The 60,948-nt window shown below is 38.0% G+C and overlaps 3 protein-coding genes, 1 long non-coding RNA gene and 1 pseudogene across 4 annotated transcripts; 2 read left to right on the top strand and 3 right to left on the bottom strand.

Moving 5' to 3' along the window:
* Positions 1-11,207: 11,207 nt before the first annotated feature.
* On the top strand, positions 11,208-22,614 carry LOC133722902 (protein BRASSINAZOLE-RESISTANT 1-like; annotated as a pseudogene).
* Positions 22,615-23,682: 1,068 nt separating this feature from the next.
* On the top strand, positions 23,683-26,823 carry LOC133722601 (trihelix transcription factor PTL). The gene is made up of 2 exons (XM_062149477.1): positions 23,683-24,560; positions 25,149-26,823. The coding sequence occupies exons 1-2, from the start codon at positions 24,052-24,054 to the stop codon at positions 26,401-26,403; spliced, it is 1,764 nt and encodes a 587-aa protein (XP_062005461.1). The 5' UTR covers positions 23,683-24,051; the 3' UTR covers positions 26,404-26,823.
* A 4,479-nt stretch (positions 26,824-31,302) lies between these two features.
* LOC133721535 (fructose-bisphosphate aldolase, cytoplasmic isozyme-like) lies at positions 31,303-33,550 on the bottom strand. Its single transcript, XM_062148177.1, has 3 exons — positions 33,422-33,550; positions 32,568-32,795; positions 31,303-32,308 (listed from the first exon to the last, which is right to left on the bottom strand). Exons 1-3 carry the CDS (start codon positions 33,447-33,449, stop codon positions 31,488-31,490), a joined length of 1,077 nt encoding a protein of 358 aa, XP_062004161.1. The 5' UTR covers positions 33,450-33,550; the 3' UTR covers positions 31,303-31,487.
* A 7,115-nt stretch (positions 33,551-40,665) lies between these two features.
* LOC133721533 (fructose-bisphosphate aldolase 1, cytoplasmic) lies at positions 40,666-42,991 on the bottom strand. The gene is made up of 3 exons (XM_062148176.1): positions 42,833-42,991; positions 41,978-42,205; positions 40,666-41,722 (listed from the first exon to the last, which is right to left on the bottom strand). The coding sequence occupies exons 1-3, from the start codon at positions 42,858-42,860 to the stop codon at positions 40,902-40,904; spliced, it is 1,077 nt and encodes a 358-aa protein (XP_062004160.1). The 5' UTR covers positions 42,861-42,991; the 3' UTR covers positions 40,666-40,901.
* An 8,009-nt stretch (positions 42,992-51,000) lies between these two features.
* On the bottom strand, positions 51,001-52,572 carry LOC133723470 (uncharacterized). Its single transcript, XR_009853060.1, has 2 exons — positions 52,301-52,572; positions 51,001-52,213 (listed from the first exon to the last, which is right to left on the bottom strand). It is a non-coding gene; the product is annotated as an uncharacterized LOC133723470 (long non-coding RNA).
* Between the last annotated feature and the right edge of the window lie 8,376 nt (positions 52,573-60,948).

Below are 60,948 nucleotides of genomic sequence, written 5' to 3'. Positions count from 1 at the left end.
GGTGGGATTTGCAACATGATTCGTCACGTTTTCCCAACTTCCGCTTATGTTATCTCTTTGTTAGTTGAGAGTTATAATTTTATATTGTTTGTTTTGCGAGGTACAGTTTATGTTCTCTTTAATTGACGGATTGAGTGCACTAGATTTTTTTTAAATATTTTTATTTTAAATAAATTTTCCTCACATTATCAAAGTTAAAATAAAAAGAATCTATATCCCTTTAAATTAAGCAGTAAGAAGTATGAAATTAAATAGAATTAATGAAAAATAAATATATAATAAGGTTTACCACGCGCGGTTCGTACAAACTACAAACTTCATAAACATATAATAAGATATTTTTTTTAATTCCCAGTGGGATATATGTAATGGTGCCTCGAAATTCAATATATATAACAGTACTAGTAATGAAGAAAAGGCAGTGGTATGTGATGGTGATGAACCAGAGATTGTGTGATGTAAGAGTAATTTGTGGGTTCTGCCCCCCACCACTAGACCATGAACGTCAGTCCTCTCTCCTCTCTGAAAGAGACATTGCCGCGCGCGCAGAGAGAGAGAGAGAGATCAGATAATGTTAATCTGGGCTTCTTCAAGGATTTGATCTGTAAAGTGTTATAAGCGATGATACATAATCTGAAAAAGACTGATAAAGGAGGTTGTTGGTTTGCTTTGGAAGTTTGCACTACCATGCAATAACCAACTGTCTGATAAGTTTAAGTTAGTGTCCAGCTTTCATAGATTTCATTTATATATATATATATATATATATATATATATATATATATCAGATCCTATCCAGAGCGGAGCTCCGCTTTGAAAATTAACGTGTGAAGTTCGAGTTTTGGGTCACTTTTCGGTCGCACATCCACATCTCGACCGTTCAGTTTTTAGGTACTAGTGTATAGATCGTCTCTGCAAATTTTCAGCAAAAATGATGATCGTTAAGGCATTGATAACTGCCTTAAAGCTAGTACGGTTCAGGTTGACAGATTCAGTCCGTCCATTGGTTAACTAAAATTAAAATTAAATTAAAGCTGGATAGGATCTGTATAACTTAAAATTAGTTAACTAAATCGAAGCTTTTGAGTTAAAACTCAACACATAATAAGTGATCAAGTTAAGAATATTAGTATAGTAGTGGACTATCGATCACATTTATTACTGCGCTCGAATTAAACAAGTAACTGGGCATATGAATTGACTTATTGACCCAAGTATAGCCGAACTCTTGAAAAATGCGTTAGCTCTAGTTTACAAATTGTCGGAGTGCGAATTGGATAAGTTTCAAATTGGTTGCAAATACAGACCAAATAGTTAGTATGCACCTAGAGTGGGTTGGGGTGGGGGGTGTTGTTGGTCGAGGATGGGAATATCCCATATCAAAGTAGCGCAAAAAAAAAATTAAGTAGATGGTCTACTACTAATTGCGCTGAGCTCTTTCAAGTTAAAATACAAAACCTAATGGTTAAGTTAGAACAATATCAGTGTAGTACTAAGCTGTGGGTTTTCAATTCTTGGTATGTAGCTAGATTATACGGAAAAATATACAAAAAAAAAAAAAAAAAAAAACTATAATCAAGAATAACGCTCTAGAGCTAACCAGTTTGTTTCGTATTATGAACCTAACTGGTCTTAAAACCGTTTGATTCATCTAATGGTTTAAACGTGATGTGAAGAGTGATAATGAAAAAAAAATGCGTAAAATAGCTCAACCTTTGAGAAGTGCATAGAAAATAATTTTATTCAAATATTTTTAATAGAAGTTAATAGGCTTACTTCTTTAATAAGTGAACATTAGTTGTATAATGGATGGTTGAATCCTATGTACCAATGTGGTTGTTCCCACAACCTCTTATAAGCCTACAATAACAGCTAAGGGATATGTATTGGTCATTCTAGCTTTTGATCAACATATTGACTATGCCTTCGTTCAAAAAAAAAAAAATTGTGATCTTTTTTTATGTATTTCATCAATTATTACTTTATATATTCGCTGGGTTCTAAAAGATATTTAAAAAAGTTATTATCTTATGCATTTAGTAAAATTATTATTAAAATACACTGGTCCTTAATCGGAATCGGAGAAATTTATTATTTAATCGATATTACTAATTTATCGAACGTTCATTTATCGAGATTTTACTTAATTCTAGATCCTATGTGCAAAGACTATCACATATTGGGCATCACAAACCTTATTCTGGTATTGGCCGGGTTGCTTACATTTGACAACCCATGCGAGGACCATAGTCACCATGGATAGATCTGTTTGTCCAAATCTATTAACACTAGAGATTGTCGAGGACCCTCTCCTTATGAGCTTCTCTGAGCTACTCTCGCCATTGCTCGTAGCAATGCTCATGACTAAGAGTTGTTAAACCGTGCTGGCACATTGATCTCATGGAAAAACCCTAACCAACATCATAAACCTTATGAAGCGGCTTTTGTTCTCGCCAAAGCCTTAGCACTGGGCGTGTTTACATTAACGTCACCGGACAAACTCCGTCCAACGGCGTAGCATCTAGGCATCTTCACCGATGTGTCTCTTTTGTTAGTGAAGAAATTTGAGAAATGATACTGAGCGACAATGGATGGGACTTTACTTGCGCAACAACATTTACCTCATGGCGCCCAACACTCCACCCTTCACTTGCAGAATCCAAGACGTAGGCTATTGAGGGAATGAATTTTCAACACGTTAGTCGTTGCTTCTTGTGAATCTTGTTACAGAATTATGACTTGGATCGAGATTTGAAACAGGCATGAGTCAAGCTCTGATAGTAATGATGGATTGGATCAGAAACAGTACCTTAGGATGATTTTAGACTGATGAACAGAGCAAAGCCCAGATAAGCTAGTAGCCAACTCCATATAGATGGGCTAATCTGAAGTCTATGGCAGCCCTTTGAACAGATATTTGTATATAAAAATCACAAGCCTTGCGACTATTCAAATTAGGGCTGTCACTCGGTCGGTTCGAATCGGTTATAGGTATTACCAACTTCAAAACCAAAGCTTTCGGTTTCAAAATTGAGCTACCAATTACCAACCAAAATTTTCGGTTTTTAATCATATCTACCAAATTCGGTATTTCGGTTTTCGGTATTACCAACTTTAGAACAACTAATTCTTTGTAATATAAATTAGAATGAACAAAATTAAGTTTTTCAATTTTATAGCCGTAAACTTCATATTCATCTACTAATCATAGCTTTCTTTTGTATATATGACATCAAATTTTAGCCATCTTCAATAAAACTAGGTTATTTAACCTTTTTCGACTAGGTTACTCAAAATACATGTACTATTAATGTAGTATATTGAGTAATGTTCATACTATTATGAAATTTTTATGTTTACTTCTTAATATACATGTATGTGTATTGAAAACAACAGTATATAAAACTAATATTTAGATAATCGGTAGATTCGGTATTTACCAAAACTAAACCAACTTTTTCGGTAATTTTCGATTTCGGTTTTATCGGTCTCGGTTACCAAAAAGTTGGTTTACCAAACCTAAAGTATCGGTTGATATTCGGTCGGTTTGGTAATTACCAAACCAAGTGTCAGCCCTAATTCAAACACATGAACTGCAAAACCTGCTGTCTCTCAAACACTCAAAGCCACTAATTGTCTCTATTTGATTGAACTTTATGATTCAAAAACAAAGATACTTTTGCTAATATAAAGATAGTCTTTTAATCAATACTTAAATCAAAGCCCTCAGCTTTCTTTGTTCTTCATCATGATTAAGCTCTCTTTAGGGTGACAACTCACTCCCACATACCAATTAGACAACTTTTAGCCACCATCACCCAAAAAGCAAGGCCTAATTGGTTGGCAATCTTTGCCCACTTACCCTCTTAGGCTCTTCTTTATGTTTTCCGGCCAGCAATCAAACCCATCTTTGACTAATTATCCAATGCTCCTTCTCTTATAAGCCCTAGCTTGTTCATACATGTCACATTATCGATCCCTTTTTTTCTTACTGTAATTATTGAATAATTCTTATATATCAAGATCTTTCATTATCATGCATTTGGGGTCCCATAGCTATCATCAAGCTCGTCCCCACATTTGATTTTGTTGAATCAGATCTCGTCTCGCACAGTAAATAACTTGAGTTTTAGTCATGGTTGGATGAACTAGCTAGCTTTACAGTCTGCTAATATCTGTGGTGGATTCTTCGTACAATGGCTACTCCAATGTGAGGTTGACACCTGCCTTTGTATGCAAGATAGTTGGCATTCCATTCTAATTAGGTAGGTTTGGTTGATCTTAATTGATCATAGAGATGTAAAATGCATGCACACTATCATTACGATGATAATGATCGTGACATGAACATAATCGAATATAGAAGTGAACAACCTAGTTAGCTAAGTGAAGTTCCTCCCCATTTGGTTTATAAGTCCCTCTCATTCATAACTATGCATTTTTCAACATAATGTACGGCTATGGATGAGATCTCACCTAATATATACGATTTCATCCGGAAATTTTTTTAATGAGGGGCTCATTATTTGGTCTCTTCCTGATCTTCTTTTTTTATGCTCAATGTTGATGTCACAGTACAACTTTCAAATCATATAGTCGAAATTAATTTTGATCGGGTCAACGCGGGAGCCATCACTTAATTAGACAGGGAGGTTAGAAAATAAAATTTGAATTTGCTTGAGATAGATTTTCTTTGTTCGGTGTTGTCAGTGCATCTTTAGCAATATTAATCATTTTTTCGTCAATTTTTAGCCAAAAGACTTAAAAAGTCATTTTGACTAGCTACTTTTAAATAGAACTAAATTCAATTTACTTCCTTAAACTTTGGAGCAAACATTAGTTTGGTTCGTAATTTTTTTTTTTAAATCACGATCGTCCTTGTACTTTCAATCCATTACCCGCGTCTAAATTTCAAAATAGACTCCAATTGTGACGTCACTTGCTAAGTTAGAGCCAACATGGGGCCCTACTTTTCAGCTTTTCAACTCAAAATAAACTTTGGGGCTAAATTAAAAAAAAAAATAATAATAATTGAAGAACGCTAGATGAATAAATCAGAAACTTGCCCCAGCACCACCAATCAAAAAATTGAAGAACACTAAATTCCCAATTTCAATGATCAGCTCCGGCATCACTTCTCCCCGATCAACACTTTCTTCACCGAAACCCTAAAATTTTCAGTCTCTCATCTCCACTACCAAATTGAAAATCACAACACAAAAAATTCACAGATAAGTAGATAACTGAAGCCATCTAGAAGAAAATCCAGCAATTGACTCCAGATTGTAACAATTGAATCCAGCAATTCTTCATATTTATGTTATTGAACCCAGCAACAAAGCAGAAAAAGAAATCCCAACCAACGAAATTCAAATATTGGCGATCCAAGCCGTCCATGAACATATTGCTACCATAACGCCGCTCGAGCACTTCCGCCACCGAGGTTCTGATGCTAGCTTCACAAGCAGCCGCCTTTCCTCAATCGAAATCGGTGGTTTGTCTTGATTTGATACAGAGGTAAAATGCATCGCTTAGAGGAGATAGATCTTCTCCGACCCAGTTTTCTCCAAGTACAGCCTCATCACCGCCTTATGGATCCTCGGCCCCCCCCCCATCAGGTCCACCTCGACTTAGAGCAAATTTGGAACCTTGTGCTTCAAGTCCTTGCAAATGACTCTGTATCATTGACCCTTTTGATCTTTAATTGGTTCTTAAGCTTGAGAAAGTCCTCTGGGTTCATAAGGAGGTGGAGATCCTTGATTTCTGCGAGAAGCTTCCAGATGCGCGCGCTTGATTAGAAAATGCAACTCCAACGGCTTGCAAACGGCATCGTATTCCAGGTTCGGTTTTCCGGCCAGGTTCAGCTCGCCTAGACCTAGAGTGTACGGACTAGATCGAATTGGAATTGAAACTCGGTCTCTCTTCTCAGCTCCACAATCTGCGAGTTTTATTTTATTTTTTATTTTTTTAATTAATTTATTATGAAAATGTCTGTTTTGCCCTTCTTGTGGGCTATGCTGTCGATGCTAAGTCAGTTTGTGACATCATGATTGAAGCTAATTTTGAAATTTGGACCTGGGTGATGAAAATTAAAAGTGCAGGGACAATTGTGATTAAAAAAAATATCATGGACTAAATTGATGTTTGCCCCAAAGTTTGAGTGAGTTAACTAAATTAGTCATTTTAAATATGTCTGCATCAATTTTCTCTATTTTAGCTAGTTTTGAATTTATATTATTTATTTATAGAATAAATAGTTTAAACATTTTAAATTACATGGAATAACTTAAAATTATTGTTCTAAATAACCAAAAATTATATAGAGCTTCATCTCACTCTTTATTTTTAAGAGCGAGATAGCTAAAAGTCAATATAAGGAGCCACTTAAGAGTCTGGTGCAGCTACTAAAATTGATAAAAGGCTAAACATGCTCTCTAAATAGTTAAAGAGCTCAGACAAAAAGTCTGTTAAAGATGATCTTAGGAGGTGATATCTCTAGTTAATTGAAGAAATCCTAATTTGGCTACCGAGGGGCCATTATTGATGGGAAAATGCATACAGTACCTAACCTTTGGCCCATTAGTAACTTTTGTACCTCAACTTCAAAAAATATCACCTTGGTACCCAAAGTTCAGATCCCGACCCAACATTAGTACCTGGAACACTGCTGGCTGTTACGACATTAGTCAACTGACATATAATAAAGGTAAATGGATATTTTGAGTCTCTAATGTTATTTGTTTTTTTTTCCTCCACTGTCTGGTCCAAATTTGCTCTGGGCACCTAGAAATTTGGTATGGGCACCCATCTCACCATTCTTCGCCTCAATGACATCAAACGCTTCCCATTTAGAAGCTAGCCTTGACTAGCCCGACCTGAAGCCGAAGTTGTTATGTTGGCTGAGTCTGAAGGCCGTTGCCGGCGTCGACCCAAACTCGAAGTCTCTGTCAGCGCCGCGGGTTAAAGGGCCGAGTTCGTTCACGGTGGCTTCTGTTTGCAGTATGAGCCTTGTCCGGCCTTGCAGTAGGAGCGCAGCCGCCGGCCTCCTGCGTCTACTCTCTTTGACACACGTCGAGGTGCGAGCCTTGTCCGACGGCACCGCCGAGCCATCCTTCTCATCGCCTCCAAGCAAGGACATCTTTCTTTATCTTCTTTCTATATATCTACCGTGAAGCCTTCGCCAATCTCCAACCCCATTTTCTCAAAAGCATAAATTGTAACAAACCCACGCTCTTTTGCAATCCAAATTAGGGTTTCGATTTTCCAATATGGCCTCAGATATGATCCTAATGTCAATTCTGGTTTGATTGATTCGACATGCAAGATCTTGGTTTCATTAGTGCTTTGATCCCACACGTTCTTGAAGGTTTAATCGCAACTATGAGAAATTGATTGATTTTCTGCATTGTTAGATATATAATTGCATATTTTGATTATCGGTTTGATTAAAATTGCAGATTTTGGGTTCATGAATCCCATTTCGGTTAGAATTTCTTTCATGTTCTTCTTTCATCTTCATCGCCAGAGCTGCTCCGTCAGTAATATGTGCTTGTAAGACCTGAATTATGGGTTCGAGTGGAAGCACTGTTTGTATTATGCTAGAAGGTACTGCAAGAATGGAACTAGCTGTAGATTCTTGCGTGGTAGAATTGGGGACTCGGGTTCAGATGGTGCTCCACTTGTTGGGTCACCAAGCAAGCTTGAGATGATGGACCAATCATGCCATGAATTACTTCTCAGATCCAAGTCTTACTTTCAAACTGATATCTTCATTGTTCCCAGTGTTATATTTGTGGCACACTTCCACAGATCTGCTACCTTCAAACGAAAGGCCATAATCCCCTGGATTCCAATTCAGTACTTCTGCACTAGAGCCTTCTCCACGAGCGGCAGTAGGAGTACATACGTATATACATTTTGAAACCTTATATGCACGAGTAGAGGTATACATACATGAAAATGAAGCAAAGCGAGAGTAACGAAGCACAACGACGTTAAGATTAGCACACTTGTGATGGAATTTTTGATAGAGAAACTGGTTGATTTGAGCTTGGAGATTAGTGAAGTGCGACGAGAGAGAGAGAGAGAGTGTGTGTGTGTGTGTGTGTGTTGAGGAGGAAGAAGAAGAGATTGAGTGAAGGGACAGAAATACCCCTAAAAAGTTTCCATGTTGCAAACAGCGTAACGGCGAAATGGGATCCAGGTACTTATGTTGGATCGGGGAGTGAACGTTAGGTACCAATCTGATATTTTTTTAAGTTGAGGTACTAAAGTTTCTAATGGAAAGAAGGTCGGGTACGGTTCGCATTTTTTTCCCTTATTGATGAGATTAGAGGCTTTCAAATTATGACTGAAATGTAAGCCTCTAAAACTAAACACGGATAAAATTCTCATATGTACCTGAACTATCACGAAATACACTTTTTAGTACCTACAAATTTTTAGGGAGTCTAGGTAAAGTAGTCTTTTCATTCATATTTGAATTTCTAGTATTTAATATATTTTACATCTATAATTTAAAAAATATATTGACACATAAAAATATAAAAATAAGAACTAAATTCAGTTTACTCCCTCAAACTTTGGGGCAAAACATCAGTTTGGTCCCTGATTTTTTTAATCACGATCATCCATGTACTTCCAAATTGCATCAACCACGTCCAAATTTCAGAATTGCCTCTCTTGTGACATCACAAGCTGACGTAACACCAACATAAGGGCCTATTTTTCAGACTTTGACCCTTAGTTTAAATGAAATAACCAAACTACCACCCTTCTTATCCCATATTCTTCTTCTTCTTCCTTTGCACAATTCTTCTTCTTCCTCATCTTGTTCATCCTTTAAGCAACAAAAGCAGAAGAAAAATTCACAATTCATTTATCAAATTGTGATAGACAAATCCATCTTCTTCCTCATCATTTTCTTTTTTGACCCATCTATCTTCATCTTCTCTCTTACCTCTTCTATTAGCATCGAGAGCTTTTCTCACTCCCATTCAAACCCTCGATCCGAACCACAGCCATTATTTCCACCCACTGCATAAAAATGAAAATCAGGCTAAATTAATCGAATAGGCTATTATGATATGCAGCTGTCAATCAAGAACAGATCAAGTTTGCGAATGTCAATGGTCTCTAACATTTCAGACTTGAGAATGACAGTGCTCGACTGCTTTAGTGACGGCAGCCGCCGGATCGCCGCTCACATTAGCTTTTCCTCATCCTCCGCCACCGACTCAACGTTCGATGGCTAAGCGAATTTCTCGTTTATCCCCACGGTTCCCAACTTGAAGTACTCGCTGCCGTTCAATGCCACCTTTGATACAAAGCTAAAATACATTGCCTAAAGGAGATGGATCTTCTCCCGACCCAGTTTTCTCCAAGTAGAGCCTCATCACTACCTCCAGGATCCTCGGCCCGCCCATCTGGTCCACCTCGACTCCGAGCACATTCGAAACATTATGCTTCAAGTCCTTGCAAAGCTCGGTCATCTCTACAAGTCCCTTCAATCTGAACAAAAATGACTCCTTATCGTCGACCATTTTCATCTTTAACTGGTTCTTGAGCCTGAAAAGTCTTCTAGGTCCATCAAGAGGTAGAGATCCTCTATTTTCGCGAGAAGCTTCTAGATGTGATCGATTAGCAAATGCAGCTTCGACGGCTTGCAAATGGCATTGTATTTCAGGTTCATTTTTCCGGCCAAGTTCAGCTTGCCCAGACCTAGGGTGTATGGACTGAATTGAATTGGAAATTGAAACGCGCTCTCTCTCTTCTCACTTGCACAATCTGCGGGTTTTATTTTAAAATCTTTTTATTCTGAAATATCCGTTTTTCTCTTCTTGTGGACCATGCTGTCGGTGCCAAGTTAACTTGTGATGTCATGATTGTAGCTAATTTTGAAATTTGGACACGGGTGATGGAAACTAAAAGTACAGGGACGATCATGATTAAAAAAAAAGATCAGGGACCAAACTGATGTTTGCCCTAAAGTTTGAGGGAGTAAACTGACTTCAGTCCTAAAAATAATACCAAATTTTATTCGTCATATTCTCGGGGCAATTCATTTCAGTACCTCTATTTGTGTTTGGTTCTTTTTCGTGAAAATATTTTTTTATTTTTCATGAAAATAGTAATATATATATATATATATATATATATATATATATATATATATATATATGAATTTGGGTCCATTAATGAGATTTTTTTTAAATGAATGATTAATCAATAGAGGCGGTTGGTAAAATAGATATCCATCAAACCTTTTGTTTTTACAACTTAGATTACTTTAATTTAATTTATTTAATAAAAATTTTGTAAAAAAATAATAAGTATTTTACTATTTTACCTCTGCTGTAACGGTATAATTGATGGAAATACTAAAGAGGCTAACAGAGGGGTAGTACATGTACTACCAGACTCCCTACAAATTTGTAAGTATCAAAAAGTACATTTCGTGATAAGTCAGGTACCATATGAGGATTTTACTCAACTAAACACATTACAAATAAAAGGCGATAATTAAAGATTTTAATGGTGATGTAATGTGATGATGATGTGTATTGATCAAGTAGTTTCTTCTTATCCCTTCACTTCTACGGTTCTATCTCTATGTTCTTCTTGTTGTATGTTTTATTTGCAACTACTAATTTTCGCGCGTGATTAATTATGTGATCAGGTGGAGGCTCCCAAACTTATCTTGGTTCAGGTCAATTTGACCCGATCGGTTATTCAATTTTATCTCCTCTGTTAGATCCATTGACATGTTAGTCTATTTTTTTTTATAAGAGCAGTACCTCTCTGTTTAGAAAAAAAAAATGCTCTCTTCTCTGACTCCCGCAAGGGAGGTTTCTCGACGACGGCTATCTTTGGGTGGTGGTGGTCTTGTGTTATTGACTACGACGGGTGTCCTTTTGCCTTTCTCTAGTCTAATTCTTGGTGGTGCCGGCGGGACTATTCGACGGGGCTCCTTGCTACTAGGTTGCTGCCTCATTTTTCTCGTCACCGGCGCTTGCTATGGTGATAGTGTTTCTAGGACCGATCTGAGGAGGGATCAGTATGATAGTGATGCGGGCTCTCTGTTGAGGATGGATACGAGTGATGGACTCGATATTCAACCTATGGATGGTGGTAGTGATTGCATCGGGTTGATGTTCCGATAGGCTTTCGACGCTGAGGGCTGGGATCAGGTTCTGCATGGGGTTTTGATGGTGTCGAGTACTGGTGGGAGAGGTGCTGCTGTGGAAGATGACCAAGGTAGGGTCTGGTTTTGCGGTGGCATTACTATTGCCGGTTATATAGACAAAAGTGCTGCTGGTATTGGCGACGGAGGCGAGACTGGTGGTGATGGCGTTGCAGGGGCTGAGCTTGGCTGCATGGCAGGGGCTACATTCGTCTTGTTTGCTAGGGTTCTCCTAGGTTGTGGTTCTTGGGCCCCAGATTGGGGTTTGGGCCTTTCTAGGGGGTGGTTTTGGGCCTTTTTGGTTCCTCATTGTTTAATTTTTGGTTTAGTTTTGGGCTTGCATTCTTTTTTACAAAAGGATGTTAAGTTTTTTTTCTTTTATTGAGTGGAAGAGATAGACAAGGGATATGTTGCTTCTTGGTTATTTTTATTTGTTCTTGGGGCAACTGTGTTCTCTTGATTTTGCGCTTAATCAAAAAAGGTGGGTGTGCTAGGGGTGTGCTGAGTAGTATGCTTGTGTGAGGGGTGTGCTAGTGTAGTATGCTCTATGTAATGGCTTCTTCATCGGCCCTATGAGCAAGCCGTTATTGTACTACTTGCTGAAATTTATAAAAGTGTGACATTTTCAACTCAAAAAAAAAATGTTAGTCTTTTTTATTTCAAGTGAGAATGTTTAATTTTAGTTTGTCAATGCCGAAGTCGATTATAATCCCTTAGTGGATATTGTGATAGCAGTAAATTTATAATTACAATTTATTATAATTGAAATTTCTTTGGACATATACAAAAAAAATGTCAAAAAGAGAATTGAAATTTCTTTATGCTCCAAAGTTCCGATTCTCCATTTGTATTTTTCTTTGAATTGCAAGACACTACTTGTGCTCTTCAACTTCATTACTAGGGAACTTTTATTTTTATTTTTGCTCCGATACATTACCCGGGGCTAATTAAGTAGCTTTAGGGTTGATTCGTTGATCGAGAAGAGAATGTATAATATTCCATTTTAGAGTCGTCTACGGTACCTTGATATATGTCATATATTTTTTTTTTTAATAAGTTTTTTATTTTTTTAGGGAAATGTCAACTCATTGTATTGATCAGTGAAATAACATATAACGACCCACCCCGGTGGGGCTGTAAAAAGAGTCACTATCTAAGTAGTTCAGCATTTTTAAAGATCATGAAGCTCAGCCATAATCTACCCTAAAACATCCTAAAAAATCAAGGGGCCAAGACATCTCGGATATTTTTGGCGACAAATCACAGAGAGAAGCTACAAATGCCTTCCCCATAAGAGAGGGAATTCTTACATAAAAATAAAAAAATAATAATAAAATGATCCAACCAAGCAACCCAACTGCCTTATGTGCCAATCAGAGGCCCAAAAGAATGGGAAACCCTTGTACTGGGCCCATAAGGGTTCCAAGCCCAACTGGACCTACTAAGGACACCCAACAATTTGGACAGCTAGCCCATCCAACAGTCGCTGGCCAAGAGGATCCGCCCCTGTCGCCTACTGAAACCTTTGCCGCAGCAATCTCGCTTTGGAAAATCCGACGTTTGCTGTCAACATCTAAACGCCTGGCAGAGAGCAAAAATCCAACACCAACCACCACCCAGCATTCCACGCCGCAACGTTCCAAACACCTACAGGCCCCATCCCAAGGAAAGTCGCCGCTTCTCTATCTTTCAAAAATCGCTGGCCTAGAACAGACCTTCGTCCTCCACTCTGCCATGTAACCCAACGCACTAACATGAAGCTATTTACGAGTAAGAAGACCCAAAAAAACTATTCGAAACCAATGACGGAAAGGAGCCCCTCCACCATCTACCCCCTATTGCCAAAGAGATGGAAAAATCCACCATCACTGGCCAAGATTCTGACACCACCTCTAGGAAACCATAGTGGCAGCCTACTCCTCTCTCTAGAGCTGAGAGAGTATTTCATTTTTTAGTTCTAATAAGTTAATAAAGTGGAAACATGTTGAATTGGTTAACATGTTACCCACTTAAATGTTGATATTATCATTTAAAAAATGATATTTACCATACTAACAACACATTATTTCTTGATATGTAACAGTGTTCAGAAACATGTAACAAATATTGTCAAAATATTTAATTACACTTATTAGAACTAAAATTGCAATCTATGACCACACTTCTTGTTGTTGTGGTAATTTAGTGGTTAAACATGTAAATATTATAGTTTGACAATATTTATCAAATGGGGAACCTCCTTAGAATACCGAGTACTTACAAATATTTTGGTCAAATGTTAATTTTACCATGTTCACAACACCATGTTGTCGCAGTTGTAAAATGGTTGATAATCTTGTAAATGATGTCGTATATGAAGTACCACAAATGTAATAAAACTTATCATTTGATACATAAATTATCGTGGGTTGTGGTAAAATGGTAGTCATTAAAGTAATAGTTTCATTAATGATACAAACATAAAGATTTACCACTCTTACAACAAATTTGTTTTCACACTTGTTAAATTGTCCATAAACTAGTAGATCAGTTTATGTGGAGTAATTACTACAAATAGAACAAAAATTATAGCTTTTACATCAATTGTTGTGGGTTGTGGTAAAATGCGCAGTTAATGAAGTAATCATTTCATTAATGATAAAAACATAAAGATTTGCCACTATGACAACAAATTTGTTGTCATGCTTGTTAAATTGTTCATAAACTATTAATTTGGTTGTAGGTGGAGTAATTACTACAAATAGAACAAAAATTATCGCTTTTACATCAATCATTGTCACATCTTGAAATTGGTTTTGAAGCTTGTAAATGCGGCTGTAGGTAGAGTAATGACCACAAGTAAAACATTAATACAACTTTTTACATCATTTGTCATCATTTATAGTAAAATATATCGTCATAAATGTAATTTTTTTATCAATGAAATGCATTACACAAGAAAATAACCCAGTTATACAATCGAGAACTATATCACATCAGTGAGGATACATGCTCTATTTGTTCTACGAATGAAGTATTACCACTAGAACAACATTTTTTTTTCGAAGAGAAAAGGAAATTACAACACGAAGCCCCTTGGACAACCAAGGTTAACAGTATCTAGAAGAAGGGTGGACGAAGCCGCAACCAGAAAAGAATTGAGCCAAATTTTGGGATTGGAGAGAGCATGACCCGTCGAGGTGATAGCATCCGCAACAACGTTGGCCTCACGAAAGACATGAGAGAAAGAAATGGCATCGAACTTCGCAGCAAGACATAGTATGTCAGAGATCAAGAATCTGATCGTCCAAGGAGGGGAGCAAGCTCTATTAATGCAGTTGATAATGGGGAGCGAGTCACCCTCAACTTGAATTCTTGAGACGTTATGACGAAGCGCTTGAATAAGACCATCTTTGAGAGAACAACCCTCAACAACAGGAATCAAAGTGACACCAAGCTTACGGGCACCAGCAAGGATTGGACTACCATTGGAATCCCTGATAATAAAGCCCGCTGCAGCTTTGTTACTATCTTGGACTAAGCCATCAAAGTTGAGCTTAAAGAAGCCAACTGGAGGGGATCTCCACAGAATAGGCCTAGTTGAGGAAGAGCTTGTCTTTGCAGTAGGCTGATTGTTTCTTCTGTAGTTGGAACCAATTGAGGCGGTAGAGAGAGTAATGCTATTTGGGGGAGCAAGAGAATTGTTGAAAATTAAGTTGTTTCTTGCCGTCCAAATTTGTCAGCATAACAAAATACAATCTTCGATAGTTGCAGCCGGCTCCTTATCAAAAAGATGGAAGATCCAATCAGAAAAACACTAGAACAACAGATTCGTTGTAACGTTTGTAAACTGATTTATAAACTTGTAAATATAGTCGTAGATGGAATAAGAACTCGAATAAAATTAAATTTCCACATCTACAAGGTAACATAATACCATCATATAAGTACTTATTTTCTTTCACAATAAATTACTCAAAATATACCTCAATTATAATTGGTTAAGAAAAATATTAATGATGTAGTTAATTAGTTTTAAAAAGATTCATATTTAATTATTAATGATTTGGTTAAGGAATAAATTGGTTACCTCATTTTAAATATTTTGATCAATTAGATATAGAGGAGTTTTAAATACACACCCCTATTTTCTTAATACACACCCCACACTCAATACACCACCTATTTAATTTTTCATTCTAATATTAGACTAGATACACCACCCAAATGACCTAAAATACCCTTAATCTCTAAAACCATGAAATATCATATTATTTGACTTTATTAAGATTATTATTTAATATGATTATTATATATTAGTATATTGAGATTTCATAATTTTCTTTTACATATTTTCTTCTATTTTTTGCTGGAAATTTTGGCCTATCCCAACTCCATTACGACATCAATCAATTGGAATTTGAAAATATAAAATTTTGAACATTTGCAAGTCCTTCAAAATTTAAACTTTCAATATAGTCTGCAAAATTTACACTTTCATGCACTACATGTTCAATATGTTACGCAAGATGAAAACTAAAAACTGATAGGAAAAAAAAAACCCAAATGCTTTGCTTTCTTACTCTACTCACTCTCACAACTTATTGGCTACCACCTCCAAAACGACGGTGGATCTCAATGAAATAGCTCTCGAGATTACGTTGAATTATATTCAATACAAGATGAAGAATACATATCTCAACTGAAGATTGTTGAACGAGGTCTTCAAATTCATGTCCATAGTCGAAATTCAGGTGATGAAGTGCATAGAAGAAAGATGTATTGCAACGTATAAGGTTTAGAAAAAGAGACATAGAAATGCGCGATTCAATTTTTTTTTTCTTCTAATACATAGATGTCTATTTTGGTCATTTAACCTACTTATAAAATCTAATTTGAAATATAAAATAAAAGAGATGTGTATTAAGTAGTTAGGGGTGTGTATTTAAAATTTCTCTTAGATATATTACTAATTCAATAGTCTAAAAAAATTCACTAAAATAGGTGCATGCCAAACATTAAGGTATCCAAGAATTTTCCCAATATTTCAATTATTGTATGGTATTTTACTGAAACCAATGCTGCACGGTGATGTCAGTTTTATTGACCACAAGAAGGGCCGACATCTTTCTGAAAATAATTTAATTTTCTGAATTAGTAAGCAGTTTAAGGCCTACAGAGCCTGATGATTGATGTGACGTAGGTACATTTATAAATCTAGGACTCCCCTACAACCAAAGGGCTACAATTCTCCATTCAAATTTGAAGCTAGCTAGCTATCTAGCTCGAGATTTTGAATTACAGGGCCAAGGAAAATATGTATCGTGATGTAGTTGACATGCATGAATGGTTTTATAGATTGAAATTTGAGTAATCAAATCTGCAGAAAAGAAAGATTAAGGAGGGTGGTGGTATGAAAAAGAAGGAAGAGAAAAGTTGGAGGACTTTCGTGCTTTGGGGCTCATCTGCTTTCTGAGACCTGCACTCACAAGTCGGATAATCCCATGCTATGGCTTTTTCTTTGCTTTGCTCTCCCCAAAGTCGGTCCAGTCAGTCCTGCATGCCCTTTATGTTTGTCTCTCTCTCTCTCTGAAATGTCATCATCCCCGTCCATCAATCCCGTCCGTCCATCAAGACGACGTGATTGCCAGCTAAACCGGGGTTGGGCCCGCAGCTTCTTTGTCTAGACACACCCAATCATTCAGTTCTCGAAGGCTATGGAGAGGTTAAGAGAGACTGAGAGAGAGAGAGGGTCGGCTAGGGTAGGGGCTCGGTTACTGCAGAGCACCTGATCGGCGTGGTTCATGGGCCATGCATGCTCCAGAGCTCACACGTGCGGTGCAGTACGTGAAGTGTAATCCCATAAATATACATACATTTATAAATGTGTGTGTGTATTACTATATATTACTATACAGGCATGCATGGATGGAACGTTCTGCTGGTCCTCTCCTTGAAAAGCAAGCTATCAGAGAGATCTGAGTCTTCTGAGCAGTAAGTTTTCACTTTTCAGGCTCAGAATCACTGTGAAAACTCAGACACACGAAAACAGTACTGAGATTCGTCTGTAGACTACGTGCCCATACCCTTCCTTCAATTATTTCCTTCATTAACGTAATCTCGATCGATCTGGACGTACTGAGTCATGCATATCACCACCACCCTACACGAGTTTTCCAAAAACACTCAGAAATCTTAGTTAGGTCGAGATGGAGTATACCACAGCTTCTTTTGTTTGTTCTAATTTCACGCACCTTAGCTTCTCTTTAAGACAATTCATCAATGATGTTTAGTTCTCGATAAAAGCATCAATAATTTGATAGATAAATTATCGAGTAATTAAACATTTTATTCGTTAAATCTTTAAATCTTTATGTAGAATATGAGAATATTAAATACTCTTTGTTTGGTTACAATATGGTATAAACTAGATGATGTTATTTGAATACGAAAGTTTCGAAAAAATAGAATTACAACACAATTTTTTTTAACTTACTAGAGTTTAAATCGCATAATTAATAGTCGAAGTTGAAGACTAAAACAACAACGAAGGGAAAAAAAAAAAAAAAAGTAGTAACAATTTTGACCGTGAACCTCCTACTGTCGAGCACCGTCCAATAATCCATATTTATGAAACTATATGATGAATTGAATCTCACATGCCAACAAGTAGTTCCCTTGCCCAATTGCGACTTCCTAGCGTAGATGAAGTTTGCATATATGCCAACTTATTTTGCTTGCCCAATTCCACATTTTTAAATTTTTGATACAGTTCTTAGAACATTTGGCACCTATACTTGTATGAGATATTAAAAGAACTATGAATCGTGAAGCAGTTTCTCTCAAATGGGATGTTTGCCTTTTGTCGCCCTACCATAGATTCATCCCTAGTGGCAAATTTAATCACTCTTCAAGATTCAAGAATACATCAATTGCAGGACCGAGTAATCTTATATCAAAGTGATAGACAATTGCCTTCACTTGCCTTGCAATGGATCCGTATAATGCTATTGAATCAATCCTCTAGGAAAACATCAACATAGCTCACCAACATCAACCATGGTTCAAACATCTGATATTATCAACTTAGAATTCTCACAATTCCACACATCTCATAACCCCGATATTGCTAATACTGGCCTTAATTACCTAGACTTAATGATTGTTCATCTCTTAGAAATGCGATTACTTGGGACCAAATAGTTGGTTGCGAAACTGAACAATGAAAGCGACGAGAAGAAGAACAAAGACTGTAGGCGTATTTAATGATAAAGGAGGTATGTAGTACACAAAATATTGTCAGTAATACTGCATGCATCGCTATCTACTGCGGTAATCACATGGCCTCTCCATATACAATTACACCCTATAATGGTCCAATGGACTCAGATTAAGGGGGCTCCACTTACGACTTAATTAACAGAGATGATGATCGGGAGGTGGAATACTTAGAAGCACAATTCTTCAATTATTAATTTCAAATCAATACTCGTATTTATATCCCTTCCTAGTGAGTCATGATTTATTATAAACTAGCTTAACTAATACCGTAAAAGTTATATATTTAAATTTTATTATCATCAGAAATGGATAGGATGGGGGTAGGGTGAGCGGCCCTGGAAGAAAAAAAATAAATAAAAGAAAAGGATAGTGCCCTTAGAAATCTTGCTATATGAAATTGTATGACTCTTTATTTGAATTTGATTTGTGGATGCAACGGTTGCTATATTTGAAACATCAAATACTCCAAGTCATGATAGAAACTTTTTAAATTATTAAAAATTTCTTAAATTTAGATCCAAAAGTCTTAGTTTAGACAACGTAGGGTACTTGGATTGAAAATAAATCCCAACTTGATAACTCTCATTGCATTTTATATAAATGTCTTTTCCATAGCTATTGCATATATGGTAGTAATCTTGCTTGTGTTTTAGTTGCTTTTTTGGTTTTATTGTTTCTTCTAAGAAGTCTTGGTTGCATGTCCTCCTATGTACTATCTTTTTTATTTAATAAATTTCTTCAAATACCAAAAATGTTCCCTCAGCAATATTGAATTGGCATTCAAGTTTGAAATATTATCTTTAAATTATAAAACTTACAGTACATATACTTATAGTCTGCAGCTGGTTCTAATTCTATTCTGATTGCAAATACCAGTAAAATTATGTGATTTAGTTTGGGAATATGAAAGCATAATGTTAGTAACTTCTTATTAAGGTTCTAGAAAGAAATTTCAAATCTAATTATATTCAAATGCATGGACAAGAGTATCTATGATCGAGATTACCCTTAATATGTCTAAAGTTTCATCTGTATTGACTTTTCAACACATTCTACTTTTTGTTTCCTGCCATGTTGAACACATTGTACATTGAATCAATACTACATACTGTATACACTTGATGATGGACTAAAAATAGATGTAAAAAGTTAATTATGGATGGAAAAAAAAATTATACATTCATTCGAAAATTAATTGATAATAGGTGAAGAGGTTGCCCAGTACCATTTGGTCTAGTGGCATAAGTCTCTTCTTTGTAAGTGGGAGGTTGTGAGTTCGACTCACAAAAGACTAGTTGTTGATATGATCAAAAAAAAAAAAAAAAGGTGAAGAGGTTGAAATCCTTCTAATTTCTCAAATTTACGACAGCACCACATCTATTAATTCATGATTACGCATCATTAAACTAATGGGAATATGATTGATGTGAACATATAAGAACAATTCTTAAGTTCACCCCTAGGGTGAACGAGCATATTCACCCCTATTGTCGATTAACATACTTTTACTTAATAAATTTATAATCCAACTGTCCATATCTTTTTTTTTCTTTTTTTTTGACTTTGTCAAAAGGAACCCAAAGGCTTCCTAGGCCCAACACTTACTACTATTATGATGAACCTTCCATGTATTTCATAGAAATGAATAATTAAAAGGTCTTCAATTTAATTGATTTTTTACAGAGCTAATTTTTGTATTATGTTATACAACATTAATGGTCGGATTAGAAAATTATAAAACTATTATGCCTTAATTGCAAGAGAGGGTGAATATGTTCATTCATACAAGAAGTGAACCTAAGAATTGTCCAACATATAATCCACGCCTCTCCATACATAATTTTTTCAATAACTAAAATTTTATGGAAAATTAGGCCATCACACCTCTAATTTGATGTCTCCTCAAGTAAACTATCAAGTTTACATGTCAAAAGCCAGTGAAGAAATTCGAAACCAAAAGACACAATCTATCTGAAAATTATGTGTAGCCAAAGAAAGATTATGAGAATGATAGGTTGGGTCTTATTCAGTTTTGTTTTCGTTAACTAGCTAGAATTTCATTATGCTTGTTTTTTGAATTGGGAGGTTTTGGTTTTTTATCCCCCTCCTTTGTATTCTTTTTTCCTTTAATCTCATGGAGTGATGGAGAGGATTCCTCCTCTTCAAAAAAAAAAATGTTTTTAAACAAGTCTTAATTATCCAAATAAGAACTCTTGCAATAGATATAAACTATGAAGTGCATGCAAATTCAATAATATAGTACAATATTATTTTTACATCATTCTTCTTGAGCATGCACTTGGGACATGAACCTTGGTGCGTCAAAAAAAACAATTGAAATCAACAAAGGCATAAAAGGTGGACGCACATTTTTAGTGCAAGTAATTTAGGACAAGAATTGATAAAAAAAGGTTTATCTGGTATTCAATTTTAAACAATTATCTATCATTATTGGTAAATTTTCATTGCTTGGGACGTGACATTTGGTGGTACAACAAAGATGATATTTAAACCATATGATAAAAATGGAGAGGAACAAATTATGTTCTTTTTTTTTGTATACGTGTTAGAAAAGCACGCGTTTGATTAAAGTGAAGTAAGATGTTTTCAACGCTATGTAAATGATCACTTTTTGATTATAAATCATAATTTAACACGTGTTGAGTAGAGAGAAACTGATTTTTTTTTCTTTGAAATGGGTTGGTGCGGAAGTCTTGATTAATGAAATTGCAGAATACATGGGGGGGGGGGGGGGGGGGGACGTTGAGCCTGAACCCCAAATTACAATAAGCATAAAGAGAACATCCTGAAATAATACCAGGACTCTTCACAAAATTTATATATTCTAACAAGCACCAATTAGCAAAGAGTGCACCAATTAAATATAGATAAATGTTTATTCTAAGTCATAACATGTGGAATGTTCAATCCACAATCAAAACACTATATTGTCCTTCTTGTCTCCATCACCATAATGGTTGCATAATGTTGAAATGCCAAATTTTAAAAATTCTATGGTATTTTGAAGTAGTTGAAACTCCAGATTCAGAAACTGTTATGTTATAAATTTTTTACAATCTGCTCAACTGAATAAGCTAATCTAACAATTCTAGCTTTAAAACTTCAATACTCTGAAACATTATAGACAACTTCTGTCAGAATTTACCTCAACATTCACCAAATCGATAGAGCTCCTCCTTAATTAGTTGGGAAATTGGTCCAAATGATACCTGAACTATCTCGCCTTATAAACTTCGGTACATCAAGTTTCAGAAATGTCAGAACGGTACCTGAGATTCGTATCCCGACCGAATATATGTACCTGGGGCCGTTAGCTCCGTTACGGAGCTTGCCAGCTGGCAATTTTTGAATGGCACTTTCGTCCTTTCGTATTTTAATTAATTTTTTTTCCTAAGCATTTTTTCCTCGTCTCTCTCTGTTCTTTCTTATCTTCTTCTTCACTCTTCTTCTTGCTCACTTGGTTTCCCAGCCTTTGCTCTCTTCTCGTCTTCTCTCTGATTTTGGATTTTCTTGCCGGGTCACTATCTTCTTCCTTCCAAGTCCAATTCCTTCCGACCAAGACAATCCCTCATCCTCTTCTTTTCCAAGCCCCTCTCGTTGTTTTTATGCCAACCATTCATCAAATCTCATTCCCAATCTGCAATCTGCTATACCTTTTTCTCTTCCTCTTATCCGGATTTCTAATAGTGCCCGTGACGCCTCCACCCTCATCCCCCAACTCGAGAAACTGCCAACCAATTCCCAATTGGGACTCCATTGCCAAACAATCCATGGCCTCTTTCAATTACCCATTTTACGCGGTGTCTGCTCCTCCAGCTAGTCCAACTCGTCACCAACAGTAACTCCATACTCCTCCCACCATTTTTGAATGTGATGAGTCTGATACTTCGACTGTTGAATCTGGCCAATGGATGAACTTTCAGAAATTTGCAACAGCCTTGTCCGGAAGGTTGACCTCCCCGACCTTCAATCTTATGAAACTCGTCACTACTCAACAAAACTTGCCGGCTAATGGAATGGCGGAGATGGGGAGAGGATCAGAGTTTGAATTTCTCGGGGGACAAGTGAAGCCTTGGGTTGGGTAGAGGATTCACGAGGTGGGATTGGATGATTTAGAGCTCACACTTGGCAATGGTAAGGCTCGAAGTTAAGCCTCAGATAGTAAGCTCAGTATCAAATCTTCATCAGCAATATGAAATCCCCAATCCAAGTCTTCGAATTTCAAATCCCTAATTCTATGAATTTGAAGAAGATGTGTGTGTGTGAGAGAGAGAGAGAGAGAGAGAGATGTTGCTGCTTCTTGACATGGGTGGCGAAACAGAATTAGGGGTGGTGGGTGCTGTGGCGCTAGTGGTTTGGCAGCGGAGGCTTGGACTCAAAACTGGTTGGAATTGACCGCGAGCCGTGGGCTTGAGGAGGAAGAAGATGAGAAGATGGGTTAATCGGTGGAGTGAGGACATGGCTGGGATTAGTGAGGATTGAGACATAAAATGACAAAAATACCCTTCAAAAATTGCCAGTTGGCAAGCTTCGTAACGGAGCTAACGGCCCCAGGTACATATATTTGGTCGGGATACGAATCTCAGGTACCGTTCTAACATTTCTGAAATTTGATGTACCGAAGTTTATAAGGTGAGATAATTCAGGTACCATTTGGACAAATTTCCCTAATTAGTTGGTGCATGAAGGTTAGGCAATGGTAACCAAAATAAGCCTCAATTATATGAATGATGAGGTAGGGCGAAAAAAATAAAAATAAAAATAAAACAGATGTGGAAGCCTAGAATGGGGGCTTTAATTAGTGAGGCACAAAAGCTGAGACCCCCGAAGCCCCTTTTTAGCCAAGTAAAAGAGGCACCACCTGAAAAACTACAAAAAGAAGCAGAGATCGAGATGAAATATTCAGACACAACTCACACAAGTGGTAGTGGCCACTGTTCATTCATGCCCTTCCCTCACTTTTCCACTGCTCCAAGTTTCTTCCACCTTAAAACCTCTCCCAAATCGATCTCCACAAACGACAACCGTTTCCAGTTTCTCTCTACGGCACCCCGTTTCAGTGGTCAAGTCGACTCCCATCCTAGGAACAGTAGCGGGTCACAGCTCCTCTGTAGTCCCGTCTCTGTACACGTGTCGAGGTTTGATCGGGTCTGTCAACTATTACTACTGGACTCACGGAGTCGGTGATATATAAACCCAAAGAAGACCTACGTAGACCTCATTCCGGTCCCGTCTCTGCTAATATCTCTCTGTCCAAACACTCCAAATTACACGCTAGCTCTCTGTGACATACAAAACAAAGGCACACAGGGAGAGCCATTTTTAAAGAGCAAGAGAAACAGAGCTCTCTCACTCAGTCTGAGTCACCAAGACTCCAAGAGATAGAGAGAGAGAGGGGCATATGGGACCATTGTCCTGTGCTTAAATTCGATATTTTTTTTCGTGAACGACACGATCCGACTCTGCCGCTCTATCTCTCTCTCTCTCTCACTCTCTCTTTCTCTCTTATAACAACAACACCCTTTTCAATTTCAGTCTCCTTTCTCTCACTACCTCAGTACTCTCAAACTTTCTCTCTTTCGATCTCCATGGAAATGGAAGACCAGTATGGTTTAGGAGATCTCAGGCAGCTCATGAACGGAACTGGTAGGTCTCACTTCCCGGCCATACAGACTCCGACGGAGCTCTTCCCCAGTAGCCACCACCATAGGCCTCAGCTCCTCGCTCCGGCCCATCATCATCATCATCATCAGCAGCAGCAGCAGCAGCAGCATCCCTACGAAATCATGATGATGGGCCGGCTTCAGACCGCCCACGACATCATGCCACGTGGGATTCATGAGTTTCGGTCTGCTGACTCGGCCGGTGGTTGTGGTGGTGGTGGTGGTGCTTGTACTAATAATACTGTTGCGGCTACTTCTTCTCTCAGTGGCGGCGGTGGTCTGGAGGCTGAGGGCGGAGGCTGTCTCGGCGGTGATGGCGGGTCCGGGAGGTGGCCGAGGCAAGAGACTCTCACGCTTCTGGAGATCCGGTCACGACTCGATTACAAGTTCAAAGAGGCTAATCAAAAAGGGCCGCTCTGGGATGAAGTCTCTAGGTAAACGTACATCCCTAATTATCAGTATAGCTAACTTTTTTTCTACTACTACTACTTCTTCTTCTTCTTCTCATTTTCGTTTGGAGTTGGAAAATGACTAGACTATGAAGTGCAGTTGAAAATCCAGGTGTTGCGTCTGTTGATGAGTACTGGTTTATGCAAAAGGAGTTGTATCACTGAGTCACTGACTCGTTTTCGGTGTTTGAAAATGTGTAGCCATCATTTAAAGTATTGGTGGTTTCTTCGATGCAATTCGGTACCAATTATCGACTGGTTTTTTTCTGATGAGAAAAGACATGATCTATGCAAGACATTAAATGTCCTTTTGAGACCCATTGATTACATGTTCTTCTTTTGAAATTTGAATGGTCATAATAGATCATACACTTACCAAACATATTTTAAGCACATGGGACTCATCATAGCATCATCATTACCAAAATTAAGCATCATCATCAAATCACATGCCCTCTTCTCACTTCACAATTCAATTAGGGTTGCCTACAAATACTGTCAAATCTATCATTTCTGTGTTCCCTTAATTTGTTGAGATGATCGGACACTTAATTGATTTAAAATTTTTTGCAGGATCATGTGTGAGGAACATGGGTATCAAAGAAGCGGAAAAAAATGCAGGGAAAAATTCGAAAACTTATACAAGTATTACAAGAAGACAAAGGAAGGGAAGGCCGGAAGACAAGATGGCAAGCACTATAGATTCTTTCGGCAGCTTGAAGCTCTCTATGGCGAAACTAGCAACAACATTGCCGTCTCATCACTCCCACCAGATCAATCCCATTTCGTCGGTAATAATAATATCAATAACAATAATAATACTTTTCGTTATCAAGCTCAACCGAGTCATCAAGATACTACTACCGCTACTACCTATCAGTCCACTCAAAGCGTCTCGAACTCTTCCGATTTCGAGGACTCGTCTTCCTCGGAGGACAACGACGGCAGTGCCATTGCTCCGATGGACGATGAAGTGCTTGAGATGAAGAGGACGAGGAAGAGGAGGGGATGGAAGGTAAAGATAAAGGAGTTTATCGACGTGCAAATGAGGAAGATGATGGAGAAGCAAGAGGAGTGGTTGGAGAAGCTGATGGGCACGCTTGAGCAGAAAGAAAGGGAGAGGGTGTTGAGAGAGGAAGAGTGGCGAAAACAAGAGGCGGGCCGGGTGGAGCGAGAGCAGCAGTTTTGGGCTAAAGAGAGAGCTTGGATTGAAGCAAGGGATAAAGCTCTCATGGATGCATTGCAGAAATTAACAGGAAGTAGTACTAGTCATGAAGTAAAGACTTCTTCTTCAACCCCTGATCATGATCATGAGGATATTGTGAGTGAGCAAGAGACATGGCCGGAATGCGAGATTAACAAATTGATTCAGTTGAGAGGAAGCATGGAGTCGAGGTTTAGTACTAATCAGAGAGGTGGGTGTGTGGAGGAAAGACTTTGGGAGGAGATAGCGGCGAAGATGAGTTGTTTGGGATATGAAAGGAGTGGAATGGTCTGCAAGGAGAAATGGGAGAGCATAAACTATGTGAGGAAGTGTTCCAAAGAGTTGTTCAGTAAGAAGAGGAAGGAGAACAATTCAAGGTCAAGCTCTTGTTACTTTGGGAACAATGAGTCAAATTCCTCATTGTATAGTAGTCAAGGAGGAGTCTATGCTACTTGTGAAATGAATAATCATGAACAAGGTAATGATGGTTCTCCCTCTAATAATCCAAATGTAGGCAATGCTGCAGTGGTGAACGACACTTGTTTTCCATTTTTGATGAGCGAAGGAGACAACTTGTGGGAGAACTACGGGTTGAAGCTCAGCAAGGGTAGCCAAAACCAGTGAATTAGAGATGAGGAAGATGACAACAACTTGTAAAGGGTAATTGGAAGGTGGTTTTGCTGACTTGTTATATAAGCAAGGAGCTAACTGAGGATTTATATATGTATAGGAGAGGTTTGATGTTTAAATTTTAGAGGGAGGAAAATAAATTAAGCATTTTATTTTCTTTCTGGAGTACTACGTACTATTTAATGAGGAAGGGAGATCGAGGTTGAAGTGTTGCTAAGTGTTGGGATTGTCATCCTCCAACCCAACCTTAATTTTCAAAGTTTTATATATCGACCTTTAATTATTATGCAAACATTTTAGTTTCTTGATGCATGAAAATGGTATCATTTTGTGCTTTTAAACTCTCTATTTTTTTAATAGATATTAATGTATACATTCTCCTTTTTTGCAATTAATATAGGAGTATGCTTTTGATGTGGATGATACACAATAATAATTGTTGCCCCTTCTGGAATTGGCGATTAGGAGGACGATATAAGTGTTTTGTTCTTCGTTTCAAAAAAAAAAAAAAAGTGTTTTGTTCTTGTGAAGATGGATCGTATTAATTATGGGACATAAAACCAGTTTTCTCCTAATGCATAAACAGCATCTTGTTAAACAGTACTTAACTATGATTATATGGTTGAATGTAAACATGCAAGAGCTTTATAATCATAGTTGAGCACTTTCTGTTACTTTAATAATCTACCTACTTAACCTTTCTAGCTTCTTTGAGTACTTATTAGCCAAGTAGGAAATAGTGATATACCATATGTCAAACAATTTAGCATAAACTACACACACAGATAATGATCGATCCCCAATCATCCATAGGAAAGAACAAATTAATAGATAACTTGTTTTGTCGACCACCCCAATTAAGGGTACAGATCCTGGCAGGCGAGGGGGAAAGAAATTATATCTTAAAACGATCAATGAAGCGAATTTGAATAATCAAATTAATATGTAGATATTTTGCCTGATAAGTTTTGGTTCTTGAGATTTACCCATATGAAACCAAGAAATGTTGGAATTGCTATTAGGGAGTTTGTAATCTATATATATGGTCATACAATAATGGTTGCCAAAAGCTTGAGAAACCTTGCTAAAGATTAAAGAGTAAAGCAAGAGGCAACATTTCTTCAAAAAGTTCAGCCGAAGCCTTCATGTATTGACTTCATCCAAGAGAACAAATTAAGGAAAAAGAAAAGGAACCAAAGAAAAGGCAGGTTCCCTTTGAGGCTTGACTCCATTGGAAGCTGCCTAGCTTCCAAGCAGGGCATGGTTCTGGAGCTATGAAACTGACAACAAGGGAAGCAACCATGTGCAGTATAGCAAAATAAATGCAAGTACCAGGTTTCACTACACATCAGGAACATGTCATTATCTTTAAACCAGTGAAGGAGTCACCACATTGAATGTATGTATGTATGTATGTATGTATGTATGTATGTATTATATATATTATATATTATATAATATACATACACGTGTATACACATATTTGTTTTTTTTATGAAAGGTAATTGTTAGCATATAGTATGAGAGAAATTATAAGCATATATACCAAGAATAATCACACCCTACTCGGATTAGAACACCCACGTTAAACGTCTTCTATGACGACCGTAATTTGATAGGTTTGTCACGTTATCATTTTCAATAGTTTCTTTTCTCATTTTGCTTTAAACAATAATTATTTGGTTTTATTCTTGTTATGTTTTGGATTTACTAAACAATTTTAGTTTCTAGTTTCATGATAAATGTCAGGTTATTTTTGTTCCTGCTCCAATAGACCTAGCTAGTATAATACAGAATATCCACTAAGGATGTTAATAGTCTGAGCTCATCCCATAATTAACCAACTCACTAATTACACTAAGAATGTAACGCCTGGAGGTTCGAGTTTTCTCACCCAGACAAGGAAGCTCTGCATCGATCTTTCGCCATCAGTTGCATTCAAATGAAAACCAGTTGCATCGATTAGAGGTATGCATGTCATTGATTATGGTGAGAGAGAAGAGAAGAGAAAAAGATAGAAAGGGACTTTTGAAATTGCTTTTCTTTAGCCTTTTGGTGTGGGGACAAATCATAGATGATTATCTTCTTCTTTTTGGGTAAATGACAATCATATTGAAGCTTACTCTCTCTTAAAACGTCAGGGTGCGTTCATGTATATCATAAATTCAGAATACAAGTAGTACTGGACTGCTCGTACTGCTACACTAATATATATATATTGACAGAGAGAAGTAGTACTCCTGGGGTCCTGGGCTCCTGGCAGTGTGCATAGGAAAGCGTAAAGAAGCTTCCCACCAGAGGGAACCAAACAATAAGGGGACATTTCAGTCATTGTCACTGTTTTGCCAGAACCAACATTTTTTCTTTCTCTTTTACCATTTTCATGAATCTTCAAAGCTTCAACAACCCATGCACGCAGCTTTGCTTTGCTTTGCTTCGCTTCGCTTAGCTTTGCTTTACTTGTCTTAAGGCTCATCTCTCATCTGGTCTCGTCCAGCAGTCAAATGGAGAAACGAAGCTACATACACATTGACAATTATGGAACTTCCAAGTTCAAGGAAGCCATTATGGAACTTCCAAGTTCAAGCAAGCCAGCTTCTCTGGGGAGGCCTTTCTAAACCTGCCTTTTCTTGTGATCGATGTGACCACTTACTGAGCTGATGAAGAACCAAAACATATAAAAAATGCAACTGTTCTGCTCTACTTTCTTAGCACACGGCTTGCCCCAGTTTGGGAAATCATATTATCAATCTAATCTTCCCCTTTGAAATTTTGCATCAGAGGTTTTAACGCTTCTTTACACTACAGCAATTAATTAACCCCATTTCACACCTACACAAAATCAGAAAATATTAGCCACACGGCCCACACTCTTTTGGAAAATAGATTAAAAGTCATTGTTTAGATGATTGAACAAGTGATCAACATATAATTGTTTGCAAGTGGAGCCATGAGAATCGAGAAAGTTTAGAGGTTAGGAAGGTAACGAGTAAAATAACAGTATGATTCTTGACATTTCTTATGTTATATGTTATGAGAGTTATAGGCTCGAGTGTAAATGATTCTAATAGTTGTCATAATAGTGGCAATGTCATATGGAACCCTATATAAAATCCTACATCAATTGTAAATTTTACTAAGAGCTGTGTAAGAGTTTGGTAACTGGAAAGCGTATATATATTAGAGTACTAGATCTTTGAGTTCTATATTGTATTGTTTCTCTTGTGTATCTGACGTTGAGTGCCAAGAGTATTCTTCTTAGCTCCCAATATACACAAAGGGAAGCCCCTTATTCTATAGAGCCCCTTAATCCCTCATCCTATATCAGGCATACATAGGTGAACTTGATTTCGATGCCTGAGGCAAACCTTGAAATAAGTCTTTATCAATGAATCTACGATATCCCATTAATTATCATGCAATTTTGTATGTCTTATGCACTTACTGTATTTAAGGCGATTATCATGTCGAAAACGAAGGTCAAGATATAAAGTTTACAACCCATGTCTCTTGGTTTTTACTAAAGATATTATGGTGAATGTGTAGATAGTTATCTTAATTATGGTGTTTCCATAAAAAGGAGATTACATAAAGAAGGTTTAAGAATGTGTGTTAAGAAAGTTTTTTAATACTTTTAGCAGACGTTATTAGAGCCAGACAAAAGGTATGGCTTAAAATGATGTCGTCTCAGACTCATTATATGTATATAGGCCCAAACAATGTAAGAATGATGTATCTGCAGTTCAGTACAGTGGGCTTAATAATGGCTATGGTCCGGGATTTGATTCTCATCAGGTTTTTTAACCTTCTGTAATTCTATTTTGTTTTTCACTTTCATAAAAACCTTCTGTTCTTCTTCCATTTTGTTCATTTACTTTCATGGTAAGAGCAAGGGTGTGGCACTGCATGTTGAGAGTGAGAGTATAAGACAGCAAAAATAGTCGGTGCTCTATTTACCTAATTATTATTATTTTTTGAAAAGCTATTACCTAATTATATTTGTAGTTTGTTTTTCTGGTGTATCGCATTTTAATCCCAACGGATTATAGAGTAACGATGATCGTCTTTACTCATCTTTTACCCAAAACTTTCTATGGTATATCAAAAAGGTAATCACCATTACCAAAATCTTTAGCTAAACACAGTTAGTTTATGAATGTTGAAACATGAACTATGGGACGAGTGGAAACTCCAAATGGATCTTTGGCACCTCCTCAAGCAAAACTCTTGGATTTATATTGTCTTTTTGGTCTCAAGGAGGCTTTATGGACTCTAAGCTTATTCGTTTGTCTTCAAAGCTAGGGGTGATTTGCTCAGTTTGGGCTTTATTGGTGGGTGCTTACAGGGCCACAATCCCCAATGCTCAGGGCACAGGTCAATCCAAGCTTACAACTCAGTGCCTCTATGGTGAAGATGAGCAATTGGCAAAGTAGCTATAACTCATAACAAGCAGTGAGAAATATAAGTAATGAATGATGGGGGCAGATCACAACTTGACCAAGACGTAAATACAGAGAATATTGGAACAAGATAGTGGCTGGTTGATCCAATATGAGCCGGAACAAGATCCGACTGACCATAATCGAGCCAATATGACCATTTTGTATCCATCAGACAAATAATTTAGACTCTGTAAGGGTTTTGATAGAATGTGGAGAGGAATTAGATGTGAAATTGATATGCTTTCTCTTCTCTTCAACCATAGGAAAGCTTGAGGATGGTAAGCATGGTTCATATAAAAGAACAAAATGGATAATCAAAATCAAGTTGATCTATTATGACCAATAAAATCAAACCTTTCGGGAGCAAAAATTTTGGAATAGCAGACATTGGTTATTCAGCATCATCTTCATTCAGGCAAAATAGATCATGATCCGTTCTTTTTTAACATACTCAACATGTCAATGCTCTTCAAGCTTGTTTATTCTACCAAATCCTACAAACCAAGATCAAGATTGAGAAACATAACTTTGAAAAATCCCTAAAACTATATGCCTGAAAATGCCATTGTGATACACGACGCAAAAGATAGTTTTCCAAAAACAAAACACAAGGAGAAGAAAGAAGTCTAAACTTCTTCAGTACTTGTAGTCCTTGACGTGAAGGCTCTCTGCAGCGCCCTCTCCGAGCTTGGCATCACCCTTGTAGGTTCCCAAGGTTGCCTCTGAGTTGGCCTTGGCCCTTGTGAGGAGAGCCTCCTGTGCAGCCTTAACATTTTCTTTCTTTCCTGACCAAGCCTTGAGAGTGCTGGCTTGAAGAGCACGGCCGAAGGAGAAGGAAAGAGTCCATGGCTTCTTTCCCTTGAGCTTGTTCATGGCGTTAAGGTTGAGAGTAGCCTCCTCCTCACTCTGTCCACCAGACAAGAACACCACAGCAGGGACAGCTGCAGGGGTAGTGCGCTGCAAGGCACGGACGGTGTACTCAGCAATCACTTCTGGTGCAACCTTCTTGGCATCAGATCCGGGAGTCACCATGTTGGGCTTCAAGAGAGTTCCTTCAAGAAGGACGTGGTGGTCATTGACAGCCTTGTAACATGCAGCAAGGACGCGCTCAGTCACATCAGCACACTTGTCAATGGAGTGGGGTCCGTCAACAAGGATCTCAGGCTCAACAATGGGTACCAAACCATTCTCCTGGCAGATGATAGCATAACGAGCCAAGCCATTGGCATTCTCGTTGATTGAAAGCTGAGATGGCTCATTGGGACCAATCTTGAGCACAGCACGCCATTTGGCAAACCGGGCACCGGCTTCATAGTACTTAGCGCAGCGGGCACCAAGGCCATCCAAACCCTGGGTTGTGGTCTCACCGTCGGTGCCTTTAAGCTCAACAACACCCTTGTCAACCTTGATACCAGGGAGAACACCACCTTCCTTCATGACATCAACGAAAGGCTTGCCTGCACAATACAACAAGCATAAATACTATTAAGATCCATCCATCAAGAACAAGTAACCAAAAAGGGGTAACACTCAAACTAACCAGAAGATTGCTCAAATTAGAATGAAATGAAAGGATTTACGAAAGGGCACAATATCAAAATGTACCTTATTAATTTCTTATCACAGAGCAATAATTGATTGATCACAAAGTAAACAACTAACCACTCACAAGGCTGGCAAGACAGTATCAAACAACAGAAATTATGTTCAATATACCTGCAGCTGTTTTCTGGTAGAGGGTTTCCTCAAAGAGGATCACTCCACTAAGGTACTGGAGGACATTGGGGGCGGTGAAGAGGAGCTCACGAAGAGCACGCCTGTTCTCTTCAACATTCTCAACGTTGATGCTGGAAAAACGTTTTCCAATGGTGCCAGTGGACTCATCAGCAGCCAGAATACCCTTTCCAGGGGTGCCAATGTAGGCAGCATTGGCAATGAGCTCATCTGCAAGGTATCCAAAATTCAGGCAACGGAGACCACAAAATCATAAACACAAATGTTCATACACAAATCTACCGTAAATAAACAGAAAGAGTAATCTAACAAACATCCAAGCTATTCAATCACAAGATAACTGGTTCAAACAACTAGGTAGGTAACTAAGAAGGCTACAAGACTATAACAAGTGGATCGTCACTGCACACAGCAATCTACTTGTGCTGAAAAATACATCAAAGAACAGGATTCCAATAGTACACAAGAGAGATCACAAATCCAACAAGATCGAGCCTAACTGAGCTATTAGTAACCGTCCCATGCCACCACGAGTTGATTCCAACTATGAAAAGTAACACAAACCCATGCATAATAGTCAGATCCAAAACTCCACAGTAACATAAACAGATCGCTTTACTCAAAAAACCCAATCGAACAAAACCACAACAGATCGCTAACATAAGTAACTGAACGAATCAGGAACTAACTACACATTACTACAACAAAGACTATCTCATAAATCAAATCCTTACAGATCTACGCAATACATCGAGACAGATACACAAACAGAGCAAAAAATAATATACCGAACAGATCAAATAAGGATCGAAGAACAAGAAGAAGATTCAAATTACCAGCGTATTTGCCTCTGTAAGCAGTCATGGTGGTTGATACTAGGCTTGGAGAGAGAGAGAGAGAGAGAGAGAGAGAGAGAGAAGGGGAGAGGGTTTTTCTGAGAGATCGAAAGGAGAAGAAGATGGAAAAAGTGAAGGGTGGGTGGGGCTTTTTAAGGAGAGAAAATGGGCAGGCAAATACTTAGGTGGGGGTTTCCCCACCACGTGTCCCTACGGCAGCCCAATCAGGAGGAATAATTTTTTTTGTCTTTTCCGAAAACACCCCTGCTCCTTAAATATAAAATACCCAAAACACCCCCCTTCTGGGAGGTGATTGGTCTGCCGTAGAGACACGTGGTGCGGGTGCCCCACGCAAGTTTCTCTCGAGAAAATGAAGCGAAAAAGGGCAAACCCGAGTGAGTCAGCCACTATTTGCTTGGCGTCTTTCCCACGTATTTTTTTTTTCTTTCTTTTTTATTCCCCACGTAATTCTCTTATGATTTTTCCTTTTTACCCCCACCACCCACCTTGCCATCAAATCTTTAATTGTGTAATCCGGATTAATTAATGAAAATATCTCTTACGTACGTAGATTTTTTGGTTTAACTTTTCTTATTGCCAAAGTAAAAATATGTCATCAACCATGGACCAAATGAACTAGTGAATCCATCAGAATAGCAATTTGACAGCGAAGAATCTTGATTCTGTCAATTCATTATTACGGGAAAATCTAAACATAATTTTTTTTTTTTTAAATAAGGGCCGTTTTTTTTTTAAATAAGGGCCGGTGCAATTGCCCTCAAGCTTTTATTAATGAAACTGTTGAATACAATTGGGGGGGGGGACATAAAGCCTAAACCCCGATTAATTAGCAACGAGAGAACATTCCGAATAATAACAGGAGCCTCCACTAAACTTATGTATTTAAACATGCACCAACTAGCAAGGGTTGACAAACCAGACATTTGGGCAACTCCATTTGCTGCACAATAGTGACACAACGGAAAGAGAAAGCTCATACAAAGCCATAAAGCAATTAAACCTGCTCTCCCATTATGTTGTCAACTAGAAACACCTCCAGCGACACTTCATTTCATCCTGCCACTAGGGGGCAACTTATTTTCACATAATTTAAAACGTAACCATATCAAATTTCAGTCTAACTACAATTTAAATTATTAGTGTAATATAATGATTTACACATTTTAAATTTCTTCGAAACTATATTTACGTGATATTCAACATATCTCTATAATTTGTTTTTATATATCTACCAATATTTGTCGATATTTTCCAATATTTCAGTTAGAAGAGTTTTTATCACCAACGGTGTCTAAATTTTTTTGCACCGGACAGAATGATACCCAACTTTCAAAAGTGATCTAAATAATACCTAAACTTTTAAAAACAAATCAACTTGATACTTTGGCTCATTTTCCGTCACTTCTCTGTTAAAATTGATCACGTGCGGTGCATGTGAGGTGTTTTTTGGAGTTATAATAGTATTTTCCCACGAAAACTAATTTTAAATTATTTTTTATTTTATTTTGTTGATTCTCTTGTTCTTCTTCTATCGTCTACCTCTCTCTCTCTATCTCCCCCTTTTTCTTTATTTTTTTAGAAGAAGGGAAACATCCCAACCTTATTTGTTTCTAAGATGGTGGAATTGAAATTGAATGAAAGATTTTAATTCTATAGAAGAAGAAAATGGGGTTATAGATGTTTGATGACCCTTCTGACCACAAATCACTTCAATTTATGGGTTTGATTTTGCATCTGTGCATTTCTGTATTCAGTTTCAGATTCCAATTTTGCAAAAATTTTGAATTCAAATTACAATTTTGTAGTGTCATCGGCGGCGGCGAGACCATTGTATTTTCACACAGTCCTATTGTTTAATAACCATTGATCCAGCTACTTTTACATAAACAAGAAAAAAGTTTGGGTTATAGATGCAATATGCAGAAGGAAGATGATGATTGAATTAAAATTGCGCAATCACAAATAAAGAAGAATTACGCTTGGATAGTTTGGTTGTAGATGACTAGATGCAATATGCAAATTACAAAAGAATGAGAAAGAACGATAACAGAAAAAGAGAAAGAGAAAAAATTAGAGGATAATATGACATTCCAACTAAATATTTAGTGAAAGGTTGTATTATACCCTTAGTTTTAACGGAGATATGACCGAAAATAGACAGATGTATGAAATTGACCAATTTTTTTAAGTCTAGGTACATTTTTGATCACTTTTGAAATTAGAGTATGAAATTGATCAATTTTTGTAGGTCTAGATACCTCTTTGATCACTTTTAAAAGTTTGATATCATTCTGTCCGGTGCAAGAAAGTTTTGAAGTGGTGATAAAAACACCTTCAATTAATATCTAAAAATTGTGTCGAAATCATTTTTTATCTTTTTTTTTTTTCTTTCTAAATTGGATATTATAGATTGGAATAGAAGAAGCCTAAAATAGTAATTAGGCACGGTGGTTGAGGGGCCCTAAAAAGTTTCTCAAAACAAGCAGCTGTCCCGTGATTAGGTAGGCGGCCAAGACTCGAGACTTTTGAATGCAAAGAAAACAAAGGTAAGAAGCAGCCAACCAAATCCTGTGGGGTTTGAGAGTGACTCTAATCGCGGTTTGGTTTGATACTTTCATGACCAATATTTGCAACCGCCTTAAAAAGCTTTCTGGGTTTTAAGACAACTAGCCTGTGTTTCTAGGTGCGCCATTATTTTTGGCACACCAAATGGTTCCAACTGTATTTCTCCCCAACTTGCTCTCTATATCTCCAACATTATAGATCAGATACAGACTCATATCAATAGTGTAAAATAGGTAACGATTTAGGGGTTAAATTGAACGGCATTGTGTCTACAGCTTGTGTAGAGTTGGTAGTTATCGATCCTGATCACATGGTCAGCAACTGACCATGGATTTTCTGGTCACTGACCGTTCGATTGAGATCGGACGGTTGACAGCTAAGTAATGAGATTTAAGATGAGAGCTGTCAAACGTCCGATCTCAATCGGACGGTCAGTGACCAGAAAATCCATGGTCAGTTGTTGACCATGTGATCAGGACTGTGGTAGTTATATATGACTTGTAGGCTGGTTAGTCATCCACCATGAATGAATGTCATTTCCAATGATCTTTGTTTGTTTTGTTGTTACAGACACCCAACAGATCGCTTTGGAATAGCCACTGAATGCCTTGTATAGATGCTTACTGTTAGAAATGTTTGCAATTTTGCTCCTTATTCTTTCCATCAACATTTCCTTTAATTTTCATCTAGCATGTATGGCTGGAACCAGTAATTTCATATTAGAATGTAAATGCATTTATACCAAAAAAAAAAAAAAAAAACATCAACATTGAAAATCGTTTACTCAATCAACTGATGTAAAAAAAAAATAGATACTTTTGTTAACAGTAGAATATGATAAATCATAATAAAGGGTTTATTTGATACTAGGTAGATAATTACACTACTTTCAATATTGTTGATTTTTGCAAAGATGATAACAAACTATCATTGTAAAGATGATTTTCATTCCACGAAGCCATTCATGGTGCTAGAGTCAATTTCGAAAAAAAAAAATGTAAAATTGCATTGCTTGACAAGAAGAAATAATGAAAAAAAGTTTTGTGTGCGAGATTTTAGGATACGGTAGTGAAAGAATGTAAAATGGTTCGTCTTAATGTTTGTTGTCATATTGTGATACTTGGGATTGGTTAACTATTAGTAACAAAAGATAAATGATGATCATTGTGGTTAGAGTTTTAGCCTTATGATGATAATGGTGTCTGTAATTGCCGGGGTTATGTAAAGGAAATAAGTAAAATATTTCTTCTCCCTATGGAGTAGTTGAGATAAATTCACGAATGTAAACTTTTATTCAGTAAAATAAGGGTGTGTCCTATAACGTTTTATGAAATTATTTTTGTAATACTGGATTGTAGAATGAAAATGGGGAATTAAACTACAAGTTTTTAAGATGTAAATACATGTTCGGTACAAGTATTTCAAAACTTGACATATCAAAAACATATCTATCATTTAAAAAAAATAGCACTCTGTTTAGTTTTTCCTCAGTAATCATGAAAAATTGACTATTTTGTTTGTATTGATTATGAATCATTTATTGGTTGTTATGAGAAAAGAAACAGAGTATTGTGAAGGAGATTGAACAAGAAGAATCAAATCCCTCAAATTTGTTTATAAAATATATCATATGAAGTTGCAAGCTCTTGAATCTTTAGTTCAAAAAGATATATAATTCAATCAAATGTCTCAACCTTAGTTGTTAATTCCTCTTGCCCATGAGATAATCCAATTATATTGAAGCATAAAATACCGAAGCTTTCACTCTAAATCATCCGTATAAATTAGATCTGACACGTGAAAGAGGGATTTTCTAAATCCTTCATTCTTCTCTATTGCATAATTCTGCAAGTTTCAATTGATTGAAAAAAACGGGGAAGAAGAAAGTTCAAACAGCATATAAAGTAGATGAGATCATGAGAAGAGATGATAAGTCTCAATGGAAATTGTGGGAAAGAAAGAGAGAAAGATCAAAAGTGAGGAGAAGAGTTTGTGGATCTATGTGCTTAAAAATAAAAAAAATTAATCACTTTCTCTAATTGTAGGGCAAGTTGTTCTCAGGAAACAATGAAAACTTCAAAAAGTCATTTCCCATATTTATTCATAGTTCCTGAATTGTTTCCTAAAATTTATTTTCATTGTTTTTCAAGTTTAATGCACCGAACGCAAATTCATAAATTTTTGAATTCATAAAACAAAAAACAGTATCGCAAAATGATACCGAACGGGCCCTAAGCTTTTCTTTTCTCTAAATAAAACTACAAAGTGATATAGAATTGAATCAAAAGTGATACAAATTAGACTCATGTCAATTCTGTATGCTGTAATCTTGATTTTTTATTTTTGTCAAATAAACAACTCATGCATAACAAATAGTCTATTGTGAGTCGAACTCACGACCTCTTATTTACAAAAAAGATACTTATGTCACTAGACCAAATAATACTGGGCCTGTAATTTTATTTTTAAAATTTCTTTTGGTCTTCAATAATAAAAAATGCATTATGCAAATCAGCTTTGCAGCGTCAAGGGGACGTACTACAACATGCTTCATGTTTGTTCTTTGTCACCAATAAATTTTTCTAATTACTTATAAGTCAACCCAATAATCTTAGTTATACATCATTCAACCAAACTTTCAACATTTATATTCATATTCAACCAACGCCAACTTCAAACTAGCATCATTTTAGATCACGCCCCACATTTTTTCTTAATTTCTTGTCACGCCGATTTTATTTATTATTTAAAATGACAAATTATTGAAAATAAAAACATGGAAAATATGGCATGAGAGCCTTCCTCATTAGGTTGCCCTTGCCACCCTATAAGACCCAAGAAAAGCTATAAACAAAAATTAGTTGACTTTTTTTTTTTTTTTTTAATAATTATTCATTAATGAGTTAGTTTTGTCATTTGAATACTAGCAATTTTCTCCCATAATCTGTAATTCTTCTGCACTGCTGGTCATTATGCTCCTAGCTTTTATAATAAAGTTTTGATGTGAAGATATGATCAAGACGTCTTCCCCCACATTGGGGATGCCTGATGCATTTTTCTCTGTATAAATTGTTAAATGTGGTTGCACTTAAGAAATGTACAAAATTTAACTCGATATACTTATTGCTCATTCTTCTTTAGGTTATTTGGTGAAGTTTTCTAACTAAACTGTAATAATTGATTTTATCTATTTTTATATTTCTCAAAATAAAGATAAAGTGTTTGACGAATGCTTTAAGGAGAGTTACGACAAACAATTTGCCGTATTTATCTCGTCCCTACCATCAATACCACACAAGACAAGTTATAGCTTATACCTCCATATCTAACATGGAGTGTAAGAGGTTTGGATGTCGAGTTCCAAGTCGAGCCTTCACCTACCTCTCTTCATCTCTCATTCTCTTCGTTTTCAAACTAGTTGAGGAGGCAAGTGGCATGGAGTTAGCCCACAAAGTTGGAAATAATTTAGGTTGAAATGAAATGAAATAAAGAAACAAACCAAACGTGATGCGTGGATCCAACGCAAATTTGGAGAACAATGAAGAAGAAGACAGTCAGGTCCTGCATAGGCTTCAATTCGAATATTCTTTTATTAATCTTGATCCGATCCTTGTAAATATATATATTCGAGTTCGTTCCGATCTGTATTTCTTCTCCGCTCACATGGCATTGTGGTCGATGCGGGTACTGCACTGGTACTACTACTACCAATAGTGATCTGAATATTAAATACTGTATGTCCTACTCCACCTACCAAATACTGAAATACAAAATACTGATAAGTGCGTTTTAATATAAATCACACGTGGGCATATGCTTAATCCACGCTACAGATGTAGACATGATTCGTAATAGCCTATTCATCTATTATTCCACTTCTACCATTTTCCTGTTATAATTGTTTATCACAACATGAGATATTGAGATAAGAAATGGATTCACAATTTTTCAAACGGACAAATAAAAACGTTCGCAACAAAGTTAACTTCTCTTAATATATGATGAATTTATACTAAATAAAAGCATTGCAACAAGTGATTTTCCTATTATAGTTGTTGCAAAAGAGGTTCTTTTCTTTTCTTCTCTCCTCCACCTCTCTTTCTAACTCCCCTCAAATTTTAGGTAATGTAATGTGTCATAATCCGAATTGGTTCATAAACTAAAAAAGTGTGCTAGTAGGTGGACATTAGTGATTCAACTGCATCAAACAAATTTGCAATTTGTTATTAATTTTATAAAATTTGATGAATAAACAATCTTCCATTTTTGATTAGGAACTACAGGACATATGCAAAGTGGCCTAATGGACAAGTGTTGTTCCTTTTCTTTCCCCATCATTCCAGTGTGAGAGTGAAAGCTCCCAAAAGCCACAAACAAAAAACTGTAACGTGTTTGTATGTGACAAGGGAAATTAAAAAAAAAAAAAAAAATACCAAGTTCGGACATTTTTGAAGACTTTGTGTTAAAGAGGGTTCCATCACTACCCGTATATTCTATATAGTCACCTGCAATTTGGACTATTTCCCCAATAGAACACTAGGGCCTCAATTTTCTCCCGCTCTATGCCATCGTGCACAGGAGGAGGTTTGGGGAAGAACATGAAACGCAACCTAATAAAAGGTAACAATTGGTTTGAAAGCACATTCGCACAAGCAGAATATCAAAATCAAAGGTTACCATAACGACAAATTACCCAACATACATGAGCAGTTCTCCGACTAAAACGAAGGGGTAAATAACAACTCTCCATGCTTGCCAGCGTTCCTCAAGCTTTTATCATTCTACTCGTATCTCAGGCCGAGTTTATAAAGAAAATGGTACCAAAAAGGACCAACCTATACTATGACAGAGGTAACATAGAGAACACACTTGCATTTCCTACCACACAGCACCCTCAATACTTGTAGTCCTTGACATGAAGAGACTCTGCAGCACCCTCACCGAGCTTGGCATCGCCCTTGTAGGTTCCCAAGGTTGCCTCTGAGTTGGCCTTGGCCCTTGTGAGGAGAGCCTCCTGTGCGGCCTTAACATTTTCTTTCTTTCCTGACCAAGCCTTGAGAGTGCTGGCTTGAAGAGCACGGCCGAAGGAGAAGGAAAGAGTCCATGGCTTCTTTCCCTTGAGCTTGTTCATGGCGTTAAGGTTGAGAGTAGCCTCCTCCTCACTCTGTCCACCAGACAAGAACACCACAGCAGGGACAGCTGCAGGGGTAGTGCGCTGCAAGGCACGGACAGTGTACTCAGCAATCACTTCTGGTGCAACCTTCTTGGCATCAGATCCGGGAGTCACCATGTTGGGCTTCAAGAGAGTTCCTTCAAGAAGGACGTGGTGGTCATTGAGAGCCTTGTAACATGCAGCAAGGACGCGCTCAGTCACATCAGCACACTTGTCAATGGAGTGGGGTCCGTCAACAAGGATCTCAGGCTCAACAATGGGTACCAAACCATTCTCCTGGCAGATGATAGCATAACGAGCCAAGCCATTGGCATTCTCGTTGATTGAAAGCTGAGATGGCTCATTGGGACCAATCTTGAGCACAGCACGCCATTTGGCAAACCGGGCACCAGCTTCATAGTACTTAGCGCAGCGGGCACCAAGGCCATCCAAACCCTGGGTTGTGGTCTCACCGTCGGTGCCTTTAAGCTCAACAACACCCTTGTCAACCTTGATACCAGGGAGAACACCACCTTCCTTCATGACATCAACGAAAGGCTTGCCTGCAACATACAATGATCATGAATATCACATCAGCTGTAGGATAGGCAACTAAAAGTTAATCCAGGGGAATTCATAGGATCCATCTAAAGTCTGAATGGGAAAGGGCAGCAATCCATGTTGTAATTTAGGAATGGAAAGCGATGAATAGTGTGAAATTTATCCAAAGGTTATACGAATTCAAGGAAATTATCAATGTAGGAACAACACATAAACATAGACATATCTTATATCACACAGAGGAGTGGGTCAAATACCATCAGCTGTCTTCTGGTAGAGGGTTTCCTCAAAAAGGATCACTCCACTAAGGTATTGGAGGGCACCGGGGGCAGTGAAGAGGAGTTCGCGAAGAGCACGCCTGTTTTCCTCAACATTCTCAACATTGATGCTGGCAAAACGCTTGCCAATTGTGCCAGTTGACTCATCAGCAGCAAGAATACCCTTTCCAGGGGTGCCAATGTAGGCAGCATTGGCAATAAGCTCATCTGTAATAAACCCAAAATTCAGTATCTAAAAATGATAAATTACTCAACATACTCAAAAACTTTTATCAAAATCAGAATCCCTTGACTTCACAATTCTAACAAACCAACGATATGCATGCTTCAATGCCCATGACAAATACAAGTCTCTTTGGGTGTATTTGCAAGCCAAAACTTGAGATTCCGAGATAAAAATCAAGTTCAAATTCAGGGCATGGCCATCGATTAACGGATGGAATGCTATAATGAAAGAAATCAATCATCCAAATCATCACATGCAATAGTCCCCAACACGACCAAGATAATATGTAGCACAACCAGCATCTTTGTTATGCAACCAAACTCATCAAAAATGAATTAGATAAGCACCCAATCAAACAACAGAATAACTATAATAATCCAGTGATCAAAAAATCGAAACAGAGTAAACAGTCACTGATCAAAACACTGGCACAAACCGTTCCATAGACCATTCAAAACTTAAATCCACATGCAAACACATCAAATACATCATGGTAATCATTCATAGTTTGTTGAATCAGGTCGAGATAAAAACATAAACCCCTGAATCAAAAGATGGCGAGCGATACAAGGAACAAAAATTTAGAGAAGTGGGTTAAAGATGATTACCATGGTACTTTCCCTTGAAGGCCGTCATTTCGGAGAAAAAGCGAGCGGAGGATCTGGAAGACGATTTTGCAGAGATGAGACGGTTGTGAAATAGCGATAGATAGCCAGATAGGAGAAGTTGATGTGGTTTAGGGCTTTAATATGAGCGAGCCGAACGGCTTGGGGATCACGTTGCTCCGTTCTCTCCTCATTTTACTCTTTTGCCCCCACTTTGATATTCGGTTTTACCGACCTAAGCTTCCACTTCAAAAAATAATAACCAAGGATTTTTAAATATATTTTTGAAATGATTGAAATTTTCGTTGTTATTTTGGTAGTTTTATGGCACTGGTATTTTTCAAAACTAACAAATATCAGGCGCGCTCACCTAAATAATAATTTTAAGGGAATGTGAGAGATAAATGTATCTCAACCACATGTATTAAATTAAAAAGTTGATATTATTACAATTTAAAATTGTACACTTATTTCAGCCGTTAGATTCATTTTGTTTCTCATAGTCTCTTAAAATTGTCCTTTAAGTGAACTGACAATCGATACTTTTTATATAAGCTTATATTAATATCGATCCTCAAAATCTTTATTGACACATTCTAGATATTTTATTTTCACTTTCAATTTCTATTTCTATTTCTATTTTTATGTGAATCATTCTTAATACTCTCATTTTTGCTTTTTTAGCTTAGAGAAGCCTAGGACAATGTTTGGACAATTAGCAAAAGAATTAAATTGAAAATAAAAGGGTGAGGGGTATAATAGGCAAACCAAAAATTTGAAGGCAAATTACTACTTTATTATTACTTTAGCCAAAACAAGCTTCTGGAAACCACTGCCGTGAAATAGGTGGGTAGGGAAGGGTCAAAGTTTCTTGATAAGAAAGAAAAAGAAAGCCGCAAAACCGATGAATAATTCTATGGGCCGGAAAGGAGAGCGGGTCTGGGGGCCTAATTTATCGGAATACCAGAAACACCAAAGATGGAAGGGAAATTCAGGGGCGCCAAGTGTTTTTAGCCCTTCTATGGTCTACTTCATTGCCACGTGCCTTTCTTCTACACCAATTTCTGGCTTTCTTTGTATGAATTATGGCTTTATTAGCTTCGGGCTTTTGGTAGATGATTCACTTATCAAGAGGCAATCTGAATGGGCAAAACCATGTTGCACGTTCTTGAGACGTAAAGAAAACACCATATATAGCTTCCATGGGAATGGATTCATATGGTTTGTTCATTCAATCATTCATGAGAATGAGATAGTGGTTAGTTTCTAACGGTTTATTTGGTAGCTACTTTGATTGTGTGTTTTTATTAAGCTTGTTTTTGACGATCTCTCTCAACTTATTAGCTCCTATCTTAATTTTTGATAAAAAAATAAAATAAAATAAAACTAACAACCATTTATTGTTGGTGATATATTCATTTTTTTTGTAAGGGAAATACGACAAGTTATATTAAATGAAAACTAAGAAGTACATGGAGCGATGCAGAAGCATCGAAAGAAAACAATAAAGTATAACAAGATCACAAACGCATCTGTAATGAAGAAAAAACAATAAAGGATAACAAGATGCACATACGCATCTAGAATGAAAGGTAACCAGGATGTGACTTGATGCCGAACGACATCTCTGCACTGCATATGTCACGAGAGCAATGTAAAAGTAAACGTAAACGTAACCGTAAGTGATGATATGATCATCTAAGAGAGGTGATTCACCCACCAAGAGTTCAAAAGTAACCGAGGGTGTCAAAAACTAAAAAATTAGCAAGCGAACTCCTAAGAACCAGAACCAATACCATATCAATATGAGCAGCTGTCTCAGATCCAGGATCCAGATATGAATGCGAATCGAGTCCCAAATACGGATCCAAATCATACATGGGACCAAAGTCAAATCTGCCAAAGCAGACTTGAGAAAAGCCCAAGCCCATCTGAATCTGATTTGGACACCTAAGTACATGGGCACCCTATCAGATCTTCTCTGGACACCCACACGTCTGCGCTCCCATTGCAGCGGTTGAATGTCACCGGTGGAAGGACCCACGGCGCCGCCACCACCATCCGCACTCAACCCCAGCACGCCTCATCCTGTTCCGTCGCGCCACAAATCGGAAAACTCTTCGCTAGGAGGACCTGACACCATCGACAGCCGTCCCACCAAGCCGCATAGCCGCGCTGCTAACAAAGCCAGACAGACAACAGATCTAGAATCCCAACGGTAGATCCTCCAACCACCAAGCACCAATCGCCGCCGGAGAGGATCCGAACGCATTGTCGCCATCCACCGCTGAAGCCCTGCAGCGGCACCCAGAAGCCATATCCCCCCAATCCGAAAGGATCCAAACTCAAAGTTGATAGAACCGGGATTCCAAGTTTGGTTTGGATCCACCAGATCACGGCGCCGCCCTTCACTACCATCATTGAAACATAATGCAACACGAGCAAAGCCTGAAGGGGTTGAATCCCATCGGCAAAACGATGAGACGAGGGTGCAGCAACCCGAAGGTTGAAGAGGAGAGATTCTCAAGTCCAAAAAGCTCGTTAGCCAAGGACCACGGATGCCATCATCACAATCCAAGGAAATCGGACGGGGAAACCCTAGGGTAAGCCACAACAAAGAGGAGAGAGCGAGAGCTCTCATATTACCTTCTGGCCTTGACTTTATATTCATTTTTCTTTTAATTTTATTATATAGATTAATCATTTAGAAAGAGGTCCAAATTAGAGAGGCGACTAATATGAAGGAACATAGAGTAAGAAGATAAAGATCTAAAGTTTGAAGAATGTGGTCAGTCTAGATTGATACTGAGGTTTTAGGATCCTAAGTGACAAAAGAAGTGGTGTTCAACCCTTAAATGACTCAACAATTTTAATTTTTGAACTTGTCAGCGAATTTTTTAAGGTAATGTAATTTACACTCCTAATTTTTGTCTTAGAAAAGACAAAATTTATGATACAAAAAATATATATGTATTGTAAAAAATAAGGACTGTGAATTTTTTTTTAATATATGTGTATATAAATAAAGTCTAAAAAAATTAGGGCATCTATGATCAGAGTTCCTAGGCAATAGCTAGCTAGGCCTATAGCCAGGGCGAGCCTTAGTTCAGCTAGAAGTTAGAACTCAGTATTGTCAAGGAATTGAGTCTTTTTTTAGTTAAGGGGTCTACTCATGCCTTGGGTTGATTCCTGAACACTAAAATTCTTTTTCTTGTTCAAAAATGAACCTAAGGCATGAGTAGACGCATTAACTTAAGAGGAAAAAAAAAACCCAATTTCTTGAACACTAAAATTCATTGTCAAATATCCCAAAGAAAAAGAGTTAACCACAAAATCTAATACCTAGAATACACTGCACGCGCTTGATACCTGTAAAATTTCTTCTCGCTCTATCCGGCGGCGCGTCCTCTGGTCGTTGTCGTAAGATGGGCTCGTTTCTTCTAGCTGGCTTGTTGACATCGATGAGGAGAAACGAGACGTTGGTTAAGATGAATGAGGTGTATGCGCGCGGCCTATTTTGATTAATGAAATGTCACAGAACTTCAACTGAGTTTCGTATTTTGATTTCTTTTAGCATTCCCTTGAATTCTTGTTTAAGGGCTTAATCGGAGCAACTAGTTTTTTTTACTTGTTTTAATAAAGGTGTGTGCTTAGGTAATGATTTTTGGTGACAACTCTACAGGAGCAAGTCCTTATGTGTACTCTCATTGCAGTATCAACTAATGACATTCTTTGTTAAATAAAATAAAATGGTTTGCAAGGGAAAAGCATCTGACATAAGGAAACTTTTTCTACTTTTTGCATTTAGTGGTAAAAAGCTTTGATTAAATTTTGGTTGAAATTAAAGCAGTTTCTCGCTATCATTACACCTTCACCTGCGTTGTTTCACGCAATAGTCGGAAATATAATTTTGTTCTTTCCAAACATGGATTTGGATACATATATACAACTCAGTTTTTTCAGTGTCCGGCCTTTAAATTTATGTGAAAGGCAGCAGAGTGAGGAATAGCAAATATTTAAATTTGCAATGATCTGGAGGAACGCAAGTACGCAACACACCAACATTTTGACCAACTGAGATTGTTGTGATTCATTGCGGGTAGTAACTTACTATCGTGCATTTGGTATGAGAGAAATTGGTTGAGGTATAGAGCAGGGGTTTTTTTGCCCAAATCATTCTCATATATTTTTCTCTAATGCCCTCAAAGATTTTGCTAGCTTGGCCTTCAAACATGAAAGCCCAGCTGCTAACGACCGTTCTATTTTCAAGCTCCTAGGCTTATGACGTTGAGAGCTAAGGCCTCTAGATTTATACTTGTCGCTTGGAACCCTCACGACCCTTCATGGATGAAGGCTAATACGGATGTAGAGGTCATCATTTGGCCCGCGGACTCAAAAGCCCATGGGCGCTCGCCCGGCCCATTGCCCAAAAGGTCGAGCTGGCCCATAGCAAAACTCATCTCGGCCCTGCTCGTTGGGCATGAGGTAGGGATAGGGTGGAGGGTTCAAAGCCCAGGCACAGCCTGCGGCCTGACCTATTAGATGTCCATTAAAGCTCACCCAGCCCAGCCTTATAAGCCCTGCCTAAAAGCCCATTCAATAATAGTATTAATATTTCTTTTATGCAGTTATTAGTTGAATATGTGGACTAATTATTGCATTAGGCCATATTATCTGTTAATTTTGTATTTTATTATGTTCAATCATTAACATATCATAGTTTTTTCATAGCTATTTGTACTTTTTAATAAAAGAACATTACATATAAATATAATGGGCTCAGCCCAGCCTGAAAAAGCCCATAAGGCTCTGCGCCTATAGTTGGGCATGGGCCTTGATTTTTAAGAAAAAGCTCGGCCCTGCTCGACCCGAAAATAAGAAAAATATGTCATGGCCCTGCCCAGCCCGGCCTGCCCATTGATAAGCCCTATACGGATGGGTCAATTCATAACTTAAATCAAGCAGGTTCAAGAGGAGTATTCCGTAATGATTCTATGGTTTTTTTTTTTTTTGCTGCCTTCTCTAGAAAAGTTGAAGCTCATAATGCAATTGATGCTGAAGTCCTCGCATTCTTATAGGCCTTGAAAATTGCATGGAACAAATGGTGGAATTACCTATGGCTAGAAACTAATTCTATGCTGGTTGTTCAATATTTTAAAAACCCAAATTGGTACCCTAGAGATTACAGGCTCATTGGCGAAATGGGTTGCACCTTGCTAGTTAATTGAACGTTCAAGTGTCTCATATTTACTGTGAGGGGAGTACTGTTGCAGATGCTCTTGCTAATTATGGAAAAGATCATGTTGGTGATTTTTGGTGGGATGATGCCCCTCACTTCATAATGCAGTCTCTTAGTTTTGATGCATCATCAAGGATTTCTCACCAAGGAGCATGAACTTCCTTCTTGTTGGTTTTTATCCTGTATTTTTGGTTTAGTTCGTTTCTTAACTAGAGTTTCTTTTCGATTTGCTTTTTCACATGGCTTAGATATTATGTCCTCCCCGTTATATACCGTTTCATTATCTAATAATATGCACGGGCGTGGGGATGAGCCACTTAACTAGACTAGGTTCCAAATCCCTTTAAAGAAAAAAGAAAAAAAATCATTTTATGCATATGTTGCTGCTGTAAGTATCGCGGCCATGGATACATGGTAGTCTCAACCACACAATAATTATTCGTTGAGTTACAACTAAATTTTAGTAGATTAGCTTTATTAAGATAAGTATTTACCATATTGAAGAGGTCAAATTTTTGTTAAAGATAGGTCAACTTGTTGAACTCAATATGATGGATTAAATGATGAATCAATGACAATGAGTCCACCTATAGTTTAAACTTTATTCTGTGGCCTAATAGAAGTGGTGAGTCTTTATGTATAATATTGCACATCTTGAGTGATAAGTATATACTCTTAGGAAAAATGGAGAACAATGCATCTCAAAACCAAGAATTAGGGGCCATGCTTATGGTGGCGGTGTTTGATGGTTTTCCGGTTGATTTTAAAGGTGAATGGGCCTTAAAAAAAAAAAGGTGAATTGGGTATGGTGCTTGGGCTTTCTTTTACTCTTTGAATTGACAGCGCGTTTTGCCATAATCGAGTCCTCGATTGGTTGGATAATTTTTTTTTTTTTTTTGAAACAAGGGCCGGTGTGGCTGCCCTCAGGCCTTCATAAATGAAACCGACGAATACAAGGGGGGGACAAAGAGCCTAAACCCCATATTACAATCTGCATCAAGAGTACATCCTGAAAAGAAGTCAATAGACGACTCTACTAAACACTTGTATTCCAATCCACACCAACTAGCAAAGAACACGCTCCAGACGGTTCTATTTGCTTCTAAGCGGTGACACGACGGAAAGATTACTTGATCTGTAACTCTAATACAGCAAAGCATAATGTCACTTCTCCCAGCTTTCCTATCATGTTGCCACTGGAATCTACATCCAGTGGCATGAAGTCTCACCCTGCCACTAGGAGGCAGCAACCATTTGACAACGCAAGTAAATCGCCGCCTACCTAGAGCAGACAAGGCACAAAGAGTGCACCCACGGGCAAAAAGCCCAACTATCCCTACACAACGAGTATAGGGACTTATTACGCGCAAAAAGCGCAAAACAACCCACAAACTGCAAACAACTAAATAAACAAAGCAACAACTGGAAACAAAACAAACAGAAATTAAAAAACAGCAGCACAGCCCAAAAGCGGAAGCCCGGCCCATCCACCATCTCTCCCAAGGGCCCAACGCAGAAGCCCACCAAGCAAGCATCGAGTGCCATCTGCCGGCACCAGACCGTCCCTGAGGAGCACCCCGCCGCCGCGCATCAACCCTGCACCGCCGCACCACCACGACACGCAGACCACTCATCAACCAGATCAGCTCCCGAAACCAGATCCAGAAACGAGCTGTGCCCACGCCGGACTCAACACCGCCCTGAGATCGAGATCTCAGCCACCGCCCCCCAGCCCGCATATGTCGCAGGACCACCACGAACCGCCGACGGCCACCCGCGTCCCAGAGCCACACCAACTGCTTCAGAGACACCACAGAACCACGCCGCCGGCAATCCGCATCCCAGAGCCACACCAACTGCTCCAGAGACACCACGGTACCACGCCACCGGCCATCCACGGCCCAGAGCCACACCAACTGCTCCAGAGACACCGCGGAACCACGCCGCCGGCCATCCGCGTCCCAGAGCCACACCAACTGCTCCAGAGACACCACGGTACCCCTCCTGCAGACCCACGACCAAGATCCGGAAGGGACAGGTCGACATGGATCCTCCCAAAACCAGATCGGACCAGCTTTCTCCCCCCGTGGACCACGCTTCCGCTCATAAGACTCGCTGTACACCCAAACCAACATCCTCTCCCGGGCCGGAACGCAGCGGCAAGGGCACCGCCGGCGTTCGGCCGGGAGAGATCGCACTCACCCTTTTCTCTTCTTTCTCGCGCGTGAGGCGCGTTCCCCAGATGAAGTCCGTTAGAATTGATGTGCCTTTCTTTTGGTTGGATAATTAGGTATGATTGAATTGTAGTACTTTGGGGAGAAGCAGAGCAATGGATATGTCTAGTTCTTCTTTTTTATTTCAAATGTCAGATTCATTCGCATAGGGTCTTTTATTTCACCATGGAGGTGGAGGCTGCTATGGATTTGTACTATGAGGATTGCGTGGGGTTTTGTCTCGCAATCTTAGACATGTTTCAAGTTGAAAATCAAGGTGGAGGTTCTTCCTACCACCCCTCTTTATTCATGTGACACAAGGACAAAAGTCTAAGGATCATGTTATTATCAAAGCTGCGGAGGCTGTTCAGGTTGCAAAGGATGTTGGGGCTCACCTTAATGTAAAGGGGAGCAACAAGATGTTGGTTAATATGAATGAGGTGTATGCGGCCTCTTCTGATTAAGGACGATGTCACAGAACTTCAACTGAGTTTCGTATTTTGATTTCTTCTAGCATTCCCTTGAATTCTTATTTAAGGGCTTAATTGGAGCAACTAGTTTTTTTTTATTTGTTTTAATAAAGGTGTGTGCTTAGGTAATGACCTTTGGTGACAACTCTCCAGGAGCAAGTCCTTATGTGTACTCTCGTTGCAGTATCAATGAATGACATTCTTCGTTAAGTAAAAAAAAAATGGTTTGCAAGGAAAAAGCATATGAAGTAAGGGAAACTTTTTCTACCTTTTGCATTTATTGGTAAAAAGCTCTGATTAAATTTTGGTTGAAATTAAAGTAATTTCTTGCTAGGGAAAAAAATGCGGACCGTACCTGATCTTTTTTCCATTAGTAACTTTAGTACTTCAACTTAAAAAAATGTCAGATTGGTACCTGACGTTCACTCCCCGACCCAACATAAGTACCTGAAACCGTTAATTCTGTTTAACTCCATTATGGAGACTGCTAGCTGTCATATTTCAAAGGATATTTTCGTCTCTTTGTATCTTAATCGATTATTTTTTTCTTTAATTATTTTCTCCTCTCTCTCTCTCTCTGTTCTTTCTTATCTTCTTCTTCCCTCTCTCCGGATCAACCTGCAGATTCTAGGACTATAATCATTCCTTCAAGCTTCTAGGACTATAATCCAGCTCCTGCTTGGACTGATCAGAGGAAGCTTCCATCCCATCAAAACCAACCCAAAAATACTCAAACCAAGATGCAATCTTTGTATCAAAAAGCTTCAAACTTTCATGCCCAACAACTAAATCTAGAAAGTATGAATAAGAGAAACATAGTGGCCAATTTATTCCTCCTCTGGGTTTGGGTTGACAATTTATAGAAAAGTGGTTGTAGCCCATAGAAAATTAGGCACCAAGAGCCATGGATTTTTCTTTGAGAATGAGTTAATCGTGAGGCACTGCCTGAGATAGGCAGAGAGAAACACACCAACAAATTCAGCGACGCAATGGCAGACGAACCCACCCTAGAACCCGGAACCAGCACCTCCTCCTCTGTTGTCAACGGAGGCAAGACCGTCAATGAATGCCAAGACATGATTAGAAGAAGCCTCCGAACTCCTATGGTGAAGTTTCTGCTGGAGCATCAAATGGAACTGTTGTTATCTTGAATATCAGCGAGCTATTCTGAGGAGCCATACCCATTAGAACCTGGATTGGATTTGGTCTTGCTACCACAGCAACCCATTTTCCAATCAAGATTAATGGAGGAAACCCAGCTTGGGATATCAAACAAAATTCCAACGCAACAACTCAATCAACTTATTCGTAAATCTCTCTCTGACTTGTCGCTCAACCGCGGCGTCTGCGACGGCGATAGCGACATAGGGGTTGCGCCGCCCGACGGTTCTTCTTTATAGTTAATGGAGGTTCTTCTTCTTGTTGTTGTTCTTCTAATTCAACTCAGGGATTGGTTTTTTCTCTACCAAAGAATAAATTTAAGCAAGAAATAAGAAACACCCAGACACTAAGTTCAAGTCTTTATGAACAAGAAACTCTGAATCCATACCTCCCGGAATCTGTAACCTCTGATGGGTTCACAGCCTCGCCGCCGCCTAACGATTGCGAACTCTCCGACCAGGTTTCCGATTCTGGCACCACAGCGGCGCGGTGGAAATGTCGGACTGGATATGGGTGGCGCGAAAGGAGCCGGGAATGGAGAGGTGGTGGAGCTTGTTGGAGAGTCAGAGGGATTTGCTAGGTATATCTGTGGAGACCATCTTTGCTTTCCAATCCAAATCAACCATAATTAGCAGAGAGATAGAGAGAGAAGGAAGAAGAGAGTGTGTGGAAAAAAAAAAAAAATAGAGTTGAAATTACTTATATATCCTTCAAGTTATGTCAGTTGACTAACGCTGTAAGGGAGTTAACAGCTCCATATACTAAGGGCATCTCTAACAGAGTAGCTAAATTTAATTTTTAGCTATATATAACTATTTTTAATGCAAAATTCAACTCCAACAGACTAGCTATAGGTAAGTTAAATTTAACTATAGCTAAAATAGTTAGCTATATTTAGCTAGAGTATCCTACATAGCTAAAGCAAAAGTTATATTTCTCTCTCTTCTTTTGTCCACATGTCAGTTTACGATTTGTTAAAATATAGTAAAATTATTTATAAATAGCTACTATTGTTGGAGCAACATTGCTAAATCAATAGCTATATTTCACAACTTTAGCTAAATTTAACTAAAAAATAATTTCTACTGTTGGAGATGCTCTAATGTTGGGTCGAGGTTCGAACTTCAGGTACCAAAGTGATATTTTTTGAAGTTCAGGTACGAAAGTTACTAAGAGCAAGTTCACTCGTAGTCAAGAAAAGGCAAAGTCGAGAAGTCAAGAATTCGACCAGTCAAGTTACTATTCACTGCCACTGGACATGGGTTTCCACTCGTTTTTTTTCTTGACCGGTCAAGAATGTTCATCATTTTCACTGTTTAATTGGGATTCTCTTCTTAATTGAAACCAAGGGCTGGGATTAATTGACCGTTGCTTTCATTTTCACTGTTCACCCCACGGCTTCTGCCAGGCGTCCTCTCTGCAGCTTCCAACACAGCCGCTAGGCGACAAACTTTCCAACACAGCCGGTCAGCAAATGCGGCTGCTGCTCTCTCATTCGTGCGTCTCCTCCACGCGCAAAGCCCTCCTCGTCTCTCTCTGCTTTTCTGTCGCTGACGTCAGCCAACTTGCATGCTTTCCTGAGGTGGCAGCCGGGCATGCTGGGTCAAGCTTTTAGTCAGGCTGTTGCCTTTTTTTTTTGCCTCAGTCAAGAAAAGCCAACAATTGGCTGGGCAAAGCAAGACCGGTGGAAGCAAAAAATTCACTTACCCGGTCAACACATCAGCAAATCCCTCCCTTTGCCCAGTCAAAGTGCAACCGCTGCACTTGCTCTAATGGGCCATAGGTCAGGTACTGTTTACATTTTTTCCCCTTCTTGCTATCAATACATCTTCACCTGCGTTGTTCACGTAATAGTCGTAAATATAATTTTGTTCTTTCCAAACATGGATTTGGATACATGTATGCAACTCAGTTTTTCTAGTGTCCGACCTTTAAATTTATATGAAAGGCAGTAGAGTAAGGAATAGCAAATATTGAAATTTGCAATATGGATCTGGAGGAACGCAACACACCAAAATTTCGACCAACTGAAACTGGGACGACCTCTAAGCTTATAGATGGTGTACTGTATGATTTGCCGAAAGGGTGGGTGGTGGAAGAGAGGAAACGACCCTACAAAGGCAAAATTGATAAGGTTTAATTTTTTTTTTTTCTATTTGGCTTGGTTATTATCTTTTCTGCATCAAAATGTATATAAATCTCTAGTAGTTTTCTCTTGCTTAGTAATCAACATGGTGCCAGAAAAACCTTGGATCTAGATCTAAAGATAGAACCTAAACCAACTTAGGTTTCATAATATTTATTTTTACCCTTAGATCTAAATCCCAAGGTGATGACCAATGTTTTTTTTTTTTTTTGGTTTGGTTTTGTATTGAAAGTACTATTTTTTGATGGTTTGGTTTTTTAAGTTCATCAACGAAATTGAACTAATTTGTTTTTGTTTTTCTTAAAGAACCATATGAAGTTAATTACTAGGTTCTTCACATACACTTAGGTGCGGTGTTTGTTGGATTTTTATTTTGTCTCAAACTGCAAGAATATAATCTTGTTCTAATCATGCTCAATTTTACACAGTGCCGTAATGTAACATTTTGTTTGTTTTAAATGTTATATTTGAGTTCTAGGATCGAGATGGAGAGAAACATGGAAGTATATGATTATTTTGAGTTTATTTTTCTAATTTTTCATTTTTTACTTATATTTTGATTTTATTTTTCCTTTTGAAATAAGTTGCTTATTTTTTAATATAAAAGGATGAGGAGCGCTCTAGAGCTGACCGGTTAGTTTAGTATTAAGAAGCTAAACATTTTTTAGACCAACTTTCGATCACATATTGACATCTCCACCTTTCAGTTTTAGGTCCTTATGAGTAAATCACTTATGCAAATTTTCATCCAAGTTGATGATCGTTTGGGTACCGAACTAAATCAAATATGTCCAACCTGAACCGTTCGTGTTTATAATTAGTAAATCACGATTATGAATACCCAAACGATCATCAATCTAGCTAAGAATTTGCAGAACTGATCTGCTCATAGTAACCTAAAAACTAAACGGTGGAGATGCCGATATGTGACCAAAAAGTTGTTCTAAAAGATGGTTAGTTTTTTAATACGAAGTTTAACCGGTTAGCTCTAGAGTGCTCCTCTAAAAAGGAAATACAGAAAAGTTAATCACTATTGACAAGACATTTTCTTTTAAATACAACAAACTTATTGACAAAAAAAATTATAAAATAGAAAAATATAATTTTATATAGATAATTTGTTCAATTATGCACTAGGAGCGCTGGGAGTCATTTTCTCACTTCTCAGATTTAGGAGCTCCTAATAATTTTCCTATGTTACCATTTAAAAAAAAAATTCCTATGTTGGAAGTGTACGTAGTACAGAGCATGATTGGAACTTTTTTTTTTTTTTTCAGTTATTTATTAACTTCTCCTTAATTTCTGTTAAATGAGTTCAAATAGGGAGCTAATTGAAGAAACTCTTAGAAAAACAATGCTTTTACATTGCATGATTCATACTACATATACATTTTGTTGTGAAAAGAATTAAAATACATCAACTTATGTCTTACTGTTAAGCTGACATACAATATCTGTTTATTTCAATTGTAGTGCAAAGTTTGTACATCAATAGGAATTAAGAAAATTTTGTTTCCAATAATATCTTCTTTTATTTGTTAATGAAAATACTAGTTTCCCTTCAAAAAAAAAAAAAAAAAAAAAATACAAGTTTCAAGATTGAAATTGCTATATTGAGACTAATATCCATTATCCTTCTAACCTATTTTTGAAATTAACAACGGGGAGTGAAATTCACACTCCCTATTTTACAATCCACACTCTATATTTTCTTTTTTAAATATTAAGTCACCCATTAAGTTTTGTCTTTTTATTGTGTGGATTGTAAAACATGGGATATTAAGATACTAAAAGAGAAAACATGGAGTGTGGATTGTAAAATGAGGAGTGTGAATTTCATTTCCCTTAATAATTATGTTGTTATATATTATTATATGTCATCTCATGCATAATCCACATAATTTCTATCCAATTTTGTACTTTTTCCTTTGTGGTATATTTATGTAACCTATCAAAATCAAAATTACTTTTTTTTTTAATAATAATGAACAACTGAACATATATTTCCCAACGTTCCATCTGGATCAGTTAAGAGGGGGTGTTTCTAGAGGAGTTTTGTTGTAGTTGTGTTTCTGTTTTTCTTCAGTTATAAAAAAAAAAAAAATAACTCAACATATATTATTTGAAATTGCAGTATTACTATGAACCACATACCAAAAAGCGATTTCGATCATATAAAGCAGTGAAAGAAGTCCTCAACATGGCAACACTTGAACAAAAGCAAGCACATGGGGAATTGCAGGTTGGAAATGAGCCACAGGTGAGCTTGTTCATGACCAAATTTACTTGTTCAATATGGTGTTTGTGGCAAAAGTAACTCTTTTAGAGGTGAACAAATGGCAATTGAATTCATGATGAAAATATGCTTTTTGAAATGTTGTTTAATTACCTAAATGGATTATTTTTTGAAATAACATCATGTTGATATATTAATACTCAGGCAAAAAATGACCATTACATATACTCCCTCTACCATCTATGGGTAGATAAAGAGTTTGTGGTAAACCACAACGATACATAGATTAGGTCTGATCATTTGACGGTACACATGCTCATTTATTCAAGAAAAACTATAAACTATGTTACTAAAGACAAGTAAATAGACATAGTTCAAAAGAAAATAAAAACTAAATTTTCTCCTTGCCCTTAACACTAGGGCTAGGAGGTTTTCCAGGGCATAGCACACTAAGCACCTCTTTAGCTACAATCTTCTTATTCTTGGAATAGTTCTTGTTATTTGACCCCAATGGCCTACCTCTTTTCTTCTTCTGTTCCACTTTGACCATGCCACCTGCATAGCTTCCTTAGGGAACAATCCTTCCTTAGGAACTAAGACACCTCTCGGAGCTTCAATGAGACCCAGAGATTTAGCAGAGAATTTGGTGTGGAATTCTGGGACTTTCAGTTTCTTTGGCAGCATAGATGAGCTACCAGCAGCCTCACCTTCACTGAAGAGAATTTTCAGTTTCTTTGGGGACATATATGGCGATGTAGGCCTGCTTCTTTTCACAGCTGATGACTTAGCTTCCACAGGAACTAAGGCTAGGGCATTTGCTTCTTCAGCAGACCTTAGATTAGCACTACGCACCACAATAGGTCGGTGGTGCTTGTGCATAGCAGGAGTGCCAAATAGATTGCGTGCAATTGGTGGCAGTAGAGGTGTTTGCAGCCCCTGAAACCAGAACGCTCCATTCTGAAAACGAAGATCGAAAATACCTGGAAATTGGGATGTCAGAGACGAACCCGGTGCATCCAGTCCTATGATTTTGACCCAGAAAAAGAGCAGATTTATGGAGATGACAAGTGGATCTTCCAGGCCATCATACTGCTATAGCAGAACATGAGCTCTGTTAAAGTACCACGACCCTCCCCTTAAAACCTTGTTTCGATCACGTTTCAGATCAAAGGAGAAGACAAAGCGACCTTGGGTACTGTCTTGGACCTTAAAGGCTCCATCGAGGACCCAAATGCGTCGGAAATGACGCTGCAAATCCTGAGTGCCGAATTGTTTCTTTGTCATAGGTTTGGCCAGAAGAAAAACCTGAGAGTTTGGCCTCTTTTTTGAGCAGTTCAAGTGCGAGATGTTGAGGACATTAGAGCCCGCTAGGGCAAGAGATGCAGCAAAGCTCGCTGTAACGTCGTCAATGGACGTCATTTAGCAGTAAAACAGGGGTCGTAGGGTGTACCGGCATGAGGAAAAAGACTAGGGTTTGGGAGCGGTTTCAGAGTCGCTTAAAATTTTTTGGTACTTGATATTAGTGTGAACTGATGTACCTAAATGATTTTTTTTTTTTTTTTTTTTTTTTGAAACTAAAAGTTGATAGCATTAGATCAACAGCCATAAAAAGGCTAGAGACTAATAACACTTCAGGGTAAAGATATTGGTGGGGAAACAACCAAAACTTCACCCAAGTATCGCAAATCATTACAAACCATACCGCTCACTTAAAGCAAGCCTAGTACATGCTATAATAACCTCGCCTCCTAAGGAAAAATCAATCATATATGCCTCGCTTGCCAGACACGCAATTGTGGTACAAACGACACATAGAACATCTCAGAAAGCTCCTAGAAGCTACCATCACATACACTAGACTTGAAAAAATTGTAAATATCCTTAAAATAGAGCCAACTCCTTCCCCTTAAAGTTGGAGTCACTAGCATTAACCAAGTCCTCGTTCAAATTCTTACGGGCCTTGGAGGCCTTCTTCTTCTCATTACTTGCATCTTTGTTTTTCTTTCCCTTACCAGCAGTACCATAGGGTATCTTGTTTAAACTACTAGCAGGTCGACCACGCTTATTCTTATTTGACTTGCTCGTAGCAGGTTCAATTAAATCCCTAAACCCCTAAACCCTATTCTTATTTGACTTGCTCGTAGCAGGTTCAATTAAATCCATAGTTGCAGCATCAATATTGCGCTTACCAATAGCCAAACTCAGTCTTGGCTTCTTTGAGGATACTGAAACATCACCTGTTAGTTTCATCCTCTTCCCCGTAATTGGAGATGCATGATCAATGTTTTCTTCAATCTCTCGGATGGTGACTTGACACCGAGTCTTCTGAGGAAGGAATGACCCTACAGACATGGAAACCAAAGTTTCAGCTATCTCAGAAGGAACTTGTGCCTTGAAGACCAAAGTAGGGCAACTGTTATTTGCCCTAGCCTCTGGTGCTCTGACCGCAAGTGTTGCCTTACCAGCACCGCTATTCTGCCCACCCGGACGAGGCCTGACATGTCCAACACCATCCTCCAGCACTGGTCCAGAGCACGGTAACACCACATGGGTTACAAACCCGCACCTGTTGCACCTGCCGAACAGTTTGTTGAAACGGAATCGAACTAGCACCTCCACTCGATCCTCCAACAGAAAAAGTTGTTGAGAAAGTATGGTCCAGGAAGACTCGATCTCCACCCTGATCTACAACACACCTTGCCGAAAAGCCAACATTTCCCACTCATTTAGATCACCAATGGTGCAGCCAATCATTCGCATCACTCTTTCATATCTGAACGTCGGAAGCACATCCTATAGTGTAACCCAATAGGAAGAACATTGCAGCAACACTTGTTCAACTGGTTCAATACCATCATATTCTGCCAGTGCTACAGGGGCTCGGTTGAAACCCCAAGGGCCGCCACGCCAAACACGGGGGCAGTCCATCGGATCCGAGAATGTGAACAGAACCCGGTCCCCTGTTGCCGGCTCCACCCTAAGATCCCCACCGACATGCCATGCAGATCGAAACATCCCCAAAAAAGATCGCTTCCTATACTCCCTAGCTGTGAGCAACTTGCCAACCATATATACCTCCGATTGACGTAGACCCTTGCCTTTGGATGGCCTTAGATCCATTGCTTTCTTCCCCTCTGCCAGTGCCAAAGACGACGTCGTGCTGCCATTACGTCAATGTCCTCCATGGTACGAAGATGCTTGAAATCTTGCTGAAACTCTCACACATAAAGAAATCCTAACCCTAGAGCATTGAAACCCTAAAGAGAAGTGAGAGAGAAGCGGTGCTTGATACTCCCGTACCTAAATGGATTATTGTTAACTATTATAAATGAACAATTGGTATATTATTGACGGGATAATTCTAGGTTGACCATCCATGGTCAGCTAACGCTGCTCATAAAGATTGGATATGTATTCATTTAGAATTAGTATTTCTTAAAAAAAAAAAATGATTTTGTAACAGGTAACAGATAAGGAAAGTGAAAAATCTGAAGATGTTGCAGTTGGACACTCACAAAGTGGACACTTCATGCCACATGCTGACGAGGCCAAAAAACTTGAAGGTCTCAAAGCCCATGGAGGGAAGAAGGAGGAAGATATAAATTTGATTTTGACTTTGTGATTGAGATAAACAACCAAGTAATTTCCTGTACAATATATTGAACTTTTAGCTCATAAGCTTCGAGCCATTTATGTTTCATGCATTTCAAACATGTGTATTGAATGGACCTCTGTAGTAAACATTTCAACGGTTTAGTATTAGAGAAGTTTTAAATACACACTCCTAACTACTTAATACACACTCTTGCTCAATACATCATCCATTTAATTTCTCATTATAATATTTTACTAAATACACAATCCAAATTACCTAAAATACCCTTAATCTAAAAATAATGAATTATTTGACTATATTGATTAGTATACATTAGTATATTGACCTTTTGTAAAACGAATCGTTTTAATTTTCTTCTATTTTTACTGATTCTGGAAATTTTGGTCTATCATCGTTCAATTTATAATCAAATGTATTGGTGCTCTATTTGTATATAGCTATTACTGTATCCTAACACCATTATGATATCAATCAATTAGAATTCAACAAAAAAAAAAAATTTCGAACATTTGCAAGTCCTTTAAAATTCATAAGCTAGTAGTAGTATGTATTTTATTTTTTTAATAGGGTTTGAAAACCTGCCTAGCTGGGAGGCTCAGCCCCATGACTAGTTCCGTTTATTATAGAATAATTGAGCAACGAGGGGGACATAAAACATGTACCTCGTGCTGCAGAATACAAATGACAATAATCCTCGTAGAGAAATCCACAATAATAGCAGGCGTCTCCTCTAACCAAACACCGTCTAAAACAAATAAGCTAGCTAGGTGTGCCAGAAGATCTACAACAACATTTGCTTCTCTATAGATATGTGACATATTTCTAAAACTCGGCCGCCCAGGCCACCTAGGCGCTGGGCAGCAGCTCTCCGACTCGAGTAGTGCTAAATCGGAGGAGTTGGGCTGGCTGGGGTTGGTGAAGGAATGGATGGATTTCAAAACTTTTTAATTAGTGCGGAATAAGTTTAACAATTAAACTACTAACTAAACATAAAATCCATTCCTTTAACCCATGATCTTGGCTTATTGTGATATGTAT

The sequence above is a fragment of the Rosa rugosa genome, chromosome 7, assembly GCF_958449725.1.
Source record: "Rosa rugosa chromosome 7, drRosRugo1.1, whole genome shotgun sequence".
Classification (NCBI taxonomy): domain Eukaryota; kingdom Viridiplantae; phylum Streptophyta; class Magnoliopsida; order Rosales; family Rosaceae; genus Rosa; species Rosa rugosa.
The sequence above is the reverse complement of the archived record's forward strand: the minus strand, read 5'-3'. Positions and strand labels throughout refer to the sequence as shown.

What these genes read in the sequence shown, in the direction of transcription:
- LOC133721533 (XM_062148176.1), bottom strand. Translation starts at nt 42,860, where the DNA reads ATGACGGCCTTCAAGGGAAAGTACCATG. An exon ending in CTTCAAGGGAAAGTACCATG is followed by an intron (nt 42,206 to 42,832) that starts GTAATCATCTTT and finishes GGTTTATTACAG; the next exon opens with ATGAGCTTATTGCCAATGCT. An exon ending in CTACCAGAAGACAGCTGATG is followed by an intron (nt 41,723 to 41,977) that starts GTATTTGACCCA and finishes TGTATGTTGCAG; the next exon opens with GCAAGCCTTTCGTTGATGTC.
- LOC133722601 (XM_062149477.1), top strand. Translation starts at nt 24,052, where the DNA reads ATGGAAATGGAAGACCAGTATGGTTTAGGAGATCTCAGGCAGCTCATG. An exon ending in CTCTGGGATGAAGTCTCTAG is followed by an intron (nt 24,561 to 25,148) that starts GTAAACGTACAT and finishes AATTTTTTGCAG; the next exon opens with GATCATGTGTGAGGAACATG.
- LOC133721535 (XM_062148177.1), bottom strand. Translation starts at nt 33,449, where the DNA reads ATGACTGCTTACAGAGGCAAATACGCTG. An exon ending in TTACAGAGGCAAATACGCTG is followed by an intron (nt 32,796 to 33,421) that starts GTAATTTGAATC and finishes GATACCTTGCAG; the next exon opens with ATGAGCTCATTGCCAATGCT. An exon ending in CTACCAGAAAACAGCTGCAG is followed by an intron (nt 32,309 to 32,567) that starts GTATATTGAACA and finishes TGTATTGTGCAG; the next exon opens with GCAAGCCTTTCGTTGATGTC.